The sequence below is a fragment of the Oreochromis aureus genome, linkage group 13 (genome assembly GCF_013358895.1).
Source record: "Oreochromis aureus strain Israel breed Guangdong linkage group 13, ZZ_aureus, whole genome shotgun sequence".
Classification (NCBI taxonomy): Eukaryota; Metazoa; Chordata; class Actinopteri; order Cichliformes; family Cichlidae; genus Oreochromis; species Oreochromis aureus.
The window spans coordinates 16,099,755-16,168,094 of NC_052954.1; the positions used below are offsets into that span (position 1 = coordinate 16,099,755).

The 68,340-nt window shown below is 40.0% G+C and overlaps 8 protein-coding genes across 13 annotated transcripts in view; 4 read left to right on the forward strand and 4 right to left on the reverse strand.

The window, feature by feature from the left end:
* Positions 1-917: 917 nt before the first annotated feature.
* Positions 918-9,698, forward strand: LOC116322782 (inhibitor of nuclear factor kappa-B kinase subunit alpha-like). Its single transcript, XM_031742956.2, has 22 exons — positions 918-1,213; positions 1,680-1,840; positions 1,931-2,025; positions 2,135-2,252; positions 2,337-2,406; positions 2,481-2,569; positions 2,670-2,759; positions 2,862-2,986; positions 4,849-4,956; positions 5,043-5,178; positions 5,314-5,514; positions 5,918-6,020; positions 6,480-6,603; positions 7,204-7,355; positions 7,454-7,515; positions 7,608-7,717; positions 8,037-8,086; positions 8,330-8,438; positions 8,557-8,704; positions 8,829-8,878; positions 9,108-9,207; positions 9,349-9,698. The coding sequence occupies exons 2-22, from the start codon at positions 1,736-1,738 to the stop codon at positions 9,406-9,408; spliced, it is 2,205 nt and encodes a 734-aa protein (XP_031598816.1). The 5' UTR covers positions 918-1,213; positions 1,680-1,735; the 3' UTR covers positions 9,409-9,698.
* A 2,407-nt stretch (positions 9,699-12,105) lies between these two features.
* erlin1 (ER lipid raft associated 1) lies at positions 12,106-21,987 on the forward strand. 3 transcript variants are annotated; one of them, XM_031742921.2, is made up of 12 exons: positions 12,106-12,190; positions 13,106-13,234; positions 13,438-13,519; positions 16,378-16,424; positions 16,514-16,575; positions 16,685-16,810; positions 16,900-16,973; positions 17,874-17,932; positions 18,065-18,156; positions 18,298-18,387; positions 18,494-18,573; positions 19,714-21,987. In XM_031742921.2, the coding sequence occupies exons 2-12, from the start codon at positions 13,122-13,124 to the stop codon at positions 19,903-19,905; spliced, it is 1,017 nt and encodes a 338-aa protein (XP_031598781.1). In that variant the 5' UTR covers positions 12,106-12,190; positions 13,106-13,121; the 3' UTR covers positions 19,906-21,987. The 3 variants fall into 3 exon arrangements, with proteins under 3 accessions (XP_031598781.1, XP_031598783.1, XP_031598782.1); XM_031742923.2 differs by having other exon boundaries at positions 12,108-12,440; XM_031742922.2 differs by having other exon boundaries at positions 12,108-12,436.
* Positions 21,988-26,421: 4,434 nt separating this feature from the next.
* spef1 (sperm flagellar 1) lies at positions 26,422-29,838 on the reverse strand. The gene is made up of 7 exons (XM_031742980.2): positions 29,630-29,838; positions 29,367-29,478; positions 28,760-28,907; positions 28,603-28,648; positions 27,551-27,629; positions 27,349-27,454; positions 26,422-26,992 (listed from the first exon to the last, which is right to left on the reverse strand). The coding sequence occupies exons 1-7, from the start codon at positions 29,736-29,738 to the stop codon at positions 26,879-26,881; spliced, it is 714 nt and encodes a 237-aa protein (XP_031598840.1). The 5' UTR covers positions 29,739-29,838; the 3' UTR covers positions 26,422-26,878.
* Positions 29,839-30,941: 1,103 nt separating this feature from the next.
* adam8a (ADAM metallopeptidase domain 8a) lies at positions 30,942-39,123 on the reverse strand. The gene is made up of 25 exons (XM_031742971.2): positions 38,990-39,123; positions 38,678-38,799; positions 38,501-38,574; positions 38,325-38,403; positions 37,573-37,649; positions 37,020-37,248; positions 36,322-36,399; positions 36,132-36,200; positions 35,574-35,743; positions 35,405-35,486; positions 35,178-35,320; positions 34,899-35,076; positions 34,714-34,803; positions 34,365-34,560; positions 34,187-34,268; positions 33,918-34,098; positions 33,748-33,834; positions 33,578-33,662; positions 33,132-33,243; positions 32,820-33,018; positions 32,572-32,619; positions 32,438-32,494; positions 32,237-32,287; positions 32,049-32,129; positions 30,942-31,796 (listed from the first exon to the last, which is right to left on the reverse strand). Exons 1-25 carry the CDS (start codon positions 39,033-39,035, stop codon positions 31,752-31,754), a joined length of 2,661 nt encoding a protein of 886 aa, XP_031598831.2. The 5' UTR covers positions 39,036-39,123; the 3' UTR covers positions 30,942-31,751.
* Positions 39,124-41,979: 2,856 nt separating this feature from the next.
* znf511 (zinc finger protein 511) lies at positions 41,980-45,354 on the forward strand. 2 transcript variants are annotated; one of them, XM_031742949.2, is made up of 6 exons: positions 41,980-42,260; positions 42,349-42,422; positions 43,908-44,109; positions 44,192-44,316; positions 44,647-44,883; positions 45,082-45,354. In XM_031742949.2, the coding sequence occupies exons 1-6, from the start codon at positions 42,114-42,116 to the stop codon at positions 45,152-45,154; spliced, it is 858 nt and encodes a 285-aa protein (XP_031598809.1). In that variant the 5' UTR covers positions 41,980-42,113; the 3' UTR covers positions 45,155-45,354. The 2 variants fall into 2 exon arrangements, with proteins under 2 accessions (XP_031598809.1, XP_031598808.1); XM_031742948.2 differs by having other exon boundaries at positions 41,982-42,260; positions 44,644-44,883.
* Positions 45,355-45,571: 217 nt separating this feature from the next.
* On the reverse strand, positions 45,572-48,216 carry msx3 (muscle segment homeobox 3). Its single transcript, XM_031742959.2, has 2 exons — positions 47,689-48,216; positions 45,572-47,326 (listed from the first exon to the last, which is right to left on the reverse strand). The coding sequence occupies exons 1-2, from the start codon at positions 48,047-48,049 to the stop codon at positions 46,920-46,922; spliced, it is 768 nt and encodes a 255-aa protein (XP_031598819.1). The 5' UTR covers positions 48,050-48,216; the 3' UTR covers positions 45,572-46,919.
* Positions 48,217-57,644: 9,428 nt separating this feature from the next.
* si:ch211-217g15.3 (uncharacterized protein LOC368914 homolog) lies at positions 57,645-68,159 on the forward strand. 2 transcript variants are annotated; one of them, XM_039621433.1, is made up of 5 exons: positions 57,645-57,789; positions 67,018-67,083; positions 67,224-67,278; positions 67,400-67,437; positions 67,524-68,159. In XM_039621433.1, the coding sequence occupies exons 2-5, from the start codon at positions 67,076-67,078 to the stop codon at positions 67,969-67,971; spliced, it is 549 nt and encodes a 182-aa protein (XP_039477367.1). In that variant the 5' UTR covers positions 57,645-57,789; positions 67,018-67,075; the 3' UTR covers positions 67,972-68,159. The 2 variants fall into 2 exon arrangements, with proteins under 2 accessions (XP_039477367.1, XP_039477366.1); XM_039621432.1 differs by lacking the exon at positions 57,645-57,789 and adding an exon at positions 57,849-57,895.
* Positions 68,160-68,333: 174 nt separating this feature from the next.
* The window catches only part of fuom (fucose mutarotase), a 1,708-nt gene continuing 1,701 nt past the window's right edge, over positions 68,334-68,340 (reverse strand). For both annotated transcript variants that reach the window (XM_031742955.2, XM_031742954.2), the window contains one exon: positions 68,334-68,340. This exon is cut by the window's right edge and continues 131 nt beyond it. The gene's annotated coding sequence lies outside the window, so the exon portion shown is untranslated.

The window sequence follows — 68,340 nt, forward strand, 5'->3', positions numbered from 1 at the left end:
TATTTCTTAAAGGCATGGATACTATTCATCTGCTCTAGGTATTATATTTATGCTATTTCTTCTTTTGCCCTCCTATCACCAGTTTCCTCATTTTTTAAGGACACTTTTAGAGTTTTAGACTAATAACTCTTTGAGAATCCATGATTTTACGCCCATCAAACTGGGTTATCTTTGGTATTTTTTGTAGAATCACCTAATTAAATGGGAACTAAATATGTGTTTATGTGACAGGCCGTTAGTAACAAAGTGCATGAAGAGAGTCTAAAATTTGTTGTGGTAAAGTTACTTTTTACGTTTAGCCACGACACTGATTCATCGCTTCAGTTGGTGTTTTTATGCTTGAATGATTCATAAGTCGGTGTTAAGTGACCTGTAAAAGATTCCACTGAAAATGGTCAGGCACAGGAAGTGGACTGAAAATGAGTCAAAAGTAGTCAATCTCCAGAGAAAAACTTTAAAAGATCCTCAAAAACTCTAAGAATCTACTATCGTGATCACTTTTAAAATTACAATAACCTCTGTCTCCTTGGAAGTAAAATATTAGGCAGTGAGGGATGGCCGAAGACTTCTGCACAGTGTTTTATATAAATTCGTATTGTCTTTCAGGATGTGCAGTGTACCGGTTGACTGTAGCTGTAGACATTGCACCACCTAGTGAGGAAATGAAGACATTACTATTTTTTAAAAGAAAACCAATTTATTCTTGGTAAAGAATTAGTACAGCTTTTGTTGTGAAGCAAACAACCCAGATCCTCATATATATATATATATATATATATTCATATATAATTTTGTGAAATTAAAAGAAAAACGTGACCCATTATTCACTGAGTTGCTTGGAAATCCCCCATCAAGTGGACAGATCTAAAACCCCATGTGTTCTGGGCCTGCCTGCTACGCATGCGCAGAAACTACGACTGCCTGTCAGAGAGAGTGTACTTTCACTTTACATCGAAGTCGAGCTGTTTTTCAGACGCTGTTGCCTGCCAGCCAAAGCTACAGAAAAAAAAACTACCACGCAAACTTCATCTTTGAAGCCCTGTTTGATGGTCCAGTAGGGTAAAAGTGAATTTTCGCGGGTTGAGTCGGTGTATTTTAAACACTACATAGGAAAACAACCCGTAAACAACACTTAAAGCTAACTGAAGCAACAATGCTCTGACACACACAAAGTAAGCTAACTCTCCTCTCCCGACTCTGAGCTTCTGCACAGGTAAGTTGATTAAATTTGTGAAGCAAGTTATGCTTTTAATTTAAAGATTGTGCAAGTAGTCAAGTTATCTCTGAGTTACCAGACTTGCACTAAATCCTTATAACCGTCCCACAACAACAAATGACCAAAACAGCTAGTTAGCTACAGTATTATGAAGGCTTAGTTACTGTAATTGCAGCAGGAATAAAACATTAAAAAAAATAATAAACCAACAACTAGATAAGAAGCGATTAAATTGAAGTAGAAGAACATTATATAAATTGGTATATGATAGCCATGTGAAATGGATTTACTCACCTCTCTGTTATTCACATAAGTATGAATAGAATAAGAATGAACTATTGCATAAACGCATACTGTACAGAGCACATACTGCTAACATTACCTGTCATGATTAACAGATAAGATGTAAATAATAACTTAAAAACGATTTTTTTTTAATTTATTTTTTTGTGGCTTCATATAGCTGAAGGCCTTTACAAACTACCTCTGGTGCCTGGTGATTGCAGTAGACCTGACACTATGGAGCGGGCTGCACTCAAACAGAGCCAGCTTTGTGGCTCTTGGGAGATGAAGGAAAGACTTGGGATGGGAGGCTTTGGGCACGTCTATCTGTACCAGCACCTTGTAAGTTCTGTCATCCATCTGTACATTTCTGAAAACATGAACCAGGTATGCCTGTGATTTGTTTTTACTCCCCATCTGTGTTCGCAACAGGAGTCAGGAGAGAAGATTGCTGTGAAACTTTGCAGACTGGAGCTGAACTCTAAGAACAAAGACCGCTGGACCAGAGAGATTCAGATCATGAAGAAGTGAGCAGTAATTGTCTGTTTGAACTGACAGGGTGTTATTTGAACCTATTTCACTGTACATTGTGTTGTTTTCTACTGTGACAGCAAGTGTTCTCCTCTTTGTGTGCAGGCTGAATCATGTGAACGTTGTTCAGGCCAGAGATGTTCCAGCAGAGTTGAACTCCATTGCGATAAATGATCTACCACTGCTAGCCATGGAGTATTGCTCAAAAGGAGACCTACGCAAGGTAGCACATGGATATTTAATAAAAACCCTAAACACTTTTTTATCTTTTAAAGTATCCAAGTAACCAATGTAATTCTTTATTCAGGTGCTGAATAAACCAGAAAATTGTTGTGGCCTAAAGGAGAGTGAAGTCCTTGCACTGCTCAGTGATATTGGTAATATTTTTAATCAGTTTTACATTAATTAAAAAAGTCATACATATTGATGCATAATCTGTACAATTTTACAGGTTCTGGTATTCAATATCTCCATGAAAATAAGGTCATTCACAGAGACCTAAAGCCAGAGAACATAGTTTTGCAAGAGATTGACGGGAAGGTAAACTAGCTTTTCCTTTGTACAGGTACACACAAGTTTTGAATACACATAATATGAATTTCTGTTCCTTGCTTTCATTATGGAAATATGTTTCCTCCAGCACGTGCATAAAATCATTGATCTTGGTTATGCAAAAGACTTAGATCAGGGCAGTCTCTGTACATCCTTTGTTGGAACTCTCCAATATCTGGTAAGTGTTGTTTCACACATGTATTCGTTTGCTGTCAATGTGTTTTTAATATATGTTAAAAATCAGACCCTGTTATTATTAACTTGTCTGTCTGTATGCCAGGCCCCGGAGCTATTTGAGAATAAGCCTTACACTGTAACGGTGGACTACTGGAGCTTTGGAACAGTAATCTTTGAATGCACTTGTGGCTTTCGCCCCTTTCTTCACCACATGCAGCCTGTACAATGGTGAGTCAACATAGCAACAATGCATGAATACTCAGGAATCTGGGCGTTAGTGAATTTCCAAATTAGGAAGGCCATTAACCTCCTAGGACCTGGCGTCCACATGTGTGGACATCACATTTTGGGTTATTTAGACCAAAATACTGAATTTTGCTCTAGAAGGGCCTGATATCCACTTACGAGGACATGATACTGCTACTGTTGTATCAAAATTTGAAACGAATATCCTCATATTTGGCTCTTATTTTTCTTAAAAACAAAAATAAGGTCAAAAAAAAAAATCTGGTAATTCTTTGTTTTTACATTCATCGGGCCCCAATGTGACCAAATATCAAAGAGAAATTAAAAATGCATGCCGTGGAAGAGTTCGGGTCTTAGGAGGTTAAAGCCTCTATAATGTGAGAGTTTATTCTTCCTCTCCTTAATTTTGTCATAAAATACTGTTACGATGGTAGATTTTCATAGTGAACATGGTCAACGTTTCAAATAAAGAGACAAATTGACGTATAAGGTAACATCTGAGTCAAAACCTCAAGATACTCTTGCCTCTGTATGATGTCAGAAAGAGGGACTATCCGTAATATGTTCATCCTGGGCACATAACTCTGGCTGTGAACACTGAATTCCCACCCACCCAATGTTCACATATTTTTTTTTGCAATCAGAAGAAAATTGGCCTAAAGGGAGACAAGTTAAAACAATTTGTTTTGAATAGCGGATGAACTGAAGGGCTGCACCAGTGTAAGAGATACGCAATATGGACATGTATGGACTGGGTCATCTACACATAAAACCTACAGGAGCTGCTCCGCCATAGAAACCTGTGCCATGAAGCTCCTGGAGCACAGTTTTGTGTTGATTTTATCATTAACTGCAGGTTTACAACTCTGCAGTTAATGATTCAGCAGAGTGTTGGCAATTATCCGCCCCAGCACTTGGTGACCTCACTCTATAACTTTACATGGTTTGCCACTTTGTGGCTGAGTTGGTGCTGTTCCCAAACACTTCCGCTTTACAGTAATGTCACTTATAGTAGATCGTGGAAAATCCTGAAGGAAATTTCACAAACTCACTTCTTGTAATGGTGGATGCCAACAGCTATAACAGAACCACACTCAAATTCAGCAAACTGATTCGAGAAATCTAGTCTCTCACAAATGTTTGTAAAGGCAGATTGCAAAGCTAGATACTTAATTTTCGTTACACCAGTGGCAATGAGACTGAAAGAATGTGAATTCAAAGATTAAGAGATGTGACCCAATACGATATAATGAATATTTTGAACTTTGAATCATGCAAAACTACCACAGTAGAATCTAGGAATAAAACTATGGGGCTAGAAATCAAAACATCACAGGTAAACGTTCTGATTTTGACACCTCTGCACAGCTGTTGTGTGCTACGTAAATACAAATAAAGCCTCTTAGTAATGTGTTGTGCCATCACTTGCTGACACAGCAGCTAAAATGTGCAATGTTTACTCAAGTCTGTGTGACTCTACTGGAGGAGTGGTGCACCATTCATTCAGAAGATATTCACTCATTTTGTGTTTTAGTTATGGTGGTGTATAGTTCTGTCTACCATGTATCACTAAAATTTCCCTTAAAATTGGGTCAAAAATGCCAGAACATATGATTCATATAATTTGTATCATCCTCAAGGATGAATTATCTGCATTGATTGTGTTTCTACTGGAGCTTTATGACACAAATTTCAGGGCTCCCTAACTGGATTTTTGCACTGTTATTTATGCTCTTCATAGATACATATAACACATGTGTAATGTGAAGACCTGTTAATAAAAGTAGAAGTAATGTAAAGAGAGAGCATGGGCTTTGTTTTTAAAGTGTTTCCTGCTTTGGTAGGACAAGCAAAGTCAAGAACAAAGGTCCCAATGACATTATGGCAGTAGAAGACATGAATGGAGAAGTCAGATTTTCTACACGTCTTCCATATCCCAACAATCTCAGCAGGTAGACTTAAAAAGACACTTTTTGTACCCACCAGTTCAGCTTCTTTCACTATAAGTAGCGTCTGACCTCTCTGAGTGTGTTTCAAGGCCGCTGCTGGAACCAGTCGAGTCTCTTCTCCAAATGTTGTTATTGTGGGACCCTGCGATGCGTGGTGGAGGCCTGGATCCCGGCACAAACAAGCCGTACTTCTACACGGTTCTGCAGAATATTCTCAACATGAAGGTTAATAATACGAACCTTGCTAGACTCACTTAAACCAGGTTATATGGAATGCTTTTGTGGTTTTATACATGTGACTGGACTGAGAAAGGACAGCAAGCAAAAGAAGCCTGTCATTCTGCATATTTATTTCTTCAGATCATTCATGTGTTGGATATGACCTCAGCCCAGCTGCATTCAGTGGTTTTGGGTGCTGAGGATAGTTTACACTCCCTGCAGCTTAGCCTGCAGACGCAGACTCAGAGTCACATCCCCCCGCTGAGTCAGGAGCTGCTGTTGGAGACGGGAATCTCCCTTGACCCTCGAAGACCGCTCGCGCACTGTCTGCCAGATGGACTGGTATGTGACACATAAAAACAAATATGAAATGTGAAACAGGTGCAGACCTGTGACCTACTTTTTTTTCATCTTGAAACATTTTGGTTGTTTTGAAATATTGGGGTTTTTCCAGAATTAAACTGCTTTGTTGCAGTCATGTTTTAACAGTGTGGTAAATTTAACTGGAATCTACTGTTTCCAGCTGAATCCAGCAAAGGGTGAAGTAAAAATTAAGCAAGTCAGATGAGTCAGTTATTACTGACTTATAAGTCTTTTACAGACAATGATGAATGTATAGGAATGACTTGTTTCCAGTCTCTGGAATAATCCAGCAGGAGAGTGTTTGTTATTACCGATGATTATTAGTTAAACTTTGCTAAAACACATGATTATACCCAGAGCAATACTCATTCTCTGCTTTCAGCGTGGCTGGGACACCTTTATAGTCTACCTGTTCGATAAGAGCCTAACCAAGTACTCTGGACCGCTGACTGCCAGACCTTTGCCAGACAGTGTCAACTTTATAGGTGAGCTATAAAACTGTATATTGAGCTCGTAAACATTACGTACTCAGCAGATCTCTGGAGATTGCCCTTTAGCCTTGGAAGATAGTGACTAAGAAAATTGTGAATTGTGATATGAAGCCATTTATTTAACTTTTAAAAATAAATAGTTTATCTTGATTATTTTTTTAAAACAAATGTCTCAGGTCCATGAATATCCCTCAGCTGTCTGAACATTAAGAGATTTAAACATCTAGTTAAATTAGTATATCTTTATGAGGTTCTTAACTGATGGAGCTGATGCATAAACTTTACATAAAAGTTAATTACAGGAAGTGAACAAACCTAGGTGGCAGTGTGCAGAATTATAATGAGATTTGGGTCTTTGTGAATGCTTTTTAGAAGCATGAAGGAAAATTCTTTCAATGTGGTGTCTAAATTAATGTGGTATTAACTAACTTTGTGTACTCTCTATGGTCTCAGTGAGGGAGACAAAGACACAGCTGCCACTGTCTGCTCTTAGAAAGGTGTGGGGTGAAGCGGTCAGCTACATCTGTGGACTGAAGGAGGACTACAATCGCCTGTTCCAAGGGCAGAGGGCTGCTATGTGAGTGCATAAAACACCATGCTTAAAAAATGCACTACTTTCAAGAAATTACCTGAACATTTGATAATCAGTAAATAAGTCAAATCAGTAAAACACTAAGTGGGTTACATCAGTTTGTCCAGTTGGGAAGCACACTGGACAAACTGTGAATCTGTGAATCTGTTTCACCCTCTTTGGTGCAAATAAAAGTGACAACAGGAGCACTAAAAAGAGAAAAAGATCATCCCAAAAAGGGCCGGTTTAGCAGGTGGTGGCCAAAGACCATTGCTTTCTCCTTATCCCTCCTGACTGAGTTTTCTCTAGCTTTGCATTTTGCAAGTGTACTTGTCATTGATGTTAGCGTCAGGAAACCAAGAGATACCACAAGATATTGAGAACAATGAGTGCTGGAGAGGGCCTTAGAAGAACCTGATCTCATCTCAAGAGAACAGGGCACCACTTTTATTTGCACCAAAGCAGGTGAAATGGATTTGCAATGCTTTGTTTTATTCCTGAAGTTTAACTGACTTTGCTGTGATGAAGGAGTGCTCCCTTAATTATCTTTTTGAGCAGTGTGCATTCAGGTACTCAAATATTTTTAACATGTATGTGTCTACATAGGCTGAGTTTGCTACGCTTCAACACCAACTTAACGCGCTACAAGAACATGCTGTTCTCCCAGTCGCAGCAGCTCCAAGCCAAACTGTCTTTCTTTAAGACGAGCATCCAGCATGACCTTGAGCAGTACACCAAGCAGAGCAAGGCAGGAATCTGTGAGTTGATGCTACCGTCCTGTTACAACACTGATAACTCATTACTGAAGTCTTAACTTGACTATATCTTGTTGTTGTGCTGTTGTTGTTATCTAAAGCTTCGGAAAAAATGCTGAAGAAATGGCATGAAAATGAAGAGAAAGCTGATGAATTTACAAAGGTGAGGCAGTTTTAAATTCAGTAATTCTTCACAAACTTTCTTTAAAGTTTAAAGACAGCTAAGAGTGTTTTGTTTTGTTTTGTTTTCTGCAGGTTGCAGATGTGGGGTATCTGGATGAAGAGATAGTGGCTCTACATTCAGAGATTGTGGAGCTCCAAAGGAGTCCTTTTGCTAGGAGACAAGGGGATGTGATGGAGCAGCTGTGAGTATTTTTGTGGTACAAACTTATACTATAGCCCTCTCTTGTAACACCATAGTAAAGGTCCAGTGTAAGAACTGGATTATATTTTAAGGGAGGCTTATGTACTGTAGATTTACTTTAGTGCTTATACTACTCTTTAGAAATCCCTATTAAGACTGGTTTGTATGGAAGTCATTGGTAAAACATTGTATTGGTGTCTTTTATGCTTAAGCAGACAATGTGTAAAAATGGAAAATTTAGCTTCACGTAAACATCAGAATGTTTTTGTGAGGATTTTTTGTACATGATTATTTGCCTTTATTGAACTCTACTTGTTTAGTGAGGAAAAGGCTATTGAACTCTACAAGCAACTTAAGGCTAAATGCAAAAGTAAGTACAAGTCATTACAAAAATAAAATAGCAGAAATAGGCACATGCTTTTTGCCAATTAGAGTGCAGGTAATTCTGATAAAGCTTCTAATAAACAAGTTACAAACTGTGCAAAAGGTCTTGTTGATCAATTGTATCATTTTGGTCTCAAATTTTTTTAGATTAAAAAAACAGAAGGTATGGTAGTTGTGCAGTATATCAGAATATTTTACGTACATGATTGTGTAAGTGTGTCTTCTGCAGGCTCTGACCCTCCACATGGCTACAGTGACAGCTCAGACATGGTAAAGACCATCCTTCAGACAGTTCAGAACCAGGACAGAGTGCTGAAAGACATGTACACCCACCTGAGGCAAGTTTAATTTTAACAAACACACACAAACATGTCAAGTTCAGCCCACCTGAAGCACAATTTTACAGTTCCCCGTGAGCCACGTGTGATTTTTTTCCATCTTTCTCTTTCTCTGTAGCACAATTCTGGTGTGTAAGCAGCGCATCATGGATTTGTTCCCTAAACTGGAGAAGGCGTTAAAAAACATAACAACTGCAGAAACAGTAGTGATGCAGATGCAAGTGTCGAGACAGAGAGAGTTCTGGTACCTTCTCAAGATTGCCTGTGTAAGCATTTAATAGTTGGCACAGCAGAAAATATTCTTGGGGATGAGCAGTGTTTAGGGAACATAAAGGTTTAAATATAGTCAAATGAGACTGTAGCTAATACAGAGTGTGATTGTGTTTTCAGGCCCAGAGCAGTTCTCCATCTCCGTCACTTACACAGCCTTCCACTGACAGGTAAGATCAGTTTAATATCTGAAAAATACTACTCAAGTTAACAGCTACAATAATCTGTCACACTGTTTTGAGCTTATCTCCCAAATGTAAGGATTTTATCTGTAGTTTAGAAGTTGAATTTTTGCACAAAACTGCCACTAGAGGTCACTCTCTGGTCTTTAAAAATCTCAGTTTGTAGGAAAAAAACCAGACTCCCAACCCTCCTTATATAGTCTGTTTTTTCTTTCAGTGAAACAGTTCATCAGTTACTTGATGAAAATCAACGTTATCTGAGTCAGCTAACGTCTTTGCTGCAGGACGCCACCCAAGAGATGGAGCACAGTATTATGGTATGGCAAAGATGTGTTTTTATGTTCAGCTCATGTATATCAGCAGATTACCAAGTTGTTTTTTATTAGAGCACCAATTAACAGCTAAATATTGGAGATTGGCACAAAAGTACTGAGTGAATATGTTGCTTCTCTCTGCAGGATCAGGATTGGAGCTGGACTCAGTATGGAGCAATGAAAGTGAAGCCTCAGAAGCTCTAGAAACTCGCCAGATATCACACACTTTAAAAAGTGCTCTATCAGAGTCACACTCTGTGAAAGTTTTCTTATTCCGCACACTGTCCTTTACATTTATGTAGTGCTGTTGACTAGAATGTATGAAACAGCATGATGTGGTAAGCTACAGACATTTTAATTTGAAGTATATTTTTGAATGTTAAAAAATATTTCCAGCTGTAGATACAAGATATTTATTTTACTGGCAATACTGACTAAAGGTAAAAACTGCTGCTGTGCATGATTGAATGTGAATAAATTTCTAGAAACGTATAGTACGTGTACAAGGTTTTGAATTTGTTCAAACAGTTTCTTTCTTACAGTATGTTTAGTTTCTATCTGCACGGGTGAAACTTTTTTACATTCACGCAGTGGAGCACACGAAATGCAGGTTTAAAATTCTCCTGGGATTTGCTGAAATCCAAACTGCAAGAATGCAGAAAAGACTAATGTAATATATAATGCAAGACCAGACAATAGTCTACTATACTTTATTTGTACTGACAGTAAAGGGAAACAGGAACAAGGCCTGAGATATGCCAAATTGCACAATAATTGGACCTTCCAATAATTTGGAAAAAACAGTAAATATCAGATGATCGCCCGTGAGTTAGCGCTTTGGCAATAGTGGGAAGGAAAAACTCCCTTTTACTCCCTCATTAGCTTCTGTTCTATGGGAAGCAGGGAAAGCTGTGATGAGAGGTAAAATAATTTATTTCTCATCACATAAAAAGAAAGAAGAAAACAAAAATATTCAGGAATTAGAAAAAACCATCAAATCCCTAGAAGAAGCCTACGTGTCCCACCAAGATCAGGAAACATTGAACAAAATACGCAAAACAAAACTAGAATTAAATGAGATAATTGATAAAAAAATAATGCACCTCTCTGGGGACATCTCAGGCCCTCCAAGGTATGGAGGCCTATCTCCCCCCACCACTTCTCCTGCCAGTGGCAGACGCCCTCAGACATCGGTGCGTTGGTGGTTCTTTGTGTCTGGGATGGGCGTCCAGGTACCCACCGGCTCACTTCTTGGTGGCTGCTTATCGGGGCCTGGAGCCTGGGGCTCGCTCGGGCCACTTCGGGGGTGGGGTGCCCTCGGCCTCTCGGCCTGGGGCTCGGTCACTCTGACACAGCTGGCTGCCGGCGGAGCTCACGGGCACGTCACTGCAACCCCCTGGCTTCTGCTCCGCGGCTACTGAGTGACCCCTCATCTGGGACTCTCCTCAGCTCTTTCTGGGATAGTGGCGCAGCTGCCCCTCTGTTGGTCTTCCTTGGTCTCTTGTGTTCTGAGGGCCTCTGGATGTCTGGAGTCTTGATCTCCTCCATACCTGCTTCATGCCCTTGTGGACGGGGCTGTGGCCCCCCACACCCTCTAGCAGATCATCACATGAAGGAACCTTTTAAATACAAGCGTGCTCATGCTCACAGGTGTACACACGGGTACTCACACACACTAACTACACCCTTTTTGGCTCCTACCTCAAAGCACACTGTGTGCTGTCGATCTTACGTGCTGCACAATAATGTTTAATATTTAGTTTTTACTGTTACATTCCCATAGATCATCGTGATGTTGTTTATTATGTTGCTCTTTTTTTCTGCTTGTTTTCTCTTTTTTCTTTCTCAACAGGTGATCCAGGTGATTGATATATGTATTTTTTGTCTGCTTATTTTGTTGTTTTTTGTTTTTTGCCCTTTATCCCCATCCCTTTTCCCTGCTGTTTTTCTTTCCCTTTCTTTCTCCCCTTTCTTTTCCCCAGTCAAGTCTGTCCCATATTTAACAAGTGAAAATAGAATAAAATAAACAATAAAAGGTGAATCAAATAGACCATTATAGCAAGGCTGGGATGGTCCATTTGGTAAAGTAAATCCGTTGGGCATCTTTCTTCACCTTTAGACAATAATTCTGATGGCAAAAGAACCAAATGGGACAGGCAAAAAAAAAAAAAAAAGAAGGAAAAACTCCCTTTTAACATGAAAAAGCTTGGCTGTGTGTTGCAACCGGTTTAGGGTGAGGGGACAGAAGAAACACTCTGTGCATCATGAGAGCCCCCAGCAGCCTAGGTCTGTTGCAGTGTAATTAAGGGAGGATTCAGGGCCACCTGATCCAGACCAAACTATATGCTTTATCAAAAAGGAAAGTTTTAAGCCTAATTGTAAAAGTAGTCAGGGTATTTGTCTCCTAAATCTAAACTTGGTGCTGGTTCCACAGAAGAAGGGCCTGACAGCTGAAGACTCTGTTACCAATTCTACTTTTAAAGACTCTGGTAACCACAAGCAAGCCCGCTGTCTAAGCACAAAGCACAACGTTAACATTATGGAAGCAGTGTGGGATTATCTTGACAGAGAGCAAATGCAGAACAAAAGCCAGCCAATATCCAAAGAAGATATTTGAATATGTTTTTATAGTATTCATACAAAATAAATGAAGTGAAAAGAACTTCCTTGGTCCACTGGTTTTTCTGGACATCTGTCAAAGACTGGCCATTGTTTTATAATATTGGTTTTGTAAAACATTGATATTCTTCCGAAGCCATTTGGGTCTTATATATCTGTATAAATATAAAGGTTTTATCAAGATTTTAAATAAAATAAATCGTTTGACAAATTCCACCCATTTACAATGTCACTTCTTTTATTTCCAACTGTCCTGAAGGCAGCATAATGCAGCGAGTCAAAGCAAGATTGAAACCTGTGGGAGGCGGGGAAAGGGGGGTGGGACGTTGAATGCTAAGACCAGAAGGGGAGACGGTTTGCTACAGCGGTAATTTTACATATTATAATCCTGTGGTTTACAGTACCTACTGAAACATTATTTGGTCGTAGTGCAAGACGATTTAAAAGCTTTGCTTCACGCTAGTAGCCTAGCAAGCTTGCGTTAGCATTAAGCTACACTGAAACAGTGCTTCACTTCCGATCCCACCCAGTGAGAGCTAGCCAGCCAGCCAGCTAGCTAGCTAGCTAACCCAACCCAACCCAGCCAGCTAGGGTAAACGTTACTAACCGAGTGGTGGGTAAGCCTTTGTTTTCTTTTTCAGAACTTATTTGTGTTAATGTTATAGCTAAATCAAAGGACCTGTAGCTTTGAAGCACATATGTTGCTTCATAAGTTGACTGAGGAGTTACTTGCTTGTTACCCTTCTCAAGTCTTTCTATCAGCTAATTGTGCCTGTCACCGTTAGATGTTTAAACTAAATACACGTGAAGTGTACTTTAACTAAGCGAAGTCGTTAATTGTTACTAATAGTGTTGCTATATGGTATCCATTGATTGCTGTTAAGGCAACTATCATAGGTATAAAGGTTTCCATGTTTGACCCTGGTGCACCTGTGTTAATAGCTGACCGTCTCACTGGTGAATATAAAAGGCGTATATATGAGAGTGTGTGTAACCAATGTGTAATGATTTACTTAAACTCTTACTTTCATTGCAATGGGGTGAAAAACAGGGTGCACGGAGCAGAAAAGCTAAGCCATATGGTGTGTTGACCATAAAATTACTGGATGTAAAGAGGCAAGTTTTATGGCACAGCTCATGCGTTACTGTTGGTTTACCCTAACAGTCTTGACTGCATGTATTGCTGTTTATAGTTACAGTTTCCATCTGATCACAGACGTGACGGTGCCCTGAGGGCTTAGTGTTGTATAAATATTTCAGCATTTTCCTTTTCTCTCTGCAGGTGAGTGCTAGTAAGGATGACGATGCCGCATGTAGGGGCAGTATTTGCAGCAATAGCAGGAGTGATGGCCATCATGTTGCACTCCTCTATTCACAAGATAGAAGAAGGACACCTCGCTGTGTACTACAGGTATGTCAGGCCTGATTCATCACACCTGTTTCTGATGAAAATGACAACTGTACTAAGAATGTGGGAGTGCTATTTGTAAGCGACCTGTTTCTAATAATGGTTATAAAGTTATATGTCTTCTTCTTTTTTCCACCCTCATTAAATATAATCAAAAGAAAATCAGATATTGGGAACTCTGGTGAAATAATTTGTATTTGTTTCAGAGGTGGGGCATTGCTGACTACTCCCAATGGTCCTGGATATCACATTATGCTGCCTTTCATTACCACCTACAGAGCAGTGCAGGTAAGCCTCTCTTTCCAGGCCTGAAACATGGCCTTTGAGCAAAGGCATTTGTAATGTAAGATTCAAACAGGAGGTGCCTGCGCTTTAAAACTAGAGTGGGATCTTCTATAAATAAGTCAGCTACAGCATGCAAACAGTTGTTATTCAACCATGGCTGCAGGGGCTCTGTTTTACACCAAGTAAATGTAGCATTTACATGCCAATACATATACAGTTGTGGGCAGAAGTTTGCATACACTTATGATGGGCATGAAACTCATGACAATTTTAGTTTTTTTCACTGATTTCTTTGAGGTGTTATTTTTCCGGGGTAGAATGATTGTGCACCCTACATCTTTAATGCCTTTAAGAAACAAGAATTGGGTGCACAGGTTTGAATTTATTTAGGATTTTCTCCAATCCACACTCTGTCAAAAGTAAACATAGAGGTGCAAATATATACATACAAAACCCCTCTAATATTTGTTTAAATGTCTTTTTACAAGTTGCACTTCAATCAGCGGCTTTAGATAGTCATCAGTAAGCTTCTGGCATAATTCTGTCTGGGTATTTGGCCACTGTTATTGGCAGAATTGGTAGAGTTCATTTAAATTGGTTGTTTTCTTGGCACAGACCAGGGTTTTAAGCATCATAGTTCATAAATTTTCATTTGTGCTTTGGGAGGGCAATTCCAGAAACTTGACGTTAGTCTGGTTTATCCAATCCAAAATCAGTTTTGAGATATTTTTGGGATTATTGTCCTGCTGGAACACCCAACTGTGTCCAAGTTTTAACCGTCTAGCTGTCAATTTTAAGTGAAGTTGAAGATTTTGGAAATGGTCCTCATGCGCTGTTATTTCGTCCACTTTGTACAATGTACCAGTACCTCTGGCAGCAAAACAGCCTCAGACCATGCTACAGCCAACACCATGCTTAACAGCTGTTATAGTGTTCTTAGGTTTGAAAGCCTTATGTTTACTCCTCCAAGCATAAGTCTTGTCATTGTGGAAAAATAGCTCAATCTTTCTGTCACCTGACATAAAACTTTTCTCCAGAAGGCATTTGGCTCGTCATTGTTGGCAGCTGCAAAGTTGAGCTGGTTGGTTGGTTTTGAAACACAGGTTTCTTTCTTGGTTGCATGTTCTTAGTCTAGGGTGATATAAAACTCCCTTTACTGTGAACAGAGATGTTGATGTTCCAATAGCTCATGGCAGGCTTGAGCTTTAGTGGTTCCTGGCTTGTTCCTGAACATCCTAACAAATATCCTCTCATTTTAGGGTGATAGTTTGGGTCTTGTTCCAGACCTTGGCAAAGGTCTGGACTTGGTAGCATATCCAAGTAACTTGAAGATTTACGGTTGTTTTGGAAAACTACTGTTACATTTTATGAACGTTTACAATCAGAATCGTAAAAGAGTATCAGAGTAATATAGTAGAATATGCTTTACACATTGTATGCATTCAGCTTGTATTAACTTGAAACAACCATGCACTTCTTTATGTAATCTTGTATAGCTCCTAAATTATATAATGTAGTACAAAGTAGCATTGCACTCAATTTCAAATCTTAATAATGCACTCACAGGCCACTTTAATAGGTACCTTGCTAGTACCAGATTGGACCCAATTTTGCCTTCAGATCTGCTTCTCTGAAGCAAGTGCTGGAAACATTCCTCAGAGATTTTGGTTCATTATGGCATTAGACATTTGCTGCGCATTTGTTGGCTACACATCCATTATATAAATCTCTCACTCAACCACATTCCAAAGGTGCTCCTTTGGACTGATATCTGGTGTCTGTGAAGGCGACTTGAGTACAGTGAACTGATTGTTATGTTTAAGAAACCAGTTTGAGATGATTTGACCTAGGGCTGTTCAATATAACGATATATATCGGATGACGATATAAAAACGTCTATCGTTTCATTTTACGCTATCGTTTGTTTCGTGGTGTCGCAAAATAAACTGTTTACGGCAATATTTTTTTCATTATTTTGATGGTCACTGTAGTGGCTATATTAATTTCCTAAAGTTTGTTTATTGCTTGTTTATTTTCCACATAAACCTTTCACAATAAAGCTCAAGATCCTGTTGAGACTTTTCAAAATAAACTGAATCACGTGAAAGATGCAGAGTATTTATGGACGAGAAGCAAAAAAGAGCCGTCAGGTGCTAAAAATAAACCTTAAACTCAAACGTTAGAACAGGCTTTTCCCCGCAGCACGCCGTGTAATAAATACTAACAAAGAAAACGGCGGCCGTTACAACTTATGTCTAAAAATATATAGTTTCATGCATCAGTTAAAACACTCGACTCCAGGTACGCGACGCCCAGCTGGAAACACTTCACGCAAGTCGAGCTGCCCGAGATTCACAGAATTTACAGAAAATGTTACATTTTTGTGATTTATATCGGACGATAGATGTCTTAATATCGGGATATGAGATTTTGGTCATATCTCACTGCCCTAATTTGACCTTTATGACATGTTGTGTTATCCTGCTCTAAGCAGCCATCAAAAGATGGGTACACTGCGATCATACAGAGATGACATTTAAGGCTGTGGCATTTGAATGATGAAGAACTCCTGCAAATCAGAAAAGATAGGGCGTGCTTGGAGTCGTATGGCCATAAGTATGAAATAGGCAGGATGGATCCATGATTTCAATTTTTGTGATCCTGTGCAAATTGTAGTCTTAGAGTCACTTAAATCACTTTTATTCCCAATTCTGATGCTAAGTTTGAACTTCAGCTATGTTTAATAGCAGTTGAACCTGTTGTACCCTGGATTTTAGATGCTTAGTTTTAACAAATAGGAAAACACACAGATCACTTTTACTGATAACTATGTCACAATATGTTTTCAATTTTTGTTTCAGACTACACTCCAAACAGATGAGATCAAGAATGTGCCTTGTGGAACAAGGTGTGACTGAACTTCCTTATTTAGCTGTTAAAAAATTCATTCCCACGTTAAAATGAATATATATTTACCAGAATTTTTTTTCTTCACAGTGGAGGTGTGATGATCTATTTTGACAGGATAGAAGTTGTGAACATGCTCGTCCCCTCAGCAGGTGCAGCTTGTTTTTGTGAATTTCTTTCACTGCAAAACTTCCTTATTTTGTTGACTTATTAACCCTATTGGCATCCAAGTAATTGTTGCTTTTGTTCTGCTATATTCAGTGGTGGACATTGTGAGGAACTACACCGCTGATTACGACAAAACTCTAATATTCAACAAAATTCACCATGAACTCAACCAGTTCTGCAGCGTGCACACGCTACAGGAGGTTTACATTGAGTTGTTTGGTTAGTACATTTTGGTTGCATTTTACTACAATGCTGAAATTCCTGAAATTAGATCATACATTAGAACTTTTTCTTTTTTTTGTTTGCAGACATCATAGATGAGAATCTGAAGACTGCATTACAGAAAGATCTGAATGTTATGGCACCTGGACTTACAATACAGGTACCTAAACACACACATAACCTGCATGTTTTCAGTGACATTTTAGGGATGATAAAATCAGCTAGTTGGTTTTGTGCTGTGACACATCCAGAACTGAGATTCCACCCTCCCTCATTCCCTCGCTCTGTCCCTTTTACAAAGACTTTAAGGTAGTACTCAGTACTTAGAAGTGTATATTGTACATAGTTTAACTTTTCCAGCTGAAATGGAGAATGTTTAGTGGAAAAAGGCGAGATCGCACATGGATCATGGAGGTGGTAAATAACACACAGTTTCATACCAGCTAGATTTAGGCACTAGCAGCAAATGTACAGAGAGTAGAGATTAACAATCAGTCATTTGTACTGCCTACTAGTACACTAATAGTGTTGTTTTTGTTTGTTTTTTTCCTCTTCCTCGTTGGCAGTTGATCACCAAATAGCCCAAACTTATTGCACGTTTTCTTCCGCACTAACCTGTGTTAATACAGTTAAAAATGCTCCCACTGAGGTGAGGTAAAACAGAAGTCAGATTAAACTGTTGTTTACTGCATTACCTATTAGCTTCTTGCAGGAACTATAAATTCATTTTAAGCCGCGGGGTAAACCAGGTTACTGTCTGTTAGTGTTTGTTTAATGACCCCTGCTCATGGGCCAGGACCATTAGCGCACAGCTAGGAAGAAACAGATGTTAGTGTGACCCAAACAAACAACCCCCTCCCCCCAAACCCACACACACAATAAATAAAAAAATAAAAATGAAAATATAAAAAAAATAAATGACATTTGCTCACCAGTTTGAGGTGAGGAATCAAAGTCTGAATAGATACTAGTAGACCAATCTATCTGTTTTCTGTGTCTTCTTATTGTTGTGAGCAATTTTCCCTCACCGTTTCCCTCTTTTTTACTGTTTCCAATAAAGGCAGTTCGTGTTACCAAACCAAAGATCCCTGAGTCTATCAGGAGGAACTTTGAACTTATGTGAGTTTGTATAATTGACGTTACCAGCATAGACTTTGTATGTGGTTTAGTTTCTGTGATTTCCTCACTTGATTCATGCAAGACCACATGGAAAGCAAAATATTTGCAAGAACCTCATTTGTCTATGTGCAGGGAAGCAGAAAAGACTCGCTTGCTAATAACAGCTCAGACTCAGAAGGTGGTGGAAAAGGAAGCTGAGACTGAAAGGAAGAAAGCCATTATTGGTAAATGTGCTGTTTTACTGTAAAGCAGGCAGTTACCTTTTTATTTGCATGACCATCGGTACAATTTTAGCAGTTTGCCTCTCAAAGTTATTCATGCGTAACCCCACTGCCAACCTCAGCCTTCCCTTTTCTGTCACACAGAGGCTCAGAAAGTGGCTCAGGTAGCAGAGATCCAGTTCCAGCAGAAGGTGATGGAGAAGGAGACAGAGAAGAAGATCTCTGAAATAGAGGGTGGGCCTAAAATCCTTTGGTTCCTTTCTGTGACATGAATCTGTGTGTTCCTGAGTTGTGGTGTGCTGGTTTATTTGTCTCGTTCAACAGTGTTTCTTTGTTTCAGATGCTGCCTTCCTGGCCAGAGAGAAAGCTAAGGCTGATGCTGAATTTTACACTGCTGCCAAGTTTGCTGAAGCAAACAGGGTAAAAAAAACCAAACAGTTTAAACACTTTGTTGTTAACATCAAATGCAGTCATCACAGATTGTACAGTTTTAAAACAGTAACACTCTGCTGAGAGGTGTTTTTGCAGTGGCCATAACAATAAAAAAAAATCCCCAATGTAAAAGAGGATAAGGCCTGATTTAGACTTCTTTGTAGAGCCCATGATGTAACCTATGTAGGTGGCTGACATTGTTGACGCATTTATGCTTGTGCTGGTCCAATATGTGTTAATTACCTTGTGGTTGTGTCCTCAAGTTTTACATGCGGTGTCAGCTGATAGAAACAGTTGAAATGTTGGGGCTTTTTCCCTCCCTGGTCCCCGCTCTTTGTTATGGTCAGGTTTTTTTTGTTTGTTTTTTAGGGGCAAACATATTTGTCCCTGAAGTTTTTTCTACTTCTATGTGCATACTTTAACGTCAGTTCTGATCATTACAACAGTGCATCCAGGAATTTGTTGACATTTGTGAGTTCTTATATTAATGCTATTATTATCATTCCTTATTTTGAGATGATGATCCATATTTTCTCAATGATAAATTTAAAAACTGTGGTGGAAAAAGTAGCCAGAAATGCACAGGAGGACTCTATTGCACTAAACAGACCATTTACAATAGTTGTGGGCTGCGTCAACCCAATGTGTAGCTAAACTCCCAGGGAAGTGCACGGCAGATTACGGCATAGGTTATGGCATAGATTTCCAGCAGTTGTAGTAACATAGTTTTAGTTTGGGTTTATTTGTAGGTTTATACAGCAAACACATGAATCCACACAAACCTAGTGTAGTGATATTAATAACCTCAGTTCACCTGACCTAAACAGAATCGACTTTAAATAGATGCAGACTTTCGACACACTCTACCAAACTGGCTAACTGCAGAAAGATGTCACGAACCATTAATTACCGTCCTCCTGACAAGAGTCAGGTCTTGAAGCAGCTCTACTAGATCAGAGTTAATTTAATTGCTCATCACTGAAGTTGGTCCAGCTGCAATGTTGCTTTTATTTTTAGCCATGTAGCTGTATATAGTCACATTAAGATAAAGTGTTACCATAAACAGCAATGTGATCCAGCACTAATTGAATCCTCACACTCTGCCGTCTCTCTTCTAAATCCTTGCAGGTGAAGTTGACGCCTGAATACCTGGAGCTGATGAAGTACCAGGCCATAGCGGCTAACAGTAAGATCTACTTTGGCCAGGACATCCCGAACATGTTTGTAGAGGGGAACAACGGTCCACCTAAGTCTCCGCGCTCCCCTCCATTACCGAATGCTGAATCAGACTTCTTTAAAGTGAAGTCTGATGGGCAGTGAGTCCACAGCTCTGCCTCTGCACAGGACAGGAGAGCTTGATGAGGAATTGTCTTGTCACTGGGGCGTAGAGTGCTGAACTGAAGATGATGATGATGGGTGGAGTAGCTTTTCAGCTAGTTTGGTGAACTGCACGCTTCAGTCTTAAATCTAAATGGCAAAAAAAGAGTGGGAGAGGGTTTAAGGTGAACGAAAAGTGAAAGTGAGACGGGAGAAGGCGCCAGATGAAAAGGAATTTTTTGTTTTGTTTTGTTTTGTTTCTTTTTCAGCCTTTCACATTTTTGAAAAGATGAGCTTTAGGAATGAGATTGATGCCATAGTTAAAAATCAAAAGCATAAACATGCTAATGCCTGGGAAGGTGATGGCAACTAGTCGCCCTAATTTACATGTGCTTGCAATCAGTGCGGTGTTTAACTTTTGCTTTTGGGGCTGCATTCATTTCTCTTTTTTCTGTTGTTATCTTTTTTTTATTATTGTTTTTTGTATGCAAGGTCAATGATTTGTGATGAGTTATTGATTTTTGAGAATTCTGTGGCTTAGCTGCACTGGAATCTGACAGGTGACACTAATTAAAAGCTGGGTGGACAATGTATGTGCGTGTGATGGGGGTTAAGTCATCTCTGTGCCAACCTCACTTGCACTGACTTACTAAGGTGGCTGTTCTTTTAAGAGTATAAGGGCCCCTTTAAGCTGCTGGTGGATGAACTTGAACATTTGATGGGTTATATACAGAAGTGAGTGTGTTATAAATGTCCAGTTGAGTGAAATTAAACAGATATTAGCTGTGGAGGGGTATCAGATTGGTAATGTAGTTTATTATTTGGTGTAGTATTCTATTATTAGTTGTTTTTGGGACCTCCTGTGACACTGACTGTGAAGCAAATGAGATGGGAAAAAATGGAAGAAAGATCTGGCGCTGCTTAAAGATTTAGTCTAATACAAATTCAGGATGATTAACAGCTGATTGTTGTAACAGCGAGCACTGCGAGAAGTAGAGATTGTCATTAAAGAAGTCAGCGCATGTTTCTTTCTTTCGATTGGTTTCCAGAGCCGTGCATGTTGAAATTTTGAGTTTGGGATGGTTCTGATGGTTATTAATAGAGCCTGCAACCAACTCTGTTGTTATGCAGCGTATTAATAAGTGGTTAAATGTAAACTCTCAGGACATGTATTAAATATTAAAAAGACAGCTGTTTAATGTTCACTCTCCAAACAACAAATAATTCAGATTTTCACCATGAAGAAAGCTGTGGTTTGAGAGGAAAATGGAAAAGCACCACCTTTTCAGCTTGGTGTCTGTCTGGAACAATGCCAATTTAAGAGGATGTAGGGTGACTGAAATAGAAATAATATTTAAAACGAAATCTACATTTCATTGTCAATGTTTACATTTTTTATGGTGATTCATAACTAAGCGGACTACAGGATCTTCTGTCATTTCTCACCGAGATAATTGAAGTACCACAGAGCTTCCTATGACGACAGAAACTCGGAGAGGATTCACGTAACCTCCAATCAGTTTTTGACAGCACGAGTTCTACTCAAAAAGAAGTTGGTCTGTTTAGAGATGAATGTCGATGTTGCTTTAGCTTAAGAAAAGATGCGGGTTGGTGCTAGTTTTAATGTGTGTGTACATTTTGATTCTGTTCTGCTCTGCGTTTTCGAAACATGGAAATACAATTGAGATAACAAGCCTTAAATAATATAATGGTTTACCCCAGACTTACAAGCTAAAAGGCTCCTCATAGACTGAAGACGGGCCGTTCTGTGCGGCCTCGTCGTTCTCGCTTTGAAAGACTCAACAGGCAGTGAACACTACGAGTGTTTTGAAGACGCCGCGCTGTTTCTGTGACCTCCATTTGGCAGTTTAACGCTGCAACTCGCAATTGCTTTGGTGGTGGGTTCAAATAAAAAATGCAAAAGAGGGGGACGAATCACTCACAAAAATAATTTTTGTCGATTTTTTTTGTACTATATGTGAAATTTAAACATTGTCTCCTTGTTTTAAAAGGTTTATATGCAAAAATGTTTTCAAGTTTTGACAATGTTCTTATGTAAAAAATAAAACCTATTTTGATACCTCTCTTCTCTTTGCATTGATGTGTGGGCATTGTTGTGCATTCGAATGCCACAAGGAGGAGAACTTGTGCCATGGTAGATGAGTCACTTGGTTTGAATACTAGCAGAGTGGCAGACTTGATCAAAAGAATAAATGAAAGGATAAAGACCCCAGTGACCCATTGAATATGTGTCAGTTTGTATATTTCCAAAAGTTATGTATGTATAGAAGTAAAATCAATCATGAGCTTGTACAAAGTTTAGAAACACCTTTATTTTATGGGCTAAGTTACAGAAGGAAACTCAGATTTCCCTTACTATTTTGTGACACAGAACTACACATGCACACTGAAATATATTTGCATCTTAACTGCAGCACAAGTGCCTCAAATCTCACTGTTGTTTTATTTATGTCCTTTTTTTCTCCAATGTTTTCCACAAGTGACATTATATATTGTATCTACAGGTTTTCTATAGGTTTACAAATTGATAGATATACCAACCCACATTTGAGCCTGTGCATAATCGGCATGATTTATATCCCACCACATATTCTAATAAGAGGAATTTATATGATGTGCGACTGTATCTTAGCTTTTTGTTTTATTTCAAAGGCTGGGTGGTTGTGGAAAAATGAGCACGACTCAGTGAACACACTGAATATATAAACACGATCCATCACACAGTCCTTGTTGTTCTAACCCACATAATGTCTTGTAAACACTCCAAAAACAGATCTGTGTGTGTGAGAGTGTGTGTCTGTTGAGTTTGTAAAGTGGTCATCTGAAGAAAATAAAACCCGCTCTTCCCTCAGCACAGCCAGTCAGCTGTTCACAAATGCTTTCCAGGAAGCATTTAAAGTGTGTGTCAGTCCATGTGACCAGTGCCTGAGTGACCAGATGAGGGACGGCTTCCTCTTGTGACCTCTCAGCCCTCATGGACCCTGGTATCCTCTCACAGCCAAACCAGTGGTTTCTGGGGGAGGGGTTTAGCTTTTGTTTGACCCAGATAAACTTTCCCCCCCCACTTTTGATAAGATTTTAAAGATATATGATCATATTGAGTGTTTTCGGGTTTAAATAAACTTCACTCCTCATTGATTACAAAGGGAATTTGTTGTTTTTTTTGTGTTTTGGCCTGTGCTTATAGTAATGGGTGGTCTTATTACTTCTTGCCATTTGCGCAATTCCAGCCAGTTTGAAGTCCTCTCTCTTAGGAAGTGAGGCTATGGTCAGGTTTTTTTCCCTTTCCTGGCTGAACCAGCGCTTTTCCTTTTGTTGATTTTCATCAGATCCTGGATGATCCATCTTGCGTTGACTTCATCCTGGATGTGTCCCCAGATACAGAAAGGTGTGGTCCCTCATCTCTGAGTAAATCTAGTTCCCAAACAGCAGGGTGATACTCAGTGTGATTCATCAGCGGCAGGCAGCTCTTTTATCAAAAGCAGCTCTGTTCTTCAGTTTTCCCTCACATTCTTATCCACTGTATGTATTAAAAGGCGTATTAACTTTGCTATTTCCTATCACTTATCACTGTCTGAGTTTCTATGGAGACCCTGGTAATTTCTAAAGTCTGCTATACAATTAGGGCTCTTCTGTGGCTATGAATAGAGCTCTGTTTTGGGAAAATAACCCAAGAGATCATCAGGATTACTGTGTTTAAGACGCCAACATTGCTTGGTAAAACAGGTCTGCTTAATTTGTTTGCTTTTAAATTGGTCAAATAGTTGACTTTTGAGGGAAAAGGAAGGGAGAAATGGAAGCTAAGTTCTTTAGTTAACTCAGCAAACACGGTTTTTAATGCTTGCTGCTGCAGCCATCTTAACTCTTACAATCTTCAGTTTTTTCCACATGCTACAAACAGTGGATCAAGAGTTCCTGATAGCAAGTAGTAGGTACGGGGTACAAAGATGTGAACTTACATCATATAAAACTATAAAACCAAAACTCTCCTCTGAATAAAATCATATGAAATGCTAAAAACAAAACAGGGAATTATCAAGCAAAGCGGAGTTGAAATGTCAAGTTATTATTCCAAATTTTAAGGTACTTCTAAGTAAGTTGAAATTTCAAGATGCTAACCCAAAAGTTTGACCTGCTTAAAAAATAAATAAATAAATAGATAAAAATAAATCAGTGGCAGAAACAAACCTCCATAGAGAGTAAATATACAAGTACCAGCAAAATAGGAAAACTCAACAAGTAGTTAACGACCAGCCATAAAAAGTGCAAGCACAAGATTTCATGTAAAAAGGAATTTTACATGAAATCTTGGCTTTAACTTTCAAATATTTGACATAAAATCAGAATTGAAACATGGGGGCATGGAGTTTGAAAGAAGAGGGCATTGTTCAGGCAGAGATGACGTGCTTGACTCATACAAGGGATATAAAAAAACTGGGCTATTGGCGCCTCTGTAACTTTGGTTGATTGGATTATTTATATACATTTTATATATATTCTTATATATATATATTGAAATCTTAGCACGAACCTTATATAAAATTGATTGTTGGTATCTGTTTAGAACTCTTCATGGCATAGATTCAGAGGATTTGGAAGTATGTCTCAGAGCTTTTGGTCCATACTGACATGATAGCATCACACAGTTTTGTCTGCTGCACATCCATGATGAAAATCTCATGTGTTGCACAGCATCACAAAGGTACAAATGTACATGTCAGATATTTTTTTTTAGATATTTTAACTATTGTGATTGAAAGAAATGTATTACAGTAAAAAAAAAAAAAACTAAATTATTATAAAATATAATTTGAATTATATTTTTTTAACATCTGTCCTTTGTATTGGACTTTGGGTCTTGCTTAACCACAGTGATGTAATGATGCTGTTTTCATCTTCCTGTGGATTTCTGGTAAAAATTAATTTTTGTCTCATGAACATGAAATAGATGAGGTAAGCACATCTGAACACTAAAAACAGTCAAGCTTTTGATTAGCTGTGCTGTAAATGTAGATCACGTCAGCCACTGCTCTTACAGTGATCGAGCATGTTATGAGATCAGGAAAGGCTTTTACTTAGAACTGTGGAACGGGGGAAATCATCTGCTCATCTATGTTTAAGAGAGGTCCTTATTAAAGACACCTGGTATGGTCTTCTGCTGCTGTAGCCTATCTGCTTCAAGATTAGACATGATGTGCATTCAGACATGCTCTTCAACATACCTTGGTTGTAATGAGTGATTATTTGAGTTGCTGTTGCCTTCTTATCAGCTCAAAGAAGTCTGGCCATTCTCCTCTGACCTCTGGGATAAACAAGGCATTTTTGCCCAGAGAACTGCTGCTCACAAAATGTTTTCTCTTTTTCAGAGCATTCTCTGTAAACCCTAGAGATGGTTGTTTGGGAAAATCCCAGTACATCAGCAGTTTCTGAAATCCTCAGATCAGCCCATCTGGCACCAGCAACAATGTTACATTCAGATTCTCTTAAATCAACTTTCTTCACCATTCTGATGCTCAGTTTGAACTTCGGCTTGAGTTCCTGCCATGTGATTGGCTGATTAGATATTTATTTAACCAGCAGTTGAACAGAAGTACCTAATGAAGTGAGTATATGTACTGGTTGTCAGGTAAACGGGGACATTTTCATATAGTGTGGTCCGGCAGCAGAACCACTTTAACTGAGTGTGATTGTGACTCATCACATATATTGTGTCACACTGAGTCAGATGTTTTCCATTGTTAGACGTAATTTACCAAAAATAAATCAATAATTCATTAATTTAAATACATGCATTTGTTAAGTGGCTCCACAGTGTAGTGGTATATAAGCTAATGGATCCCAGGAGGAGAAACATATCCCTTTAAGGTTGCATCAAGAAGTATCCAGTGTAGATATGCATGCAGAGCTACCTGCAGTGGCGACCCCTTGTGAAAAAAGGAGTAATTAAAATCTAAATCTAAAATAAGTGTAACTGTAAACTCATTAGGTGTTTGTTTTTCTCAGTCATTAATTGATTGATAATGATGATTAATGAGGTGGCATGATTGTGAGCACGACAGTCACATTAGTAGGCAGCTGGAGATGATCAGCTGCTCCTGGTACAGCTACAGGTCACATGCCTCTCACTCCAACAAAGCCCAGATAAAGTAAAACAATGAGGGACATCTCTCTCTTATTTGGCACTACAGAAAAACCTCAAGAAAGTGAAATGAACTTTATATCGGAAAAGCAGACGTTGGGCTGCGGTCTGCTGCTGCTGTGTCACAACTTCGTCAATGCTCCTGACTTTGATGTCGCAGTAATTCTAAAAAAAAAAAAATGCTCGATAAAGTGGAAGTGAAGTTATTAACTAAGTTCTGGTTAAATAAGGTCAGGTTTGAATGAGTGAAGGAAGGAAGTGGCTGCCACCAAATGCAACACCTTATATAGTTTTGTTTTGCTGGCTTTAACCCACTACTTGGCTTATTTAAAACACTGCCGTCTTATTTAGTGAGATAATTGTGAATGGGGATTTGTGGCTTTATTTAGAAGCTGACAGTCAGAAATTATGGGCTGTTAAAAGAAGCCCAGATATACCTTTCACAAAGAAGCAACTATTTACATTCAACAAGTCATGATTTCATATAAAAGGGTCATGAAGCATAAACACAGAAGATTCTAGATATAAGGCAGTGGATCATGTTATTAAAGAAAGAAAAGGAGACATTTCTGCATCTTGAAGTGTGTACATTTTATGTTCTGAGATAAAATCCCCTTTTTTCTTTTTCAAAACAGGGATTTAAAAAGTTCACATCTGGAATCCCCCGTGTGCATTTCAACAGATGTGACAGTTTTAGCTGGTGGGATTAGATAAGATGATCATTTGCCTTAACTAATATTTCTTTTTAACAAAATACAGGTTTATATATCAGAACTGCTACAGACATTTCTCTGTTTGTATAGTTTCACAGCTGCTTCAGTGTGTGTTGCCTCTTGCTTTGTACGTCTCCAGATGCTGTGTCAGATCTTGAATACGGACATCCTTCAAGTGAACCAGATGTTCCAGCTTGTTCACTTTCATCTGGAGGATCTGCAAACATACACGACCAAGAAAACCAAGAAAAGAAAAAGAAAAAAGGGATGAGGTTAAAGGGAGGATATTTCTTTGAAGGCTTCTGAAAACTTCATTGTGTGGTGAAAGGAGAAGTTGCACGTTTGTGTCATCCTTCTGCTTCTCTCGAAACATGCAGATGTGACCACAGATGGAAAAGAAAAATAAGGGTTATATCCGCTGAGCAGATACTGACTCACTCGCCACTGCTGACACAGGGTATTACACATGCCTAACACACACTCCTAAATATCTTTCTCCATCTCACACACACACAGACACACACTTTAGCAGAGTGTTTCCTGCATTCATGCATGTCTGCATGCAGACTTTACCTCCACAGTCTCCATCAAAGACATAATTGCTTTTTCCTTTTCCTTCAGCATTTGTTGGAAAGCAGGATCCATGTCTGAGTAAAACTTTACTGCACGCTCCACTTTACTGTACCATAAAAAAAGAATGCACACGCTATTATCTTTGTTTTAAATGTTCTTGCGATTCATTGCATTATAATTAAAAGCAGTGTTTTGGTCATACCTGTTTTTCTGCCTGTTCTTTTCATCTTTTTTCAATTCCTCCAGCTGAGTTAGAAGTCTTATCTCAGTCTGCTGAATTTCTGAAGAAAAAAAAGTGTCTTGTTTTACAAACTATGATGTGAACAAAACACAATGACTGAAAAAATCTATACAGCTGAGTAAAAGAGATAAGGCTTGGTGGCAGAAAGGATGATGAGCAATAGCAGAAAGAGGGTGAAACACTGAAGTAAGATTACTAGATAAAGGAAAAAAAATATCAGGCTTTAAGTCAACGGTGCTGAGCTCAGGCCAGCGATAAGAGCCATGTGGAAACTGATACGAGAACCTGAGTCATGTGTCTGATAGCGGGAACGAGTGTAGACGGAAGAGGAAAGAGCAGAGGGTGGAGGCACTGGCCAGCTTTAATAGGGACGGATGAGGTGTGGGAAACAAGTTCACTACTTTAGGGTGGTGGAATTTCTTTCTAATCAGTTCTCCCCGATTCCTTCAAATGGACGTTTCTTTGTGTTTCTGATTGGTCACTGCTATCTCTGGGATAGATTACACTTAACTTGGGCCTGAGAAGATCTTGGAGACGCTTCATTTCAGTGACAAAAACAGTGATGAACAGTCACTAAACTGCTCCCTTAAACAAAAACAAAAAAAAGAGGGGAAAAAAACACCTTGCTGAATGCTGAATATGCTGACTCGGTGTTTGGGAGCTGACAAGCAGATATAGCAGCATTAACAAAAAAAAGTCTAAAATAACACCAAACTCACTTCCTGTGCTAAATAAAGCACATCTTAGCTTCAGTTTTGTTTGGCTTCAGTTAAATAAAAAACAACTGTTTCAGCTGATATTCTGCACAACCTACACTATCATTATGACACATGCTGCAACATGCATAAGGCCAATACAAAGTCATTGCATTTATCCTAATTCAGCTGTTTTATTTCCATAATCTACTTAATGTTACTAACTTCATCGCAGTTTGTAACTTCCAGCAACGCCTACATCACTATCGTGTGATGTGATGCACAGCCAAATATGGCATCAAATGCAGAAGACTGTACCTTCATGAGGTTTCTCCTCATTCCTGGTGTCATAATACTCCATATCCTAAATTTATAAAACAAAATATATATCCAATGTGGTTAGATTAACACGGACAAGCATGCAGTAATTCATATAGACAAAAAAGTGACATATACAGTGTGTGTCACTACACACCAGTATGTTGTTGGGGGTGTACTCCAGTTTCTTGTCTATCTTCTCCCTGAGGGTGCTCAGGACAGGCACTACTGCTCCTGTGGTGCTCTGTGCAATTTTCTTCAGTGTCTCCTCAGGCACATGGAAGTCCAGCTTGGAAAATACCTTCCTATCCTCAGATAAATAAAAACACATGTTTCTAATACCTAGAACTATGCACAGTAGTATCAGCAGACTCAGTGTGATTTAACTGATGAGACACAACATGGGAGCCAAACGTTTTCAGCAAATTCCCATAAATCTGACGCTGGCTTTGTGCCATATCAGTGGCGAGGGATGGAGTGAGTGGGTGTAAGTCGGATTTGTCCGCAGGACCAGATGTGGAGGCCCAGGAATAATTTTATTTGGATGGGAAAAACATTAGGCAATGTCTGTCATTCCTAATAAGAGATATTAATTAGCCATCTAGCTTTTTTGTAGCCTGTGTACAAGTTTTTGTGGCAGGCTGTTAAAATGTGATGTTTTTCAGCTGTGGAGAATGTTTTTCTGTGGATGGGCTGTAGTCATTCAGTCCACCAGATTCAGAAGAATCACACACACACACACATATAAAACAGTGATGTCTTGCCTGTTGAGCAGGTTCCAGTTGCTGAGCTTCTGTTGTGTGGAGTTTGCAGAAACATAGTTGTGCAGATCAACAAGCTTGGGGAAGAAATATTTTACCGCCTCAGCAGCCATCACTAAGGTTCAAAGAGAAACTTAGTCAGTTCACAAATAAATAAAATTACCGTAGCTGGAGACATGGAGCAATGCAGATCATATTACTCCTGCTGTTACTGCTTGATTGTTTGGTTAGCAGCTCCCTGAGGACTGCTTAGCCACCTTTACTACCTGCGTCGCTGAAGTCTCTTGTGATGTGTCTTTTGGGCCGGGACAGAGGTATCTTATCTATCCACGCAAACAGGTCCTGTAGTTCCTCTTCGTTTAGTTCTCGTTCCATTATTTATAAAATTACAGTCGTTTCTGAACGATTAAAACAGTCTTGATGAGCTAGCCTATAGCTTCAGCCCACCTCAGGTTGTTTGAAGCGTTGCTAGGCGATCAGCTGTTAAAGGGCCAGTTCAACCCCAAATCAAAAATATAGATTTGTTTCCCTTTTGGCCCATCTTTGAGGGATTTGGGGTTTTAGGGAGTTGCAAAGTCTTTCAGTTATAATGTTGTATTGTTATCGGCCTTCTCTTGAATACATGCACTCAATACATGCACTTGTGTTGCTCTGGTGCTCAAAGCATCTAAAATTAAGCGGGACATCTTGCAGACATCATGACCCCCAAATCTACCCTTGAGGAGAGGCTCCTGGTAGTAATGGTAACCCCTTCATCTGGAGCAAACTCACCCTGTATGCTTTCGCCGTTTCTCTCCTTCTCCATATCCACACTTCTCTCTCCCATCATTTTGGAAGAAGTTCGTCTTGGTTTTGTCTTTCCATTGTTTTCTGTGACGCTTTTAGTTGGTTTGTGGGAAACTCGAATCTGGCCTTTATATTCTTGAGTGTAACCAGTGGTCTGCACCTCGTTGTAAACTCTCTGTATTTCATTTGAAGAAGGCATCTCTTTATTGCAGACCTTGACAATGATACAACTCCTCCAGAGTGTTCGCCATCTTTTGTAGTCAAGTTCTTGTAGGTTTTCTCTCCATGACCATGGAATAACTATGTCATCATGCACCTTAATTCTCTTCTGTGGTATTTCAGCTCTGTTGGCGTGGCTGAGTTGATGAGTGCATTCACGCTTTTCATGTGTCAGATTTGACTTTTTTCTTTTTCTTTTCTCCTTGATAGGTTTGTTTTGGCTTTTAAGCTGAAGGCAATCAATGTCTCCTTGGACTCTGAAAATGGGGAACTGTATAAAAATGACTATAACTTAAAGAGTTAATGCAATGGTTTCTTAAAAATCCCTTTGAATTAAAGCTAAAAGTCTGGACTCCATTCACATGTTGATGTGAATGGAGTCATTGTTTAGGTTTTGCAGGGAAAAACTACAGAATCAATCTATTTTTTTCCCCAACAAATTATAGACCTAATTGAGTTTTGCTCTCACATTAGGACAGAGCAAAAATATCAACAGAGAGTCACAGACGTTAATGTGAATACCTTCTGGATCATCTGGATATAAAGACAGAGAAAAGTGACAGAAACACTGTGTGTGATGGATCGCGTTTATTGCAAGCCAATAAATTAGAACATTCAGAACTGAAAGATTTAAAGACAAATCGAGGCTGAATCCCCATCATTGGTTTTATGAGTGAAAGGACTTTGTGATCATGTCTGCTGCATAGAATAATCAATATCCTTTGACATTTATCAGGTCAGCACGCAAAATAAAATGTACTGGTACATGTAGATACATGTACTGGTTCAGTCGCACAAAGTCAAGCATAGACAGGTCAGTACAAAGAGTTTTTAAAAAATTACAAGAAAAGACCTTCTTCAATTAAAAAAATCTACCTGTAAAGTGCTCATGCCACATTTTGAAATCCCTTAACAACCATATTTCCGAGAGATGCAGTACCAAAAAAAAATGTGAGGGAAAAGGAACAGTTACAGCATTGATAGTGCAGTTACCTTATAAAATCTTCACATATCCCAGGATTTAGGCAAAAAACAAACAAACCCAAAAACCAAATGTTTCCCTTTAAAAAGACTAAAATAAACGAAACAATCGTCATGGCAGCAGAGCCATTTGTCATTCATAAAGCACAGAATGTGAGTCTGCTGATCATTACTTCAGGTTTTCATTAACATACTGAAGGTCTACATAAGCAGTGGTAATCCTCAAGGAGACCACAAAAGCTGCGTCGCTTAACAAAGCCGATTCTTCAGCGGATCCTGTTTCTACTTTAAAACAGACGAGCGTCTCCAGACAGGATCTTCTTGGTCCTTTTAGGTGAGACAAAAACAATGTCCTCTGTCAGAGGATTTCAGTGTTTACACCTCGATGAATTAGTCCCACTGTCATCTGGGCCTGCTGGGAGGCATCAGGGCAGCCCTCCCTCCGAGCTAGGAGAGCAAATAAATAGTATTAGCACACATACTTGGGATGAGACATTTTCATTCTCCAAACTTGGTCTTGGTCTGTTTATTTCCCCATGTTAGTGCCTCACCAACTCAGTGGTGGTCAGGAGAAGTTTATATGCTTACTGATTCACTGACTGCTTGTTCATTACACTGCTATGCTAGGACAGAGCCAAAAACCACAGACATCTTCATAAACGTGATAGCTTCTGAGAATGTCTGAGTCTGAATACATACCAGCTGAGTGTGAGGCAATGAAGACAGGACTGCAGAGGGCTTTGGCTTCGCTGGAGGCATTGGGGGCTTTGGTTTCATGGTCTGAGAGACAAAACAGTTCATGTTTCAAAGAAGCAGCAAACGCAAGCACTGTTAAATGTGTATACGCAAATAATGAGTTTGATTAAGTGGTTTTTAACGTTATTTACCGGCTTTGTTGTGAGTGGTGGCAGAGGTCTCGATGGAGGCAGTGGCTTACTCTGAAAAAAAGAGAAAAAAAGTATATTTAAGACCAGAATAATGACACTAAAATAACAATTTTTAAAAATAATTACTTTTTTTTTTTTTTTTTTTTTTAATTTATTTTTTAAATTACTGCTTCAAAAGACAATGAAGACTTGCAGTTTTACCTCAGTAAAGACTGGCTTTCTTGAAACAGCTGGAGCCTGCGTGAATGGCTTTATAGCCTAAATAAAAACATTTATTTACTAGTTGAAACATATAAATAACATTTAAATGAAGCTGGAACAGGAGGTCAGATTACCTGCTGAAACACTGATGGCTGGGGTACGGCTGCTGCTTTCTTGGGCGGCTGTAAAGGGAGAAAATAGAAATGAGCGAAGTCTAAAATTTTATTTTTTAAGCCTTATTCCTCACTAGTTTTTGCAGTTTGACTAAACTATAAGTCTGTTTATGATTTGAATTTGGTCCAATAACACAGGCCAAAATCTACTGCCTCAGCATATTACGACACTCTGGTGGCAAATCTGCTACATCACAGAGGGTGCTCACCTCTGGAGCTGCTCGGCTGGGCTTTAGTGCTCCAGTCTGTGGTCTGGTAGGAGCAGAGAAGAGTGGTTTACATGCTTGAGTGGCCGACGACTCCAAAAATTTAGGCTGGCTGATTTGTGCTGATCCAAGAGGAGGCCTGCGTCGTTCGCTGCTCGACCGAAACAACGGGTTGAACTGTCCCGCGGAAGATGGGAGGTATCTGCAAGGAAATATGCACAATTGCTTAAAAGAAACTCTGACAAGCCTATAAAGTTTTATTTACTTATTGTGGTGATCCAAAAGCTAAAAGACAGGTGGAGCTCCTTTCTGTACCTCTTCGCAGGCTGTCTCTTTCTGACGTACCACATCAAACTCCCGATAACCACGAGCAAAAGCAGAAGTAAGCCAGTCACCAGTGACACTATGAACTTAACCAGGCCCGACGCTGTACACACACACAATTACACAACAGATTAGGCCAATGAGCTTTTATTGCCCGAGGATGAGCAAATAATAACATACGTCACTCCCCTCAGGAAGCAAAATCCTCTGTAACATAATTAGGGCACATGTACACACTAATGAGGAAATGCCACTGCATCAGTGTCCGCTTGTATTCATCAGAACAGAGCACGATTGTTTTAAGGCCCATGAGAAATTCAATCCAAGTATTGCAACTCAGTGGAAAACAGAGCATAAGAGTCATGTGTAAATCATGGTTATTAAAAGGTCAGGGAGAAGCGAGCTATCAGTGGGTGTATGTCAGGATAGTAGAGTACCTTGAGGCAGCTCGGACTGCTCCACATCACAGAAAGGTGGCGCCCAGCCAGGATCGCAGTGACACTTGCTCTCATGATTGCAGACCTGTAAGAGATCCCACTCATAGTAAGCATGTTGTGTTGCCATAAATCCGAAGTGCTTTACAGTGCCGAGGATCTAAAGTTCTCACCCCATGGTTGTTGCATTTGGCAGAGCAGTCATTTCTACCATACGTTTTTATGTTTTTTATCTCTTGACACTGTTGATTGTAGCATACCTAAAAGACACACAAAGACTTTGCAGGAATCTGCAGCGCATGGATGTTTTCTTCATGTTAGCTACAAAGAGCAGCTTTCTCACCATGTTGTTGCCGCACTTAGTGCCAGTAGGTACCATGCCCAGATCTTCGGGGTAGTTATCTTCAGGGTTCATAGTTGCCACATTGCACATGTCTCCATTTTCTACTTTGTAAAAGGACTTCCTGGATGTCACGGGGAACTCCCATCCGCCGGAACAAAAAAGTGTACCACAGGACTGATCTCTATAACCGAAAACCACAAGGGAAAGTTTCAAGAACAAACAGTACCACGAAGTGAATATGTGCCATTGTAGAGTTTTGGATTGCATACCGGCCTGGGCATCTCTGGTTAAAGTGTGTCTTTCTGCAGTTTCCATGCTGATAGAAACAAGCATCTGAAGCGACTTCAGCATCTGAAAATAATCACAGCAAAAAATACAGCTCGATGAGTCTTGATTATTAAGAATGAAGCACATCTGAAGCAAACTGTGATTCACTAGTTTCTTAACCTGGTCCCCAAAGCCTCTTGCAGTGATCCCGGCGTGAAGGGCACATTCCATTGTAGCAGTACCCTGTTCCATGGTTACATAGCAGGCCATTCTGGGTGTAGGCGTCAGTAGGACAGACAGAAGAGAAGCCGGTGCAATATTCTGCCAGGTCGCAGTCTCCTGCTTTCGGTCGGCAGACGCTGCCTGTCGGTTTCAGCTGCGGAGCGGAGAGGAACACAGATGGTGATGTACCGACTACTAAAATACACGCACTCACACATAAGCAGCCAGACGGCACAGTCAGACTGTGTCGTGTTATATAGTAACATAATTAGTATCAGTGTGACTTCACACAGTGAGTAGTACTTACTTGGCAGTTGTGGCAGCACTCTCCCTCTGCACACTGGGCTCCTGCATTCAGTTTGCAGGTGGTGGCGTTGCAGCAGGGATTCATGCATTCCTGGCAGGCATACAGAGGCATGCACATCTCAGTCATCTTTGTGTGTTTCAGTAATGGGAGTTTGAGTATACAAAACGAGCGTGATATGCACAAACCTTCACCGTGCCGCAGTCGCACTCCTCTCCAGGCTCTAAGAAGGCATTTCCACACACGGGGCCCCCATAAACTCGAGCGGTGGAAGGAGTATTGAGCAGACATGCCGGGTTGATCTCCTCCAAGAACTTGCTGAGCTGCTGCCGACTGCAGCTGCTGAACAGCTCCGGATACTTCAAGCTAGAGGAGGAGGTCGAAAATAAGACCATATCAGATGTTTTTCCTTCGAGGGTCTGCACATAGGAGGGCGTTCATGTGCACAGGTGCAAAGCTGAGCTTACCCAACGCTCTCTGACATGATGCAGCCTTTTTTTGACACAGAAGTGCCACAGACACAGTCTTCAGTGTCGTGGGACAAGCCCAGGTTGTGACCCATCTCATGCGCAATGGTGGAAGCCACTCCAATTGCGTTAGTGTTATGGTCCTGTGTGACATTTAATTCACAAACATTTAATTTCCACATCTTTCCACTTTTAATTAAAGCAAGTTTACATTGAAACATGACTACCTCATTGACAGCTCCAGAGTTAGAGGTGCACATAGCATTGGTGTTTGCTAAGCCTACAGTGGAGCCATCAAAATCCACAGCTCTGAAAGGAGAAGAGGCAAAATGTTTACAAATTATCTCATCATTTTTTAAATAGGTTTAGTGAGCAGTAGAAAGAGCAACATCTTACGTTATGAACTGCGCATTGTCATGTTTGGTCCTCGGCAGAAGGTGCTGCTGACGCCACTCAAGGAAGCGACGGAGCGTGACCTCAGGGTTAGTGCTGACCTGTATCTGATCTCTGTATGACCAAATATCCAGGCCGACGAGCATCACACGAATGCCCACAGGGCGATAGAGCTGAAACAGAGCAGCGCGGTGAGCGAAATCAGCTGAAATCAGCATTTGCAAAACCACAAAATGCTTCAAGCAGCAGATTTTATAATTGAGCAACAGGAAGCTAATGTTGGGTCTAGTGCTGCGAGATGATGCATACACGCTGGGAGTATGCAAAGAGAATTGTGGGGTATGTGTGAAAATTTTCAGCGATGGTGTGAAGATTCACAGTTAAAGTTAGATTTCCCACTGTGAGAAAAAAAAAACTTCTCCTTCATTTTACTGGTCAGATTCCAGTCAGTAAAGAACAAAGTATCAGGACACATTTCTTGCGTGAAATCCAAAGTGAAAGTAAAGCTTGAAGACGTGTGGGACACGAAAACACAGAAACAGTGCAGAGACACAAACGTACTTTGTCCACGTGGTTTGCTATTTCAAGCGCTCTTTCCTCTATTGTCTTCTTACTGCCAAACTTCTTATACTGAAAGAAACCATTATTTCACTTAGTATCACATTTAACAACATTACACGAACAAAAGAAGATCTTACACCTCAAAAAGTGTCTTACTTGTGACTAGGCAAAAGAAAAAGTGAGCTCAAACCTCTCTATGGTCAACCACAAGAACCAGCTCCACCGTCCTGGGTCTCTTCGTTCGCGCTGCTTTCTGAGCTCTGCTTTTCTGAGAAACACAAAAGAGACATGATATTAACAATGTTGAGCATATGTGTATGTGTACGTGCTTGGTTAGGATTATGTGGTTAAAGGCTGGTTAATGAAAAAAAAAGTTTCACTTCTGGGGTGACTGTGGTTCAGGTGGTAGAGCGGGTTGTCTACCAATCAGAAGCTCCTCCAGTCTGTGTGTCACAGTGTCCTTGGGAGAAACACTGAACCCTGAGTTACCCCAGATGTGAGTGTGAATGAAGTGTGTGTGATAGGGTGAATAAGACTTCTAGTATAAAGCGCTTTGAGTTTTTAAAGTTGAATAGAAAGGCCCTACATAAGTCCATTTGATGGTTTAAGTGCCTTTAGAGCAGTGTAACAGTGACTTTGTGCTAAAAATTCACACACTCAGTCACAGGTAATGACCCAAACGTATTAAAAGCGATCTATAACTTCTCTCTGTTGTGTTTCCCTTTCTTCTTAGATCCTTATGATGATAGAAAATTACTGATATTTTTGTATTGTCCTGTATCTGCTGTATCTGTATCATGCTTTTTTTTTTCTTTTTTTTTTTGCATAAATCTATGAAATGTGAAACAACACCATAAATCTGGATGTGTCCATCTTGTGTGTCTTTACCAGACTGGCGAGCCGGAACAGTCCAGACGGACGAGCTACATGATCATAGAAAGTGGTCGTGTTTCCATGGGAACAGAGGCTCCTCTTCCTTCTCAGGTGTTTGTAGTTGTAAACAGCATGAAGACCCTCATCGCTGTGAGTGTCGGAGCTCTGGCCGTCGTCCTGCTGTCCTGCCTCGGTACCAAGAGGCTCAATGAGGTACGTCTGGTCCCGGAGGCGCACAAACCCCCTACAGAGGTGAAAAAGGCAAACTTTTCAGCATGTCTGGTTCTCAAACGTCAACTTTCCCCTTTAATGACAGTAACAGAAGGGTTAATGAGAGAAGCCTGCATGCAAGGAGCACGAGTTACTGTGCATGCAGTCTTGATGATCTTTGGGAGGGATGCTGATCTTCCCTTTAGTTTGGGCGTGCTGGCCATGAGTCATAGACGAAGTCTTACCGTAACATAGCATCATGGTTTTTATTAAATTTGGGCACCCCTTCACGGAAAGAAACCTTTTTGTAATTAGAGGTAAAAGATGAAAGAAAAAAATTATAGCCAGCATTACTCACTTTATTCCTGAGCAGAGTCCAATGCTGGCAGAGGAGTCCTCCACTCCCACGATGTGTCCGTGGTAGTAGCAGTGAACCTGAACAGACAGCCATCATTTGTGCCAGAATTAATAATGACATTTGGGAATTTTTAATTTCCCAGATATCCCAGTGTGGTCTGGATGCTAATCTTAACCTTATATGTCATTTCCACTTCCTCCTGTTTCTTCCTGCTGCATGTGTGTCTGTGGTCATAAACAGGAACTTTGCCATTGAGAAACTCTTTTTTTATGCAATTTGATATTTTGAAACGTGCACGATGTACTGCACAAAATGCCCCGGATCTGATATTTGTAGCTGATAATTACAATTTACTGTAAAGTGTCTACTTTAGAAATACATTAACAGTAAGCGTGGATACAAATAAGAGAGCACAAAAGACCTGTTGTCTTTCTTCAGTTCAGAGCTATGATTTTAATATAGTCAAAAGATTTATGTTGGTATTTCGCAAAAGGAAAAAAAAATATATATCTGGTAATGGATGATAAATGTACAAACACCTCTGAAAGCAGTTGGTGGCACAGGATATCCTGCTTTCATGTGATTCAAGCCTGTGCAGTCAAATACTTATATGGCAATCTATACCAGTAAAAAGGATCTGAGAGAGAATGATTATGGAGTACCATGCTAAGCATCTTGTGCACTTTTACAAAAACAAAATAGACACATTTCCCCAATGGTGTAGACAAATAAAATAATGTAAAGATACATACACTTAGATCTGGAGTGGTTGAGATTTGGTCTCCCTGATCAGAGTAATGTGTCACAGAGAAGGTTTTACCCACTAGATTCCTGAAAAAAGAAAGTGCACAAATTGAGGAACCTGAAAGGTTTAAAAAAGCCTTAGAAAGTAGCTCAAAATCAAACAAGTCATTCAAAGTTTTCTCACTTGTTCTTTTCCAAATGCAGAGTGTGGTTTTGCCCTGCGATCCATATAGAGTACTGCAGTGCATCCGGGTATTTCTGTTCACACACACACACAAGAAGCAGAAGGGACTTAAATTCATTCTTCAGGTAACTTTTTTCTTAATGACCTGCTTCAACAGCACAGTAGAGTGAGTGTTACCTTGTGTGTAGCAGCAGCAGCAGCATCATCATTAAAAAGAGATGAGTCCTTCAGCCTCTGAGGTATCACTGTTTGGTACTTTATGACATGAGGTAGAGTCTCTACACTGGCTGTAATTATCCCTGCAAGTGTTAAATGATTTATTAGATAAATAGAAAGAAAGAAAGAAAGAAAGAAAGAAAGGAAGAAAGAAAGAAAGAAAGGAAGGAAGAAAGAAAGAAAGAAAGAAACAAAGGAAGGAAGGAAGAAAGAAAGAAAGAAAGAAAGGAAGAAAGAAAGAAAGAAAGAAAGACAGAAGAAATCTTTACATACCCCACGAGGAGAAGAAAATCCATATAAAACATCCAGAACTTGACATGTTGCTCTATCAGACACACTCTGTCATTGTGTGGTTGGCACTCTGAGGGAAATACAGAGGATCCTCAGCTCTCCGCCTCTCTCTCTCTCTCTCTCACTTCCTCTCTCCCTCGTAATATCCTGTAGCATCTAAATCAGAGCAACCACGAGTCACCACCAGAGACTGTAAAAAAAGAAAAAAGAAATTGTTAAAAAAAAATTGTCTCCAAATATGTTTTTGAACTCTGTAGTCTGTGATTTATATGAGGGGCTGAACGAGCAGAGTGAAGAAACAGACACGAATAACAGAGGCACTTTAAAAAACCACGCCTGGAAAGTCTGTGAAAGTTATTTCTGCAGTTAACTGAAAAAAAATGCTCTGCCACCAAAGTTTCACCCATCCTAACCACTCTCACAAACTGTTGAGTATCAAAGCTCACTGCTACAGACCGGTAAGAGTTATCTGTCTTAAGCTGTCGGGGCACATTGTTGTATTTGCAGCCATCTAGTGGTAATGTGCTTGAAGCATAGGCTTGAAGTTTAGGGATGTTGATTGGTGACCTGTGTTTTAATGTCTTTATGTCACAACAAAACGTATTTAGCGAGCAAAGAGGCTTTACTTTACAGACACAGCGGTGGAGACCCAGCAGCTGATGGCAAAGAATGTAGGAGCATTTTCAAGAACAATGAGCTGGCAACTGACTGGATGCCTTGTGAAGGGAAAACTATGTAGGTCTCACTACTGAAGAGAGATTGCCCTACAATCCAGTGCCCACTGGTATCAGACCACGGCCCGCTCTGTATGCAGTTCTCTGCATTAGCAGCCTGAGACCTGCCTTTGACTTTTTTATAACAAAGAAGATCTTTTAGCTGATGTGCACCTATAAAAAGCTGCACGGGAGGCGAAAGTATGAGAATTGGAGGGTGGGTGAGAGTGGAGATGAGAGCCTACCCCAGAATAAAGCTACATGTGGCATGTGGGATGACAAGACTCCAAGTTCTAAGGAGTTAAAAAGGAAAAGGGGTTCACACTCCAACCAACAGAGGAGCTCCAAGGACACGCTGACAACATCTTTACTTCGTTCACCTGTAACATGGTGGACTAATGTTGCCTGTATTAATTCATCTCCTTGTTTGTTTTGGGAAGTTGGCACTGGTTTGGAAGTGGTTTTGTGTGTCACATTTACTGTGAGCCAATGGCTGTGATGGGGTTAGATTAGTGGAAGGCAGGTGTATTTGATTGCACTGATACTAGTCTGCTTATAGCCCACACTACAACACTGCTATGATATTTTGTCTCTCTGTGCAGGTATGTCATATGATCAGATATAAGATGACTTGATTCAAATATGTTTAGGATAGATAGTTTGCTGCTCTGTGAATTGTATAATGAAGATGTAGTGATATTGTGTCTCTCTGTGCAGACCAGGGCCTACTATATGCTGCAGCCTAAAGGCAGAGTTGGGTTGCTGAGGCCGGAGTGATTACTGGCCTTCTACTTACAGGGTGGTGGGTCTTGGGAGACAGCTGCTGGTTGACATCTAAAGTGCAACTGAACTGAGGCATTGCTGGCTCTGGCCTTGGACTGTGGGTTTTATCCCTTTTGCAAGTGGGACACTGGACTGTTTTATCCCTTCATTTTTTTGATCATTGTACTAATAAATTATCTTTTAGAATTTTATTGGTTGTTATCTTTTGCCCATGGCTGAGACAGCTGGTCAGACCTAGAATCTGTGTGTGTGTGTGTGTGTGTGTGTGTGTGTGTGTGTGTGTGTGTGTGTTATGCACCTTGGCAGAGGAACTCCTCAGATGAAATCTGGCTCTGGTTGGCACATTTAGGGGAAACAACCCAGACCTACCTCCCCCAGCTGCAACAGAGGAAGATTTTGTCTGTCTTTGCCTTCACCAAAACTACCATGGCAGTATCCTACATTCCCAAGTGAGGGTGGAATGTGCTTCTTTAGAGGACAACACACAGGCAACCAACAGTCAGTGATGGGGAGAAGAGGAAGCCTGGACTACAAGAAGCACAAATACGGTGTGGATAACCTAGACAGGATGTTGGCACCCTGAGTTGTTGAAGGAAAACTAGCCGATGGCTGCTGGCTGACAAATTTTTTGTCATTTTAGTGGTCATTTGGTCATTAAATGGCCATTCCTGGCCACTAAGACGCCAAGTGGTAGTTTGTTTTTGGTCATTCATCACAAGAACTGATAATGCAAAGTTGAATAAATCATTGTCACTGTTACTGGTACTGACCTGTAATGACCTAACTAGCAGTTAAAGGGTTAAAAAAATAAAATAAAATAAAATAAAATCTGAATTTGAATTTGAAAATTTTTTTGGTTTTGATGACAAGGACTGATGCCAGTTTGAAAAATCAAGTGGAAATTGTTTAATATATATTCATTTTATGGCATTTTGTGAAGGTAAACAGAAGGTAGCCACTTTTGTCCATGAATATGCTGTGGGGGGGGGGGGTTTCTGTTTTTCTGTCACTGCACAAAAAAGTTATGACGCATATATAATCATTGATACTGTTAATTATTGAAATACCTTTAACTGCAATCATGGTTAGAAAATAGATTGCATGTATTATTTTGGGGGGAATGTGATTTTATGCTTTTCTCTTTGTAAATCATTAGAATTATGTGATCTAAATGGTATTGAAAGGGTTAAAATTCTGAATTTGAGTAAAATTTTGGTTTTTATAATTAGGGCTGATACTAATTTAAAATCAAATACAATTATTTCTGATGTTTTCTGATATTTCTTGAACTACACCAAAAACTTAATGCTCTATAAGATGAGAGCGGTAGGGTTTGAAATAACATTCCTTTGGAATAAACCTTTAATATTTATTATTATTATTAATTTATTTTTTATTTATTAAGTTTAAGGGAAGAAAGTGTTTCCCACAGCTGTATTAGGTCAAGACAGGGCCAGTCGACTAGTGTTCGATGATGACTATCAGGTGACGTCATAACCCCGCGCCAAAATACAACCGAAAAAGTAACATCGTAGCGACCATTGGACTTGATACCGTTATAATAGTCAACGAGTGTTTTGGTGCCCGGCCAATGAAAACGTGTAGAAGTGATGCTGCAGCCAGAAGTAGTCCAGCTTAGGACGGAGGGACGCGATGAGCAGCAGGAGCGGAGGCTCAGCGAGTCCGAGGAGGGAAACAACCCGTTCAGCTTCACGCCGCAGATCATCCGCCTGCACAAGGACCACGAGCTGTTTGAGGTAACCAAGCAACAAGAAACCGAGCAGAAAAGCAGGCAGCTGCTCGTTCTGGTAATGGCTGTAACGTGCAGATGTATGCTGTTTGCAGGACGGGGACATTCACAGACACATGTACCTGCAGGACCTCTACATCTCGGAGGCAGAAGACAAGCCAGCACTCAGGTGAGGGATGCAGGTTATACAAGATCTATCTATCTATCTATCTATCTATCTATCTATCTATCTATCTATCTATCTATCTATCTATCTATCTATCTATCTATCTATCTATCTATCTATCTATCTATCTATCTATCTATCTATCTATCTATCTATCTATCTAGTGTTAAAGCTATAAGCATGAGTCACTTTTACACAGCACATAAGTTACATTTGCCAATGCATGGGTTAACACACTCATCCTTTAAAATATCTCCTGAAACTTTCAAATTAGATTTTCATGTTGTTTTTAGGGTGAGCAGGTGTCACTCTTTATGTGTGCCTGCACAGACTTTGACCACTTGCCCTCCTCCCCCATGCTTTTGATTGGATCTTCTAAAGGCTGGCTTTTATTCAATGGTCGTGAAGAAATCAGTAAAGGCTGTCATCATGGCTCTCCTGCAGGTGAACATGCCAGGATCTCATCCTGGATCTCTCTCCCATCCCCTAAGCTTGCACCACAAAGTCAGATTTTTAATGGGTTATGATGAGAAGTACAAGTAAAAACAAATGCAACTACAATCAAGACTAGGAAGCTTTTTGTCCGTTATTTGCGAGTCTCTGTAAAAATCTGTTGCTCAGAGAGAAATTGCCATAGATTGACGAAACACTAAGTGAAATAAGAGATAAAGGTTAATGAAACAAAAAGGAAAATACAAGAGGCAGAAGACTTGCATAACTGACTTTCAACATCCTTTTACATATTTATTTCATCCTAAATTCCTGTGAGCATTACTCATCTATGGAAAGTCCTTTCTAGCGCTGAAAAAAACTACCTGTAAATAAAGATTTGGGGTTATTATCTCAAAATTTTGAGTCACCAACTCAAAAGTCTGAGAAAAGAATTAAAAATTTGACTTCATAATTTGAAATTTTGAGACACTAACCTGAAATTTTGACTTATGGATCACCAAAAATGTTTGTTTTTTTCAGTGGCAGAAACAGGCTTCCATATTAACCTGCCCCACATACTATTTGTCCTTTGGTGTCTTAATCCAGGTAAGGAAATCCCATGAAGTTGATTCAGTTCATGTGGATGTTATAATCACTATATTTGCAAATGACAAAAAAATAACACATTAATCCCACATTTCATTTTTGGGATCTTGTCACCTTAGTTGTTCCTGTGGAGGCAGTTATAATATTTAATATCAATCATTCCCAAATCATTTTAGATATAATGTAGACTAAGCTGATTACTTGTAAATAAAATAAGTAATCATATTTAGAAATAAAACGAGTCAAATGAGATGATTGCAACAGTAGTAGATTATGCACTTGGACATATTTAATTGAGAAATGCTAAAAGTAAAATGACAAATTTGCCCCAGAAGGGATCATTCTTTAGCAACAGTGCTGGATTTTTCTACTTGACTGATGACTTGTAATCTCAGTGTTGGTCAGACTGTTGATAACCTTCCTCCTCCTCCTCCTCTTGTCTTGTGTCAGCGTGTCCGAGTTTGCCTGTCACATCTCAGGCTGCAGTGCGGTCTTCAGTGCGCTGGAGGAGTACGAGCACCACTACAACGCCCTGCACAGGCACGTGTGCTGCTCATGCCGCCGCTCCTTGCCGAGCGCCCGGCTCCTGGACATTCACATTCAGGAGTGGCATGACTCTCTCTTTACTATCCTTGCCCAGAAACAGGACATGGTAAGTCGGTGTCAAATAGAGCTCTGCTGTTAGGAGATTTTTTTTATTTGAAGCACAATGACATTTTCTTCACATTTTTCAGTACCAGTGTTTGGTGGAGGGCTGCGGACAGAAGTTCAGGACTAGTAAACACAGGAAGGACCATTTAATAAGAATTCACAAGTATCCTCCAGACTTCAGATTCGATAAAACCAAAAAGGAGCGAGGGTAAGGCTGTGTTTTGTCCACTAGATGGTAGCAAAATGTCAAATTATGACTTTTAGTCAATCTCCTTATTGCCTTATCTACTCTATATATTCTTACATTACACTCTACATTATTGACTCTTTTATTATTTATTTAGTGACATGATAAGATCAGACACATTATAGCATAAGATTTTTTTTGCTTCTTTATTTATGCTGATGTGTAAAATTTGTATTTTTGTAGTATTTTTCTGACTCTGTGAAAGGCACAGTTTAAAATAGCATCACTTTAATATGTTTGCCATAAATAGCCTTATGTGTATTTTAAATATTGTATCTTTGTTAATAGAAGACGAGAGACAAAAAGAAAGGAGCAGAAAGACGCAGCCATGGAGGTGGTGGATGATGTGTGTGAGTCTGAGGGTGTCTGTGAGGTTATGTGTAACTCTCCGTCCGACGAACCCGAGGGAGGGGAATCCATGGAGACACACGAGTGTGAGGAAAAAGCCTCTACCGAGGACGTTCTTGCTGCAGCTCAGGACACTGAGGGCACAGGCATAGTGCCACGAAAACCTCAGTATTCCTACAGGTTAGCCTTTAAATCTGTATGTGTTAAGACTAAGTCAGCCATTTTTGAGATTTTTGCAATTAAAAAAAAATCCAGAATATTATGTAAGTTAAATATGTGTAAAGTACTGACTACAGTACATGTGTACTACAGTTTTTTAGCATTTAAAACTAAGCAATCTGAGGCCCAGATTTGAACAGCTGTGCTCTTTTCTCTCAGGATCCCCAACACCGTGTGTTTTGGTCACGGTTCTGTCCGAGGCTTCGGAGGACGGCGAGGAAGGAGGAAGTGAAGCATCAAAATCAAGGCTGCTATTTTCTGGCCTTTCAGATTTACAGCTTTATAACTTTTGCACAGAATACCTTCACAGTCATAGATGTTTTTAACCTGAAATAAAAAAAAAAGTTTTATTTTGCCAAAATTGCAAGTTTCCTTTTTTTTATTATTGTGTTTTTTTTGTTTGTGGTAAATAAACTGCATTCATGTGGTGCTGTTCTGGTGTTGCTGATCCCTCAGAGCACATTTACACAACAAGCAGCACTTACCCATTCACAATTCGACTGGAAAAACTGAAAAGGCATTTATTAGAGTTTTATATAAAAAAAGGGATGCAGTAATACTTAACTGCTATGTTTTCAATACAAAAAGCAGGTTTTTGGAGCCCACTTTAAGTTTTTTGTTAGGAGAAACAAAAGAGTAATGTCAGGGATTTTCATAATAAACTTTAATAATTGTACAAAACATCTTCCACTTGTGAAATATAAAATACACTGTACATTAATAGCTCATGTAAGTTGGTCTGCCGTGTTCAACACTTGGAGTGTTTGCAAAACTACACGAGGAGTTATCTACATTTAGTAATGAAGCTGGTCTCGAGAGCTCTTCTGACACCTGTGCAAAAACATTCTCCTTTTGAGGTAATGGCTCCAGTAAAGCAGGTTTATTGTATTTATGAAATGAGCACAGTTGTTAACGAGCTGGAAACTGTTGCTTAAATCTTATTGTTACAGTAAATTAACCTTTAAAGATCTTCTGGTTCTTACTTCAGTTAATGTAAAGCACTGAAGAACTAAGGCACAAAAGATGAAACGTGTAGAACCTACATTCTTTAAATATGTATGTTTTCGTTTTGTTGAAGAGGAAAGGCCTTTAAAGTCTTTTTAGAGTTTTACAGCCTCAGGGGCTTACCTCAGGAAGTGATTAAAGGATAACTTTAATTTTCTATATTTCCATTTTAAGTTCAGAGACCCTATTAAAACACCAAATCCACAGATTATCAACCATCACTTTCGCATCTTTGCAACATTAAAGTGTCAAAGTGATTCCCGTTATTTGTGAAGCTGTTTCTAAATGAGCGGTTATGCCCATTAAAAAATAAAATAATTTACCATACGTTTCTTTTTGGATAACATTCGAGCTCTGTGGCATGCATGAATAAGATAAATGACTATCAGAAAAATATAAAAAGTCAGCAAAACTGTCATTTAAATATTTTTGCTATAAATTAAAACTCTCCTTGAAGAGTGTTTTCAAAGCATTTAAAATAGAAATAATGAACAAGCCGTTGTCTTTCAGTGCGTCATTACAAGTTTTTGCTTTCAGCTCAAAGCAACAGGCTCTGAAAAAAAATCGTCTTCTGTGGTCCTCTTTTACTACAGTAAAATTACTGGAACTGAAGCATACCTGAGCTGGGACAGAAAACCTCGCTGTGCAGGTGAAGTTTGAAAACTGAATCTGAAAATGAGCTCAGCCAAAGCCACTGCGAAAATAATTTACCATAGCGTAAACTTAACATAAGTGTTTACTGAAAATAAAAAACGCAATCAACTGTTTTGTTTTTGTTCCCGGAAATAATGAACAGTTTTAAAATGAAGCGAGACTGTTATGTTAACATATCCCTGCTGTGGGTTATTATATTATTCTTTCCCCCATTAGCTCTTTAACGAAAAACATTTCATTCAATATGAGATTTCAGACAGATTATTTCATAAGAATATTTTTTGCTGGATAAAGCTAAGGCAGTTTCCCCAACGAAGCAGCTTAAAAGTTAGTATGAGTTAGGACAAGTAGTACATCCCATATGGTCCACTGAATAGTCCTGGTACGGGTAAGGCAGGCCGAGGTCCGTTCAGGGCCCCGTATAGCGCCGGGGCGCCTATTGGTGCGCTCAAGGGGAAAGGAAAGGCGAAGGCCGGGAGCAACGGCTTCGTGGCCAGCTTTAGTTTCTCCAGCTCGGCCTCCTGCAGTCTCTTGGCCTTGGCCCTGCGGTTCTGAAACCAGATCTTGACCTGGGTCTCTGTGAGGCTGAGGGAGCTGGAGAATTCCGCTCTCTCCGCGATGGAGAGGTACTGTTTCTGTCGGAACTTCCTCTCCAGAGAAAGAAGCTGAGAGGTTGTAAAGGGAGTTCTGGGTTTCCTGTTGTTCTTGTGTTTCCGTAGGTTGCACGGGCTCGGGCTGGGAAGTCCTGGAAATACAATTAAGAAGTTATCTACACTGCTAGAACTCGATTTAACAGCATAACCAGTCGTTGTTTGAAGTTTAATTTTTGATTGCGCATGGACTATAATCTGGAAGATCAGGGAAATATCAAACACAAGCTTTTTAATATCCTAACTATTCTACAGTCAGTGCACCTTTGCCGTTATTTACTCTTTGGAGGAAAGTTCAAGCTCCCTCTCACTGTTGGCTCTTAATATTTTTATTACAGACAATTATAATATTTAGTAATCATTTTGTTTATGCTTCTTTGAATATGTCTATACAAGTTGTTGACGTTTTTGTTTTAAATATCGCACAAAATGTCGCAATAGCGCATTCTTCACTCACTTGGAGGGGATGCGCAAGGCGCCTGCAACCAGGAGCTCGTCTCCTTGTCGCTGAGGTCCACCGCCTCCGGTTTAGACCGATAAAATCCTCTCTGTGACGCACACTCTGCGTCCTCTATCCGGACGGAACCCGAGCCAGGCTCTGCGTCATGGAGGCTTCTGCACGGCGTCCTGTCTGATATGAGTGATTCCACACTGAAAGGCAGATCTGAACTTTTGGTTTTACACCTTCTAACAGGTGACAGGTCCAGCTCATCAGTTCCAATTCCATCAGCGGCTCTATCCTCCGACGAAGTCTCCCCGGGAGCAGCCACAGGCGGTGATCCTTGCGCAGGATTCATTACGCACGACTGCGGTGCCATACAACTAATTTTCCTGCCGCTCTCTCCTACACTGTTTATGTTTTCGTGGCTTCTCTTGAGGAGATAAGTGCTAGTGCAGATGTTCCTCCGATGACGCTACAGCTGTGTGTTTTTCAGGCTTTTACGCACAGACTTGTCTCTCCGTTAGCGCAGTGCCACAAGTTCCCCTTCCATCTTGCCTTCTGCCTATCAGTCTTTAGATGTTTCCACGTGACCAGGCTAAAGCGGTTTCTGATAGGCCGAATTTGTAAAGACAGTGTTGCGGTCCATTTTATACGCTGTGGTTTCTGACAGATGTAAACCTCTCGTCAGTGGCACAGCTCGAGTTATTCTATGTAAGGTAGGTCAAATGTGCAGTTCCTACCTTTTAAACACTCTTTGCTGGAATCCAAAATTTAAATCTGCACTGGTGAATATTTTTATTTAGAGTTTATCAATTCACCATTGCTTGTTCCCTTCAGTTCTTACATAGCATTTTAGTGTCTTTAAGTTTGTGCTTTACAATCCCAACTTTACCTAAAGAGTCAAATATTCCCTTTCTTAGCTGGTAGTCAACAAAACAGAACCAGAAAGTGGGTTGGGCATATAAATAAATCAGGTGGACACAAACGGACTCTAAATGAGTGCTAAGATTTTGTCTGTGCCTTCTGGAAGTGTAGATAGTGCATTTATAGTTTATAAAAATATTTGCCATGTGATGCTGTGATTGTGTCATAAATCCATTCACAGCTTAACAGATGTAAACTTCACCAGATATATGTCACAGAAATTTTTCTCTTTGGGCCCCTTCTGGGAAGTTGTACTGGAGAATGTGTTGACAGTAGTTTTTCACCGGGTTTCATTAAAGCAGTAAGGCAATCCAGGCAGCGATTTACAGCACTCTTTATATTCCAAAGAGTTATTATCACTGTAAATTTCTATCTTGTGGCCTGTAATCAAATTGTCCATGGCCATATTTCAGCCTATTGTGTTCATTGTCTGTAATCCCTTTGAGAGACAGTAAAGGGCCCATTCAAGCAGCCCATCCAAATTGGCCTTGTTCTGCAGCTCTTCAAATCAAGTCAAATCATTTTCAGTGAAACTCTATATGTGAGCGTTCTTCTCTCTTATGGGAACTGCTGCTGGGCCTGCAGCGGCAGCGCACTGACTGAATGACTGTCTGCAGGACAATTGGTTAAATGGAGTTAACTGTTTCTCTCCCTGAGGTATGTTCCTGCTTTGATCCTGCTGCGCCTGGCGCCTGTCTGCTCTCCCGCCCCCTCTCCCCCTCTGTGTGACAGTGATATATCGCTGGGTAACCATACAAGCTTTCAATGACTGTAATTTAGTGCGACATTACATTCTCCTCTAGTAACTGTGAATATTACCACTCTCACTCTCCGCCTGTTTGAAAGGAGACGCTGGGCTGTCTGTAGTGTTGTTGTTTCTCCTCTATTGTTTTGTAATGAATGAGTAAATATTTAAATTAAAAAAAAGTTTCCTGCTTCTCTAAGAATGGCACACACATGCCGCAAGAGTCAACCAAACATTTTGATGTTGAGAAATTAAAATCTATCTATAGGACAGCTGCAGCTTGTTTTCACATAGTCTGGTGTTTAATTAATAATGACTTTTCAGTATGTTTGGAAAGAATAGATCACTTCTCAGCAATCTTTGATTATACTGTGATCAGCAAACACTGGTGCAGGTTTATCCATTGCTTTTCCCCTTTGAAATCAGCTCTTGTATGTTTTCCTGATATTTTATGCCAATCCATTCATCCTGTAGGTTATAAGATTATTAACAATTTACATGTAAAGTCAAAAAATGTCAAACTGGCTTTCTTTCTTTACCCAACTCCAAGTCCTGCTTATTTACCCCTGTGGAGAACTGTGTAAAGAGTTAATTGTGGTTTTGTAAAAGAGTTTGAAACCTTTCGAACCAAACATGTCGAAGCAGGCTTTATATATTTCATTCTTTCAATCTTTCCCTTTCATCTGAGTTTGCAGTGCTCGCAGCTATGCTAAGCAAACTTTTTGGGGAGGGGGCTGGAGTCATGTGGGATAAACATTTATGAAACGCGCAGCAGGGAACTTGTGGTGGTGAAAGTGTATCGTCTTTAAAGGGGACGAGAGAGGCCTGTCTGCGGAAGCATAACAGAACATTATTGTGTGTCTGAGTGGACCTGCCAAAGCTGGTATGTCAAAATGTCAGTGGATGGAAGATCACAAACTTTTCTTTCCCTGCTTACATTCACAAGGAGTTGCACTCTGTCTTGCTGTCTTGAAATAAACTGTGGTCATTCATTGTGTTAAAGTTACTTGTTAAGCACCAGTTACCACTTGCAGCACTCAGAGCCAAAATTAGAATGACTGACATGGGTATTGCATCAGTTACTGAAACAATAATGTTAACAGGCACAGGCTGTCTTGGCTCCGGCTCAGTTTTACTCAGGCCCAATCATGCCAGTCAGCCAAGAGGATGTGCAGGGCCCGAGGTCTTCCTCTGATGTGCCTCGTTATCTGATCAGCAGTCGATAGCAACTGCAACAACATGTCAGCCTAAATTAGTTTTCTCATCTTTGCAACTGTCAGCACATAGTGTGTTAAGAGCTGCTACTCTTAACCCAAGGTCAAGTGTAACCTATTGAGCAAAACTGTGATGAAGGACACAGATTTGACCCTTACAACAGACTAACATCCAGGCAATGTTGAGCCAGGAAAACCAGACAGGAGGTGATTATAGCCATGATGAAAGCTTCAACTTCAGTTTCCATCCACAACTTTTTGAGCAACAAGTGAAGTTTAGAAAGTGAGCATAGCGTGATTTCTTTGCAAACAAATGAAAAGCTAAAGTTATCTTCCAGGACCCCCCCTCCACACACACACACACACACACACACACACACACACACACACACACACACACACACACACACACACACACACACACACACACACACACACACACACACACACTCATAGCAGTCCTAAATCTTTTTTGCTTTTCTTTTGCAATTTATGTTGTGATGACAAATGTAATTGCGGGCTGGATGATGTTTACAGGCTTTTTAATGAACAGAGCTTTATTTATATATCACACACAAGTTGGAGGAAAGTGTCAAGTGTACAAAATGCTTTACCTTGACGTCAAGGACTGGGGTTTGATTCCAGAACCCAATGTGTTGGTATGTTTAGGCTACAAATCACGATTTTAAATGCTTTGAGTGCCAACATGTGATGAGTATAAGGTTTGATAGTGGGGCTTAGTAACGAGTCTCTTCATCATGTAGTTCATCCAGGTCATGACAGTTTAAGGAACTTGAAAAGAAAAGCAGCCGGATGTTTCACTTCTCATCCAAGACGCTTCTTCAGTTCAGAGCTTCTTTCCAAGCTCCTTATTTCTTCATAATCCAAAATGCATTTGCTGCTGTAATTTAGTGGTTGATAAATATGATTTATAAGCGGTACAGTGGAAAAGTTCATGCAGTTCAAATTCAATGTACTTGCATGAATGAAACTGAGGTTGTTTGTTTAAAGCATTATCTTACTAATTCATTTCTTAAGTAGTACATACTCAGGACTCATGTGCCAGATGATGCTTGAAGCTTTTGTAATTACCTGATGGATTATTAATTGATTAAGCACTTTTCATTTATCTTCTATAATGTTAGCATGGCTCGGCTGTCAGGGGAAAGTGTTGACAGGCGAGCAGTGAGTGGTTCATTGTGTCCCTGTGTGTTTTGTGTGTGGGATGTTGGGTTTGGTGACAGGAAGGCGCGTCCCACATGGTGTCTGACAGGGATGAGCAGAAGCCTTTGGCTGATGTGGACGTGGTGCCAGGTGCTAACAGGTGAACACAGAGATAGAGTTGCTGTATTGTTGCAGTTTGGGAGAAATGGAGGGGTATATACGGAACTGGACACCTTCTCTGGGCCTGGAGCGAGCCAGGGGTTACAGAGTGAGCTCAGAAATGGCGCTGAGAGCAGGAGGGGGGGACTCAGATGGCAGCTTGCACTCAGGGATGATAATGACAAAGATGATGATGTTGGAGAATGACCCACTAACAGATGCTCGGGATGTCAAATTATGATATTGTTTGGCTATGATGGCAGATATAGGCATGATTAGTGTTAGTGCAGCGCAGAAGCAATAGGAGGACTAATAGTAGCAAGGGAAACCTGACCAAAACAGACAACCAGAGGTACATTTTCCCAAATGCAGTGTCTTAAAATACAGAGAAAAACAATTAAACTACTAAAGAGGTGCCTGAGAGAAGCATTTCACAGTGGGACACAGAGGGCCTTCTATGTTCTCATAGTAATTTGAGCCGTTTTGGGGTAAAGTGAGTGGTTGTTACCACAGAACACGATCCGCTATAATCCTGTACATTGCAAGTCTTTATGCAGTCTTAAGACCTTGCAAATTTGTCTGCCTCAGCATCAGTTTCCTCTTTCCTCCCCACTGCAGAGTGAAGTCAGACCACAACACAATGGGAGACAATAGCGAAGACAGCTGGCGTAGGCTTTCTGGAAAATGAAAATAGTGCACCAATTTGTGTAAAAGTGCCGCTGACGATTTGTGAATTTGGCCAAAGATTTCCAACAATATTCTTCCAAAAACCGCTGACGTGATGGCAGCTGCAGTGCAACATGCTGTGACCACTTAAACTGCGATAAATCACACAGCAGCACCTGTTGAGAGATGGGCAGCCCACTGAGACATTCACCAGGAAAAATGTCCCATAATCTGCCAAATACAATGTGTTTTTTCCCCCAATTTAATTTTGCACAATAAACAAAACAAAACAAAAATCATGCAGTCGTTTAGTTAATTGTTTAGCAGTACTGGTAAACTATTTTGCCACTTTTGGGCACTGCCAAGCCAGCTGTTCCCAAGTCTTTGTACTGACTAAATACGTGGATTTTCCACAATATCTAAATATTCCTTTAATAGATTACAACTGTGTGGCAAAGATGGTAATTTTTTTAATATTAGATGGCATTTTCCTCCTTTGTAAATATAAATCTTAATCCTACAAATAGCCAATCTATTATTTTCAAAACTAAACATCAGTATTCAAAGTATTTACTTCAAGTTGACTTATCTTGTTGCACCAAATGCAGATTTTTATTTGATTTACTAACCTTTAGTCATACTGAGATATAAAAATTCTTGTAGGTTAAATGGGTGTTCAGTCAAATAACAAATGATTTGAGAGAATGTTCCACTGTTGTTTTGGCTTATTTATATCAGTATTGGCCTCAGAGTAGACACGGCATGGCTTGCATAAACTAAAATTTGAGGACCAAGGACAAAGTAGAAAATCCTGTCAGATTTCGATCCACCACGCAACACCATCTGGAAAGCATCTGATTGGCAACACCTTCATTTTTCAGGATGACAGTGATCCTAAACACACTACGAGTGCAGTAAAAGCACACGTGGATAGACACACGCATATTAATTTTGTCTCCCCAGAACCCGACCGTCAATATTACTGAAGCAGTGTGGGATCATCTTGATAGAAAACAGAACAAAACGCAGACAAATCCCCTCCAAAAACACTTTGAATGTCCTTCAAGAAGCCTGGAGCACTATTCCTGAAGACTACTCAAAGAAATGACTAGAAAGCTTTTCTAAGAGAGCTCTAGCTGTGCCGAAGAATAAAGGTGGTCAACCAAATACTGACGGTTAGAATTGTTTAAAACTCTGTATTTGCTTTATATGATTTAGATTAGGGGTGGCTCAAAACTTTTGCACAGCACTGTATATATCTCGATTATGACAGTAAATGATTACATTTCAAAATTCAGGTGAAATGTGATGCTAGCCATTACTCGGGGCCTCTTTTGTGCCATTTCCTCTCTCTATCTGGTCACATGTGTGCCTCTCTAACTTTAAGAAAAAACTGTACTTCAGCAGTCTCCTGCCAGTACAGATCACACATAAAAATATAGTTTAGTTAAAAGATATTTAGTGCACTAACTGGAATTTGAGTGTGTGTTTGTGATCTCAGTGCGGTGACAGCCTGAACAAATAAGCCAAGCTGATTCTTCTGAGATTACAATAGAGTCCACGTCGTCTCACGAAGCTCTGAAAGGGATGGGAGGGCACAGCGGAGGCCCCTGAATAAACAACCATTAAATTCTCCCTACGGATGTATGAGGGGAGTCTTTAGAGTTGCGGCCGTGCTTTAAACTAACAAAACTCAAGGGCATAGACAAATAGCAGTAAATACAGATGCCCATTTTACCTGCACTCTTTAGGTTGGATGCTCGGTGAAAGAGGCAGATTAGCTGACAGCAGGATAAATGTGGGGAGTGAAGAGTGGGATGAAGCAGATGAAGGAGAAGATGAAAGCTTTGTTGTGCTGATGCTTAATGAGCTGGAAAACACAATTGAACTTCTCTGACTGTGGAAATTGCTGTGAGGGCATCGTAAATTAGCGCCAGTGTGGGAGCTAGCCTGCTGACAGAAAAGGGGCTTTGTGTGGTGAAGGCTTCTTCACAGGACCACAGCCGCTGGGATCTTCACAGCGGTATCATAGCTCGATCTGTCACAGGACAAGGAAATTCAGCCCTTCAGAGCTGTTTGGTAGCCCTGTTGTCTCATGCATTTACCAATGTAGCCGTTTTTCTTACTCCACTGTCCCACCTGTTGATCTGCATTTTCCAAATAAACCTACTCACCTCTAGTCTGCTGCACCCCGGCTCTCTTTCTCCCGCTACCTGTGGATTATTATTCTATAAACAGCGAGGAAAGACAAAGTTAGGACGCAGTGGATAATGGAAAAAGCGAGCAAAAAGGAGATGGGTCTAATTCTTCTCTGATATTTGGTGAACTCCAAAGGATGACTCTTCATTCTGGCTTTGCAAGCTTGGCACATGCCTTCTGTTACTAAGTGGCTTCATATTGAAAGACTCTGCGGCCACTATTCTCTCTCCCACTGGGTGCCAGCCTCTCTGCCCTGGCAGCTGCTGGGCTTTAGAATAGACCCATAGTTTCCCCTCTGCAGGTGAGCTGCACAGCCAAAACAGGGCCCCTCAAAGGCCTTTTCAGAGTCTCAATAGGAAACTGACTTGGGGAAAGAGGAACGGGCACACAATGGCCGCCTTCTCTGGACACAGAGAAGATGGAGATGAGCTATTGGGGTGCTGCTTTAGTGTTGCTTATAGCCATGTCGAGGAGAGGTGATGAGAGAAGAGAGGCTGGGATGAGTCCCCTCTTTTTAAGTTTCTGAAGGCGTGGTTCTTTCCCCGCAGCTTCGCCACTGCCGTGCAGGGATGTCCTGCCATCCTGTGTCTCCTATGTAATTGCTGTTCTTTTGAAGTTTGATGAAACTGAATGTTTTTTCCATGTCCTGGAGTGATGGAGGTGACACTCCTATTCGCACCTCCCCTCTCTTAACCCCCTCCCTCCCCTTCCATCCTGTTCCAGAGCACTGGGGACTCCCTTTTGCCAAGGGCAAAGCAGACAAGAAAGAATGCGCCTCCCTCCTCTCCCTTGCACCTCCTTTTCATAGTTTGCTCTCTAACTTTTATTAGCAACAGCTTTCACTGACATATGAAGAGTTGGCGATGGTGAGAAGTGGACCGAGGGTTTAAAAGCAAAGGGCTAAACAGGAGCACTAAAGGAGAGGAAAAGACCATGCAAAAAAAATCCAATAAACAAGCAACAAATAAGATCTTTAAGGCTAATTTTTTGATCTCATAGAGCTCTCTTTTTTGCCTAGATTGCGTTGCCTCTCTACGAATCTGTGCAAAGTACTCAGTTTCATTACAAGCTTTCCTTTAGAATAATTCATGATTTCAAGCAGTAAGATGAAGTAAGTAGGCAGATTGAGATACAGTTATTGTTATTTTAATTATGCCCATAACACAAACTTGTACTCCAAATTAAGGAAATATTTCTACACCATCATCTTTTGCTATTGTTTACATTTCACATGAGATTTTAAACACGCCGCCATCTGAAGCCTTTAACTGTCTAATGTAATTACGTTGGTTAAGAAGATGCTATCAGTCCCTGTCTCATTTTACTCTCTTGTTTTCCTCTTTCTCCCTCCTTCCTTCTCCTCCTCTAATCAGTTCCACTCTGTTATTGCTGGCCCCGGGCTGTTTGACTCTACACTAAACTGCTTTCACAAGCATGAGACCAAAGTCCGCTCCAGTGTCTCTTAGACCCTTTAAATATCCGTTCACACCCTTTAGTCACTGTGCGGCTGACCTTACGCCAGTTGTTGCCATCTTAAGCCGGGAATTATTTTTCCTTCTGAAGTTAGTCGACCACTTTTGAAAGGTTAAGCGGTGAATGGGGGCGCTCTCATGGCACTGCAGAGGGCCAACCACACTGACAGAGACAGGCTGTGACCGCGGCCCTGGAAGGCGTTAAATGCTATGAAATCCAGGACAGACAGTTCAATGTAAGTTCTGAGGAAAGACACACTCATGAATGCACCATGCTTCATGTAGCATTTGCTTGGAGTTTTTGAGAAGAAAGAAGCATTTCCTGCAGTCAGGCCAGCTGGGAGTGATTTAGAGACATTAGTTAAATCCCATTCTGGAACGTGTCTTTCCTCAGGGATAAGTTCAGAGGGCTATGTAAACCAACAATGTAATTTTAACCCTCTTTTGTGAGATTTGTCTTGTGTTAGGACACAGTGAACATCACTGTTGTGTGAGTTTATTAAGCTCCGACTTCTGCGTTTAATCTCTCCAGTTAATTTCTTGTATCAGATCTTCGAATACATGCAATTCTTTTTTATGAACTAACTGCAGAGAGTTTGTGTCCCATTTAGATAAAAATATTGTGAGCCAGAGGTGTACCGCATGCTGTGGAACACAATTTTACTGCTGTAACTTATGCTGATATGACATGCAAAATTTGGCTCACAAAATCCCCTAAAAGTTCCCGTTGACTGCCTGCAGACCAGTACACACAGCACTTCTGCAGCCCTTAACTCTGCTCGGTGTACCTATTAAAGGCTTGTTTGAGTTCTCGAGCTTAGACATCATTTCATGTGATTCACTGTGAGAAAGACATAAAGAAAAAAAAAGATATTCATAGATCATGTATGTCAAACCTCTACAACTTCACAACATTAAACAGTGAATAAAATTTTAATAAATGGAACAGAAAAGGCTTTTTTTTGTAGTTTTTTGCAGCTTTGTATAAATTCCATAATCTTATCTTCAGCAATGTAACATAAAAGAACATAAACAACAATGCAGCATGTCTCCTTGTATGGCATCTGCACTTCTTTCCATAATACTAGCCCTGATATCTGCCCCCAAACAGTTTGACTGTACACTATCTGTAACTACTTTCATTTGCATTAGTTAAACATATCCAACAGCAATCTTATCTGTGACATGTGCAACAGTGAGCTGTTATATGTGTTGGCCTGGTGGAATTTGGAGTAACTGGTGCAAGAATTAGTGCCTTATTTACAGCGCTGATCTGTAAGATGAGTTAAATACAGCAGAAAGTACGTGTCAGAAAGCTATCACATATCTCTGCTGGTAACCTCGTTCCCTTTTAGCTGTGTCTGTATTTACTCTGCTGTTGTCTGCGTTCTGCAGGTATGCAATTATGGTTTGAAAAGGCTGGAGCCAGACTTTCCACAGGGCACAGCGTGGGAACAAACCGGGGTCTGGGAGCCGAGGTCAGGGAGCACGGTGGCTGCGAACTACAGAGATAGACATCAAGGAGGCAGTCATCACTGTCAAGTGAACGTCTACTGGTGGAGTCGAATCGGAGGTCTGACTCACATCGTCTGACTGTGGCGAGAGTTTACTGAATGATGTGTAATGAGCAACTTTGCACACTTTGCAATGAATGGAGCCTACTATAAAAGATACAGAGGGTGAGCAATGCATTGCAATAATGCATTGCATGTGCAAGATTCTTCAAATCTGATCACAGATTGTCTTTGTGATACAGTTGTGATACAGAAAAAAACAATAATACATATTTATAAATATATATATATATATATATATATATATATATATAGAGAGAGAGAGAGAGAGAGAGAGAGAGAGAGAGAGAGAGAGAGAGAGAGAGAGATGAAATTTATACTTTATTAAATACTGACACTTAAGAAAAAATTGATTTCTCTAAAGATTTAAGCAGAATTATAAACATAGCTGTTAAAGTAGCGCTCTAGTTAGCTGTAAATAATGGATGCTGATTAACTGCATCACTTTGACCTTCTACATCACCGGGGAAATCACTGGTGTTAGAAACACTTTCCCTAATAGCACTCTTGTATTAACCTTTACATATTCTCATAGGCTAAGATGGACATTTCTTCTTGTGGGTGTATGCACCGACCATATTTGTGTAAAATTTTCTCAGGGAAAAAACATAAAAGTAGAAAGCATACAAAGTTTCATCCGCTGACATAGCTGCTCAGAGCGGGGACATGTTTCTTTAATAAGGATGAAAGCGCGGTGCTCTTGTAACTGGATCTTTCTGTAGCAGAAGGCTTTTCATCAAGAAACAGCAGGATCCTTTCCTTAACCCGGGAGCATCGGGACAGATTAGGTCGTGACACGCAACCTCAGATACACGCAAATTCAGACCTGTGTGACAGACACAGAGAGGATTTCTGGATTAAATATACAGTGGTGAGGGCAGCGTAATGAACATCCGGAACACCTGTATTCTCTGTTAACACCTATACGCCCTTCAACTCCTGACAACGTTTTCAACAAGGATGTGCTCCCCTCTGAGTTAAATCGACTGATGGCTCTTTGATAAATTCTGTGGGGCTGGAGGTCAGAGGTTAAAGGTTAGGGGTATTCCAGCTGGCAGCTAGGGCTGCAGTGGACTCCAGTGAGGAGTCATTCAGCGACTGGGACGGGGTAGAAGGAGAGGGGGTGAGGCTTTTGTGTTTCATGGTTGATACTCAGCTCTCAAGGCCTTTTAATTTTCTGGCATGAATGATCTCTGCTTTCACATAACAATGCAAGCTGGAAGAGGAGATGTCTTTAAATTACATTGTGTGGGCCTCTTGATTGCTAAAGCATCTGTAATAAGATTGTTTTATTTTTATTTATGAATACCACGATTGCTCCTGAGGTCACCGGTAGTGGAAAACAACCCTGGAGTGGAATCTGAGCTTGATGTACAGCTTTCACTGACATAAGAAAACTCTCTGTTTGCTTCTAAATGGTAGGAAACACAGGTAGCAACTATAGACTGTATATAAAAGATGGGCAAAAGTGCCATGACATCGCCTCGTTTGTGAAGATCTGTTTTGAAGATCTGTTTAGAGGCCATTGCCAGCTTGATTTGGTTGAGTGGGTGAATTGCTAAATTAACAGCTATTGCAAGCAAGCCTGGTTACCAAGGTAACCATACACTGAATGCCTGCAAACACAGACACATAAATAACAAATACAATATTAGAGAACTCCTCCACCAAAACTGGAAGAGAGACCATTACAATGGCCAATATTACCATTAACTACAGGCTGTTTGATATTATTATGGTAGACAATTGCATTAAATTGCTCCAAGCAGCACATAGTCGAAGTCGAGGTTGGCAAACTCCAGCAGTCAGTTAGCACCTGTGCTGGCATTTGCACATGAATGAAAACACCCCCTGATAATGATCACTTTAGGCCTTAATTAAGTGTAAGGAGTTAAAAATACTGCTCATGAAAGGAGAAAATTTGCTAAAGACACCAAACTCTTACTATTTAAAAAAAAGGCTAAACAGTTTTATTTTTACAATATTTATACAATTGAGCATTTTGCTGTAGGTGTCTATGGAGCGGATTTTAGCTCTAGCCTCAAGGAGAAATCAGAAAAACTGCAGTTTTTACCAATTCTGTTGGCTTCATTTTTCAGTCCAGATGTTGCCATTTGTTAGCAAGTAGTGGCTGGACATGGCAGATTATTTATCACATATTTGTTGAGCTAAAAGTAGAATGACTGAGTCAGTGAGTGCTGGACATATCAACTTAAAAGGTGACTGTAGCTGCCCTGAAGTCATTACCACATGTTTAAAGTAAATCTAATGCTAGGTAAAGATAACAGCTGTGAAGCTGAAACTGAATGTCTTTACTTACGGTTTCTGTTTTTCCCCCCTTTTTTTCTTTCTTTCGTTAGAAGGTCGGTTTCTTAATTACTGAAATAAGCCAGATGTGCCAAGTGTTGGCATGATGTGTTTTCCAAAACATTAGTTCTCTTTGAGTGGAAAATCTCTTTAATGAGAAGCGCACAAAACACAGTAAATAGCCATTAAACTTAGTTTAACAGCTCCCATATGTTTACTGAGTTTGTGAGGGGTGTGATTGAGGGAAGGAGGAGGAGGGTGTACGGCATGTACGTGCGTGGCTGTGTGAGAGAGAAAAACAGAAAGACCACCTGAGATTTCCTTCTCATTATAGTCTATTATTTTCATGGAGGTGACACACATTGTCACAGCAGTGTGAGGGTTCTGAGTCAGCTCAGGCAGCTGGCACAGCTAAGGGCCATCTTTCATGCAGATGGTCAGATCAGCTTTTCAGATTACCTGCCCTGGACAAAAAGAGTTTAGCCATTCCTCTGCGTCTCCTCCCAAACAATGAGCTTCCCACTCCTCTGTCATCAGTTACATAACAGATTGTTTTGTTTGTCTTCTGTGGAGCTGTGCAGATTCTGGTGCATCTCCCCTCGTCTACCTCAACTGTCGTCAGTCCTATTGTTGCTGGAAAACAGTTTCAGGCATTACCTGTGGAGCCAGAGAGTCAGGTGGATCAGGGCCCCAGACTGACTGGCTCTGGTTACAAAAAAAAATGAAATCCCATCTGTTCATGAGGAAATGGTTTATTAAGCACTCACAATGTTAAAGGCAGTGTCAAAGAAATAATGCTTGTGTAACTGTTGCACAGATGGGTGGCTAATTCTTCATAACTCCCGCCCCCCCTTACCCCGGTCACCCAACCCGTCACTACACTTCACATTCGCCTCCCCTCTTCCATGGAGGTCCTTCCCCCAACCCTGTAATTCGTGCAAGAAAAATCCGCCGTGAGATGTCTGATGTGTGTTTAATGAGTGTTGGTGAAGCATCAATTAAGTTAATTGTAGATCATTGAGTTAATTTTAGTTATTTAGAAAACCCCAGCTTTCCTAAATGTTGTGAATGCGGGGGGATATGACGGAAGGCTGCGTGTAAAGACAGAGGGGTGGTTAGCCTCAAATACAGCCCTGCGCTCCGGGACAACCTTTATGGGATTTACTTATAGTAATGACGCTGATGATGAGGTTTTGGTGCTGATGATTGTTTTAGTGTGGGCAGGGAGAGTGACTTTTCTGTTTCCATTTGCTTTCAAACAGCGATACATAATGTGCTGAGGTCTAGTGTGGAGTCTGATGTCTCCAGCTGATTGCCACCTGTTAAATGTTGTGTTCCCTATTTGTTTCTTCAGCAGTGAAGACATCTTGATGAAGATGCCACTTTGAGTCAAGTAGAAACATGACAGCTGCATTCACGAAAGTCTAAGTGATAATGGGCTGTTATTGGTTTCAGGGCGGAGCCAGGACTAAAAGCTGGAATGAAATATTGATCTTTCTAACTATGCATTGTTCCTGTATGCAGTAGCCTTATATACACACTTATACAGGTCATGCAACAAGTGAGTCAAGCATTAAGCTCCATGATGCAATGATCATTTAATTTAAAATGGGAGTTTTGTCAAATATTCATTTTTGGTGGTTTCCCTCGTAAATTGCTGCAGGCTGCAACATTTGCAGCATGTTTTCTATCCCAGAATTACGGGAATAAATCATGACTTAATGCTGCGTTTAAACAGTTACAGACAGGCAATTTATTCTTGGCTCGCTTGTAGCATTTTGTGCAAAAACACTGTGTGACTGTGTGTTTCACAGTTTATTGGCATCAGCCTTTGCTTACTGACAACTCCCATTCGCTCTGGTCTTCATTGTTGCTTTTACATTTATTTAAATGCTTGTCATTCACACACTCGCACATTTATACATCTCTGAGTGACAGGAAGAGGAAAACAATCATGCACTTGGCAGATGAAACCAGCATTTAAACATCTTTTATGCTGGTTTTGCTTCAACATGAAGTTCTTTACTGCACAAATGCAGGCAAAGTATAAGTTTATGTGCGGTTATTAATTTATCAAAATGTCAAAATGATAAATCATCTGGCTTTCACAATTTTGATGAAACTTCTGGTTTTACTGAATAATAACTGCTTTTCTTTGAGCCTGGAGAGAAAGAAAGTGGTTACAGAATGAAATGCAGGGGAGCAACCCTGAGAGTTCACTATCAGAGAATACCAATAAAAATCATTTTGATAAGGTCAAAATATTCCACACTGGATATCTTATTATGCATCAACATGAAAACCACATGGAATGAGTTAGTCTGTAAGAAAATTAGCCTCAGTTGCAGCTGATAGATTGTTGTTTTACAAAGGTAATTCGTTTTTAGCTACTATTCCTTTTAATTGCATAATTTTTTTTTTTGCATGTTTTAAAATAAATGACTTTGAAATACATGCATATAATTCAAAGCTCACACAATTATGCCACACAGATGTACATTAAGTGTTCCTCTGAAAAACAACCTCCCCTTACTTTTCAGCTAATCCCACTGATTGTAAACTCCAGTTCAAACACACATTAAAGGCACTGCAGCACCTAGATGGGTTGAGTGATGCACCATTTACTCAGAAAAAAGATCAAATTTTTTAAAACTTGTGGGACTGTTAGAAGTTCAGAGAGCAGTGTCCTGTGGTCGGTCCATTGCCGGTTGCCTCTGGGTTTCACGTGGAAATGTTTGACGAGCATGTGCAGGAAATAAGGGGCAGATTGGTAAGAGCTGCATCGCACTATATTCATCAGAGCTCACCTTCAAGACTCTTTTGGATGTCTTAGGTTGTGGTTTCTATGAGATCACATGTACAGGCCTTAATGTCTGATCATCAACATGCATGCATGTATGTCGAGATTATAAATAGCAAGTACTGTATGTTTTCATAGACATTGACATATATATAAAAAGCCAAAAACTATACATGAGTAATGTCTGCTACTTACAAATGGTTGCTATATACTGGAAATCACAATCCCTTTCATGTTTATCTTTGCAAAGACTAGATCTTATCTAAAGGAATAGTAAAATCCTATTAGCACCATGGTACAGATGAGTACAGCTAGGTTAGCACAGCATGCATACTTAAAACTGTTCTAAGTAAAACAGTTTTTGTATTAACAAGGAGGAACCAAGTAGGTGCTTTTACTCTGTCTTTAGTCTTCATGCTAAGTTAGACCATCTCCTAGTAGCTTCATATTTACAATCCAAATATGAGAAAATATCTTTTTATCTGCTGTACTGTCCAAAGATCTCTGGGTCATCATTATTTATTTATGTTTAGCTTGGAACATGGAAAATGCAATTTACTCTAACATGCATACATCGTAGAAATACAGTATATGAGGCAAAAACAGAGTTTGTACAATTCTAACTAGCTTGAAAGTGAATATTTGGATATTTGGTACTGCCGATGTTATTCCTAAGAGAGGTCTTTTGGTGTTCCTTAGTCAACATGGGTAGTTCTCCAGGCTTGTTGCAGGACGTTCAAATGTTAATGTCCAGGCTCTGGGGAGGCCAACCCATGACCGTGTGTTCCACTGTGAGCGTTTCTATTCAGGTATACTTTTACTGCATTGGCAGTTTGTTTGGGATCATTGTTATGCTGAAAAACAAAGCGTATGCCAATCAGATACTTTCCAGATGATACTGCATGGTAGATCAAAATCTGATGGCCCTTTTCTGTGTTCATAATTCAATCAGTTTCGAAAACATCCCCAACACCACTGGCTGAGTTGCAGCCCCAAACATGACAGAGCTTGCACCATGTTTTTATCTGCTGTAGACGTTTTTTTTGTAGGCCTGCCACGTCTCCTTTTGTCCTCTACTTGATAAGTTTCCTTAATTTTTTCAGAACACCTTATCCATCATGCTGTGATATAGCAGGTTTTGGTTAGTATCTCTTTGGAAATCAACTTGTTGGTGCAAACATAATGTGGCTTTGTTTTTTGTCAGAAGACTATTGTAGGAAAAGAGTGCTTTCTTAATGACTTACCTTCAGTTCAGTTGATATCTCTTTAACACAACAGCCTAATGTTTTAGGCGTAAGCTTAGAGCAGTCATTTCTTGCTGTTTAGTTTATTTTGGGAGGTTTTAAACTATTTTTAAAGACAGATTTACAATAAGTACCTTCAAAGATGTCTGGTATTTGCTTGCTTAAGGCTTGTTTTGGTAAAGAAGCAGACCACTCAGCGGGGGCTAGTCAAGCCAGACTGTCTCGTAATATTGGACACATGAATCTGATCGAGACTGCCGACATGCTGGAGCCGTCCCCTAAACCGAACAGGAAGTTTGTGTTGTATCTTACAGCTCCTGTACATTACGCTGAATCCTGTTGGCATGAGAAAATATTAACTTGGGTTAACTTAATGGGTCTCCTGCTGCCATGATGAACAGTGAAAGACATTTAGCGAAGAGACACGACAGCAGTTTGACGGAGGCACTGCCAGAAATGCTAAAACACTGAGCTGAAATTAATTTATATTCCTCAGGGATAAGCTGATTGAGTAAAATTATGGCTGTGTGCGTCAACTTACAGATATTTAACATAAATCCCAGAATTCGCATATCAGAAAGCAGCAATTCAGAATTGAGTTGTAATGTAAACAACTCAGTCTGTGCATCAAACATGAATGAATGAATGTGTTTTATTCCGACGCAGTTTTGCAGAATGATAAGATCTTGGCATGAAGAGCTGACAAACTCGCAGATGATTCAGTGTCTGTGGTGCCTGGCACTAAGATCACAGACCTATCATCTGTCTCCAATCTGTCCTCCTACAGTGGATGTGCATGTGAAGGGTGATTAGTCTTTTTAAATGATTAAAGCTGTACACAGTAGGACTCCGTCTGAATCTGGGTAAGTTCTCATGAAAGTAAGCCTGGCATGGGAAGTGTGTGCATTTTTTTTGCTTTGTGGCACTTTAACATTATACATATGTCAAACTTGATTTTACATATGTGTAATGTAAAATCCACACTCAGGATTTAAAGCAGGACCAGTATTTGGATTGTGGGTCCTGCACTGATATACACGTATTCAAAAAGGCTATTGTGTATTATTGTATCTTATAGCCTATAAGTAAGTAAGTGTAGATTTTTAGGGGATGCAGGAAACACGTTCCCTCAGTTTATTCAAAATTCATGCATGATCTTAGCAGCTGCACATCATCTATGGATGTTTTGCACCCAGGCAGATTGAACACAATGGAGGAATTGGAAGGAAAAAAGGAGGATGAGGTCTCTTATCATAAGATTTTTCTCAAAAGATGGAAGCTGAGCTCAAGCCACTGTGTTGTGTTTTTTGAGCTTACAAACTAATCTTAGGATTAGGTTGCCTGTCCTTCTTATTTACAGTCACTCTAAGTGACGTAGCTGAGATCTTAAATTCATCATCCCTAATAGAGCATGGAGAATTTATAGCATGGAGAATGTTTTCAATATGAGAACAAATCTGAGCTAATTAAGTTCAACTGATAAATGAAAATACATTAATTTATCTGCACATTTATAGATGCGTTAGTGGCGTGATATCAGACCATAAAATGAACTCATCGCACTTTTACTCTCATGCCTGTAAAAGGGCAGTGATGTAAATCAGGTCTATATGTGTGTGAGAATAATTATTTGACAGACATGCAGAATGCTCAAGAGTCTCATTGCACTATATTACTGTATATTTACCAATGTTACATATGAGATGAACACAAAACAGGGCTGTGCATGAGGTGGATGTCATTGTTTTACGGGAAAAAAAACAAAATATTGGACAAACTCAAATAGAACCTGATCTCGTTACAAATGTCAGGAAAGGGATCACATCATTACATTGCAATGATTATCAGATTTTATGGCAGTGCATGCCACTGTGGAGACATTTCAATCAAAACTACAAATGTCAACCTGATGGTGGTGCTAGTCATTAGGCTTCATCAGCAGAGGATCATAAATATCTTCACAGCACTTCATGACAGTTCTCAGAATCGTTGAGATATTTCAGTGAACAATTCCTGATGTTACACAGTTGTGATACACAGCAGGGCATTAAACCCAATGAGAGAGAAACGATGAAAATATGTAATAAAAAGATTATTAAAACAGAGAGCAGCAAAACCAAACTCTGTGGAAAACGCAGTGTGCAACTGTGTGAGTGTATTGAGTTAAAACTACCAGTGGTAAAATGTGCTGGCAGTTCACTGAGAATCATTTTATAGATGAATATGTGTGTGATTGGTTACCGTCTTTCTGCACACAATGACAGCAGATGAGCTCCGAACTCATCACCAGTGAAGATATGATGTTCAGATAGAAAACTGCAGTTTAATACAATGCTGCAAATGTAACCAAGTACAGAAAGAAAGGATAATCCACTGGTGTTTGCTGCTAACTAGTTGACAGCCATATATACAGCCATATATACCATAGTTACTGAGGTTAGAGACCATCGTTGTATAGAGCTTGGAGAAACTACTGCTGCATGATAATAAAGTTTATCTCTTACTCTCAGTAATAAAGATAAGGAGCTTTACAGCCTTGATAAGGGAGATAATTGCATGAAATGTAATTACAATATTGCAAATTGATTACATATTCTAGCTGTGTTTGCATAACCGAGACAAGGATAACTTTTTTTAAATGACAACACAGAAAAATACAGGATGATATAAATAAGAAAAACATTTTACATTTGACATATTCTGCTCAGATACGTGGAGTGTACTTTGACACTTTGACAGAAAGAGGAATTTTAATGGCACCAACACAAAACACAGGCGAGATTAGAAATGATAAGTTACTTACGGCTGGCACTTGGAGGATACAAAGGTCGGGACAGCAGGTTTATAGATAGATCTTTGGTCCTTCGTTTCAGTAGCAGGTGTTCAGAAGGCGATCTTGTTCCAAACACTGAGCTGCCAGCAGGAAGACGCACCATGTTCAGGTGAGAAATCTCTTCTAAGATTTAGCTTGTTTTTAATGCTTATAGATTAGATGAGTTGTTTTTGTAAGTTGACAGGGATCTGTGTTTATGAAGTATGAAGTTGAACTCTAGCAATTAACCCAAATTCGTTCCCCTGGTAGGATTTCTCTAATCGTCTGCGTTTCGCTGATATTTGGCGTCACAGCAAAGCCTTGGGTATGTACTTCTAATTTTATATTACATTGAAACAAAACAACCTTACTGTTACCTTTAAACATGTTTTTATGGTTAATAGTATTTATTTGAACCGTAATCCTGTATTATCATCTTCTCTCAGAATAAACTTTCAGATGAAGTCTTCCAGAAAGCTGTCATGTGAGTTGGAGTTTCTTAAACTAAAATAAAGGTTCTCATGTTTGCTTAGACTGATAAAAACAAATGGTGTGTGATACTCATTTCAGGTCTATAGATGAGAGGGGAAAGCCATCCTGGGCAGTGGCAGTTGAGCCTCCTGAGGATATGGATAGGACCCACTATGATATTGACCCCAACATGAAGATCTGGAAGAGTATGAGAGGCAGCGGACAGGAGAAAAAATATCTGAAGGCTGAGGAAGACCTGGATGAGCTGTACCATCCCTCAACGGATAATCTCCTCCGAGGTCGAAACCAAAACTTGGATGTCCCCCCTGTCCTCCTGGCTGAGCAGCTGATACCTCAGATGGCGGTTAAAAGTCAGGCCAGGGTTCACCTTGAGCCTGAGGAGGACATGGATGCTGTGTACCACAAAGAACCAGTCAGGGCCGTCTTTCACCAGGACAACATCAGAGCTGCCTATCCTGTCAATTTTCCACCTCAGAAGAAGCACACTCAGCCAGAAGAAGATCTGGATAAGATCTACCATCGCTGATCCTCCAACAACTCAGCTCTTTATCATTTAAGTTCATGTAGCTGCAACCGAGTACAAACAAAATATTAAAAAAAATCAAGAGCTTCATTTGATTCAATTACACTGCCTTAAAGCTTCACTAAGCTACAACACCTAAATCTGTGTCGCTCATATGCATCTTGATGATAAAGATACTGTAAACACTCCCATCAGAGACTGTGTTTCATTTATTTATTGATATAAACATATAATGCAGAAATCAGTTATAAAAATATACATTGTTTTTACAGCAGTGATTGCATATTTGAAAAAAAAATGCATATGAATTCACAAAATATGATGATTTTGACTGTAAAGAATTCAATTAGTGCCTAATATCACAGAACAACA

Bases quoted from the DNA above. Each gene is read 5' to 3' on its own strand.
- LOC116322782 (XM_031742956.2), top strand. From the start codon at position 1,736: ATGGAGCGGGCTGCACTCAAACAGAGCCAGCTTTGTGGCTCTTGGGAG. The intron at 2,760-2,861 runs GTAAGTGTTGTT...TCTGTATGCCAG, and splicing joins TTGGAACTCTCCAATATCTG to GCCCCGGAGCTATTTGAGAA. The intron at 7,516-7,607 runs GTGAGGCAGTTT...TGTTTTCTGCAG, and splicing joins AAGCTGATGAATTTACAAAG to GTTGCAGATGTGGGGTATCT.
- msx3 (XM_031742959.2), bottom strand. From the start codon at position 48,049: ATGGCACCGCAGTCGTGCGTAATGAATCCTGCGCAAGGATCACCGCCT. The intron at 47,327-47,688 runs GTGAGTGAAGAA...TTGTATTTCCAG, and splicing joins GCCTTGCGCATCCCCTCCAA to GACTTCCCAGCCCGAGCCCG.
- erlin1 (XM_031742921.2), top strand. From the start codon at position 13,122: ATGACGATGCCGCATGTAGGGGCAGTATTTGCAGCAATAGCAGGAGTG. The intron at 16,576-16,684 runs GTGCAGCTTGTT...TGCTATATTCAG, and splicing joins CATGCTCGTCCCCTCAGCAG to TGGTGGACATTGTGAGGAAC. The intron at 17,933-18,064 runs GTGAGTTTGTAT...GTCTATGTGCAG, and splicing joins AGGAGGAACTTTGAACTTAT to GGAAGCAGAAAAGACTCGCT.
- spef1 (XM_031742980.2), bottom strand. From the start codon at position 29,738: ATGGAACGAGAACTAAACGAAGAGGAACTACAGGACCTGTTTGCGTGG. The intron at 28,908-29,366 runs GCAAGACATCAC...ATCTGAGGATAG, and splicing joins AACTGGAACCTGCTCAACAG to GAAGGTATTTTCCAAGCTGG. The intron at 27,630-28,602 runs GTACAGTCTTCT...TTTTTTCTTCAG, and splicing joins TGAGGAGAAACCTCATGAAG to AAATTCAGCAGACTGAGATA.
- si:ch211-217g15.3 (XM_039621432.1), top strand. From the start codon at position 57,864: ATGAATGGAGCCTACTATAAAAGATACAGAGG. The intron at 57,896-67,017 runs GTGAGCAATGCA...TCGTTTCAGTAG, and splicing joins TACTATAAAAGATACAGAGG to CAGGTGTTCAGAAGGCGATC. The intron at 67,438-67,523 runs GTGAGTTGGAGT...TACTCATTTCAG, and splicing joins GTCTTCCAGAAAGCTGTCAT to GTCTATAGATGAGAGGGGAA.
- znf511 (XM_031742948.2), top strand. From the start codon at position 42,114: ATGCTGCAGCCAGAAGTAGTCCAGCTTAGGACGGAGGGACGCGATGAG. The intron at 42,423-43,907 runs GTGAGGGATGCA...GTCTTGTGTCAG, and splicing joins GAAGACAAGCCAGCACTCAG to CGTGTCCGAGTTTGCCTGTC. The intron at 44,317-44,643 runs GTAAGGCTGTGT...CTTTGTTAATAG, and splicing joins AAAACCAAAAAGGAGCGAGG to AAGACGAGAGACAAAAAGAA.
- adam8a (XM_031742971.2), bottom strand. From the start codon at position 39,035: ATGTCAAGTTCTGGATGTTTTATATGGATTTTCTTCTCCTCGTGGG. The intron at 36,400-37,019 runs GTAAAGACACAC...TGTGTTTCTCAG, and splicing joins TGTTCCGGCTCGCCAGTCTG to AAAAGCAGAGCTCAGAAAGC. The intron at 32,495-32,571 runs GTAATCTGACCT...GTTTTTATTTAG, and splicing joins AGCCATCAGTGTTTCAGCAG to GCTATAAAGCCATTCACGCA.